This window comes from Mustela putorius, unplaced genomic scaffold, assembly GCF_011764305.1.
Source record: "Mustela putorius furo isolate JIRA1106 unplaced genomic scaffold, ASM1176430v1.1 tig00000831_pilon_pilon_pilon, whole genome shotgun sequence".
Classification (NCBI taxonomy): domain Eukaryota; kingdom Metazoa; phylum Chordata; class Mammalia; order Carnivora; family Mustelidae; genus Mustela; species Mustela putorius.
In genome coordinates, this window is record NW_025421490.1 from 1,466,992 (window position 1) to 1,539,080 (window position 72,089).

The 72,089-nt window shown below is 40.2% G+C and overlaps 1 long non-coding RNA gene across 1 annotated transcript; it reads right to left on the minus strand.

Moving 5' to 3' along the window:
* Positions 1 to 4,232: 4,232 nt before the first annotated feature.
* Positions 4,233 to 30,577, minus strand: LOC106006662. Its single transcript, XR_006608119.1, has 4 exons — positions 30,519 to 30,577; positions 29,537 to 29,613; positions 9,096 to 9,170; positions 4,233 to 4,468 (listed from the first exon to the last, which is right to left on the minus strand). It is a non-coding gene; the product is annotated as an uncharacterized LOC106006662 (long non-coding RNA).
* Between the last annotated feature and the right edge of the window lie 41,512 nt (positions 30,578 to 72,089).

Sequence of the window (72,089 nt, forward strand, 5' to 3'; positions counted from 1 at the left end):
GTGTGCTTGTAGGTGAGGATTTGAAAACGTCAGACTTTTATTTACATTGGTAAAAGGCAGTCTGCAAGCCACAGGAAGGGAAAGAACAGCTTGCCTTGGAATTTCGGGCAATTTCACAGGTTGCTAGTCAATTTCAAAGGATTGCAACATGCAATAGATAAGAAGTAGTCTGGAAAGAAGTGAGGGGCAGGACCATTTACAGGAAGGAGAGAGGAGCCCTTGCTGCCACAGGAGAAATACTGGTTAGTTTCAGTGTTCACAATTTATAAATGAGTTAAATTTCAAGGTGCATTACTATTTATTCATTATTTCCCTTTAATGAATGCTTAGAGTGACTTGTTTACTAGAACAGTTATAGATAAAATGATAAGGTAAAGGTGTTGCTGTGAGAACAGGTATACTACTCTGGATATATAAACAAACAATTGTGAGACAAGAGAAATCTCATAACAAAAGTATGAAAGTCAGTTGTTTGGAACAAAGAACATGTTTCTTTAATAAATAAAATTATTAAAAATGCCTGAAGGATAAAAACCAATGGACCCAAACCTGTTTGATCCATCATGTACCCAAAACACAGTGAAAAGGGATTATTTTATCTATATCTTACTGTCTTTCAACTTACGGTGGTATTTTCACAAAAGATCCAGACAAAGTAGGCAATCCGAAGCATGAGTAACCTGTTATCATTCTATATTTAAATAAAACAAAATCTTTACACATCAGTTGCTTCTCCAACACTCCCATATTGGAGAACTCCCTTGTAATAAATGAGCTCTACAAATTCTTCATTTTCTAGGTGATGCCCAGCCTTCACTTGAATGAGGGAGATTGGCCATTGCTGAGCAAACCTAGTTCCGTGAGTGGGAGTGTTTGGAGGCCGGCAGTTTTGGAAGTGGGTGTTAAGGTACCTCTGAGCTCAGGCATGTGAACTCCAGTGTCATCCCAGCTGGTATAGTAAACAAGAAGATGGTTCTGGGAAACTGCTTCAGGCAGCCTTCTGGTAGGAGACAGATGGCAGCCTCAACTGGGATTTTGAGAAACTTTATAGCAGGGACTATTTACAGAGGTGTGAGCAGGGCTGAAGGAACCAACAAGCAATGTTGAGGCACTCAGAGGCTGACAGTAGTGGGAAGCTGTTACATCTCTGGGTCTGAAAGGGAGTATTAGTTAGTGTTCTCCAAAGGGAAAGAACCAGTAAGATACGTACATATGTATGGATGGATGCACGTATATGTTTATATATACATATACATATATATATAATATATTCTTTAGTTCATTAACTAATTAGGAATTAGTTCATGCAGTTACAGAGGCCAAGAAGTCCCCAGAAGTGCAGGTGGGCTACTCAAAGACCCAGAAGAGCCCATGGGTTTGAGCTACAGCCTGAAATCGAAGGCTCCAGAAGCAGGAGAGCTGACGGTACTGTTCCAGCTCTTGTCTGAGTCCAACAGCAGGAGAAGGCTGATGTCCCAGCTCAAAGATAGTCAGGTAAAGAGAAAGAATTCTTTTTTACTCAGCCTTTTAGTTTACTCAGGCCTTCAACAGATTAGATGAGACCTACCCTCACTGGGGTGAACAATCTCCTTTACACAGTCCACTGAGTCAAATGCTAATCTCATCCGTAAACAGCCTCACAGACACACTCAGAAATAACATTAACCAAATGTTTGGGCACCCCATGGCCCGGTCAACTTGGCATATGAAATTAACCATCACGGGGGCAAAAGTGAAGAGCGTTCCTGGTGTGAGGTGGAGTAGCGGGTCTTGAGAAGGGATCCATAATCAAGAGAGCTCCAGCTGTTATCAGAACAGCTCCCAGGCAGAGAGGTGAATAAACACTCTGATCTTTCTCTCTGTGCCTCTCATCTCCTGCCACTGCCTCCCAATGGCCCAAAGGAACCAAAAGCCAGTGGATCATGGAGTCTGACTGATGTAGTTAGTGGTGTGGAGAGAGGTCAGCTGCAGACAAAAGAGAATGGCTTGGAGAAAGGGAAAGTGGAGACTACCACACTCAGCAACTTTACAGCTGTTTTTAAAAGGCAGGCTTCTCTGGGCACCCGGGTGGCTCACTTGTTAAGTGTCTGCCTTTGGCTTGGGTCATGATTCCAGGGTCCTGGGATGGAACCCCACATTGGGCTCCCTGCTCGGCAGGAAACCTGTTTCTCCCTTTCTCACTCCCCCTGCCTGTGTTCCCTCTCTCACTGTGTCTTTCTCTGTCAAATAAATAAATAAAATCTTTTAAAAAATTAATTAACTTGAAAAAAAGTATAGGTTTCTCCCTCACCCCCTTTTGAAAGTAGAACGCTCCTTTGAAACCTTTTGTAAGCCAAAATGGCACAACTTGAAAAGGCAATTACCATTCATTTGTATGTAAACACTTTTGAGCTTTTCCAGACCCCCCAAATAATGTCTCTTATCCTTTCCTGATACCTTAGGACACATCTTGCTAATAGATGCACAAAATAAATAGACGTAAAGCATAAATGTTCCCAGACATGGTTCACAGCTATGGAGGCTCAATGCTAAGAGGCTGAGGGTGGTGGGAGAAGGAGCCTGGGTGGGGAGGGGGTGGGGGGATCAATTCTTACAGCTCAGGGCGCCTGCTGCCTCTGTCATGGGTCCCTGCAAAACCTGCTGAATGCTATTTTCACTTTTTGCCTTTTTTCCTATAAACGAAATGGTCTCAAGATATCTTTTGGTTAGTGAAAGCAGATACCAGTGTAGGCCCTTCCTAAAAGCAAAGTGGTGTAATGCAAGCTTTCAAAAACTGGAGAGTACTTGTACCTAGTAAGGAAAACGCTAAAAATAAGACCATTACTCATGGCCAGGGATGGCTCAGGGTTATTCGGTCTCAACATTCAACAACTTGAAGCATTCAACAAGCAGGAGACTTATTTTGTAATTCACATGCAATATTTGAGGCATACCAATTTCATATGGCTGCATTTATTATTAGAAATTCTGTAATTCTGTGGGGCGCCTGGGTGGCTCAGTGGATTAAGCCTCTGCCTTCGGTTCGGGTCATGATCTCAGTGTCCTGGGATCGAGCCCCGCATCGGGCTCTCTGCTCAGCAGGAAGCCTGCTTCCCCCTCTGTCTCTGCCTGCCTCTCTGCCTACTTGTGATCTCTCTCTGTCAAATAAAATAAATAAATAAAATTTAAAAAAAAATAAAAAAGAAATTCTGTAATTCTGAGAATGCATTTCTTACTTCTTCTTTGAGGCTTTAAGCTATTGTAGGGAAAACATTGCCTTAGAGTTTTATTTCCCCAACAGTGCCTTGAACATGGCAGGTGTTCCATAAATATATGCCGAAGTACTATTCAACTTTTTTCTTTGAACCTTTTTTATATGAAATATATTAAAAAAAAAACAAGAAAGGTCTCCTAAGTGTCATATAGTATCAGCTAAGGAGATTTTTAGCACAGTAGGTAGTGAGAAGAGAACTAAATTGCTTAGTCTAAGACTTCTTAGAGCTCATTTATCCAGCAAATATTTATGGAGCACTCATGCTGTGCCAGACACTGTGTTAGGCTCTTGAGATACAAAATGACATTTCCAATGAAGAAATCTACTAAGCACATGAACCATTTGGTTTCTTATGGCATGTAACTAGCCAATAGACACTATTCAAAAGAAAACCAGAGATGCAAAATGGTGTCACTTGGGCCAAGTCACCAAACTGAGGCTTCAAACCTAACCTAACTGCACTTTCAACCTCCCCCAGAAATGTATTCTTAACTGGTCAGTCAAGAATTTTCTGGTCAGTACTAATAATATGATCAGTCATATGGGCCTTCTTCATTCCCCAAAGGAAGAGGAGGTGATCCACCTACAACCCTTTGGTCCCCAAATGAAGGTGACCTCACCTGAAATAATCCCTTCTTTCTGTTTATGACTTCCTGCCTTTAAAAACATTTCCCTTTTGGGAGCACTTTGGATTGCCTCCCTACTTGTAAGATGTGATTCTGCCTGATTTATGAATCATTTTATAAAGCCAATTAGATCTTCAAATTGAATTAAAAAAAAAACAACAACACTACATAGAGGATTGGACAGCCTTATAGAGGTCTGAATTGGTTAAGCCAATGAAATGGGTTGTTATGACCTATTTATTTCAGGCATGCAAGAACACCATTCATTTTGCTGTCCACTGCCCTACTGTGGATTTATTCCTCAACAGAACTTTGTTTGCTATAACAGACATGGTGCTAAAGATCATGACCAAACCATTTAATAAAGTTATGTGCTGTATCAATCACTTATAGCTTCTCCCAAAACTTGGACCTGGGGATGATGTGCCCTTGAAATTGAAGAACCCAAGGAAGAATAATAGTCGCAGAACAGTTGGGCTTTCTTTAGCATTGTCAAATGCCAGCATAGCCCTTGGGGAAGCATCTTTTATATCTGCAGACAAAACAATGTTCCCATCCACCAGTTTCAGCTGGCTTTTGCTTCTGGACCCTAGGGCATGAAAAGTTGTTATTTAAGGAGCCAAGAATATTCAATGGGGAAAGGATAGTCTCTTAAAAAACGGTGTTGGGAAAACAGGATAGCAGATGCAGAAAAATGAAATTAGACTCTTATCTTACATCATTCATGAAAATTAACCTGAAATGTATTGAAGACTCTGATATTGTGGCTTATAATGAAGAAATTGATCTTTACCTTTTTTTTTTTTTTTAGCACAGAACTCCAGAACCCTTGGAAATTCCTAAGTTATGAGAGACATAAAAAGGTGTCTACTGTTACATAAATGGTGACTTTTGGAAAACCCCTTAGCTCGCCTAAGGATGTGGACTGATTGCCAAAGGGCCCAACCATGTGGTTAGAGGGTTGGAATTTTCAGTCCCACACTGAGATCTGGGATGGGGTACTGGGGCCATAGACTGAGTTCAGGCTTGAATGGCTGATGATTTAATCAACCATGCTCTATAACAAATCCTCCATGAAAACCTAAAGAGAGAAGATTCAGAGAACTTCCAGGTTGGTGAACCTGTGGAGGGGCTCAAAAAGTGGCATGCCTGGAGACAGCATGGAAGCTCTGAGCCATATCTTGCCCTAAGCATTTCTTCGATATGGCTGTTCCTGAGTTATATCTTTTTATAATAAACCAGTACTCAAATAAGTAACATATTTCTTCGAGTTCTGGGAGCTGCTCTAGCAAATTAATTTAACCCAAGGAGTGGTTTGCTGAAGCCTGATCTATAGCCAGGGGGTCAGAAGCTCAGGGAACTACCTGGATTTGGGATTGGTACCTGAAGTGTGTGGTGGGGGGAGGGACAGTGTTGGAGGGCTGAGCCTGTAACCTGTGAGATATCTCCAGGTACTCTGGGTAAATAGTGTCTGAATTAAATTGTAGGACACCCAGCTGGTGTCAGAGATTGGCTTGGTCGTGTGGAACATGCACAGGCAGGTGCGCGCGCGCACACACACATACACAGAGGAAAAATTACATCAAACTAAAAAGCGTGTGCACAGAAAAAGAAACAATCAATAAAATGAAAAGGTAGCCTTTGGAATGGGAGAAAATGGCTGCAAATCATATCTCCGATAGGGGGTTGATACCCAAAATATAAAAAGAACTCATACAACTTAATAGCAAAAAACCTCAGATAATCTGATTTTAAAAATGGGCCAAAGATCTGAATAGACATTTTTTCCAAAGAAGACATTCAAATGTTCAACATACATATGAAAAGGTACTCAACATCGTTCATCATCAGAGAAATGCAAATCCAAACCACAGTGAACTATCACCTCACACCTGTTAGAAGGGCTATCATCAAGACGACAAGAGAAGACAAGTGCTGGCAAGGATGTGGATAAAAGGGAATCCTTATGCACTACCAATAAGAAGATAGGAATGTATACTGGTCCAGCCACAGTAGAAAGCACTATGGAGGTTGCTCAAATAGTTAAAAATAGAACTACCATATGATCCAGCAATCCTACTTCTGTGTATATATCCAAAGGAAATGAAAACATGATATTGAAGAGATATCTGCATTCCCATGCTCAATGCAGCACTACTCACAGTAGCCAAGATAAGGAAACAACCAAGTATCCATCATGGGTGATTGCATCAAGAAGTTATGTACATTATTATAATATATACAATGTATGTTATATGTTATATATAGTATATATTACATATTCATATACTATACATATATATTACATACATACATATATATATTTTAATATTATTTAGCCACAAGAAAGAAGGAAATCTTGCCATTTGTGACAACATGGATGGAATGTGATGTCATTATGCTAAATGAAATAAGTCTGAGAAAGGCAAATAGTGTATAACTTATTATGGCATCTAAGAAGCTGAACTCATAGGACTAGAGAGCAGAATGGTGGTGATCAGGGGCTGGGGAAGGGTGGGGGAAATGGGGATATGCTGGCCAGTGAATATTATACTTCCAGTTTTAAGATGAGTAAGTTCTGGGGGTCTAATGTAAAGCATGGTGATTATAGTTAATAATACTGTATTATGTACTTGAAAATTGTTGAGAGAGTAAATCTTAAATGTTCTCACCACAAGAGAAGTGGTAATTATGTGACAGGATGGGGTGTTAGCCACTCTATGGTGGTAACCATTTTGTAATATTATAAGTGTATTGAATCAACACACTGTACACCTTAAACTTATATAATGTTATATGTCAATCTCAATAAAGCTGGGAGTAGGGTGAAGAAAAGCTACTGTTTATTTGAGTGGGTTCACTCAAAGCAATACAGCCTTGACTTCTAACTTCCTTTTCTAGAACCCTGTCTTCTTTCATAATTCTGGGCAAGTGGATTGGATTCCCCTGCTGTTTGTGTCAAACAGCAATTCTTTTATGTTGCTCTATTATAAATGCTGCTCAGACATTTTGAGTCAAAACTGTGAAATATCCCTTCTTGCCTTCCCATTATCCATTCTATTACTAGATTTAAGACTTGTGAATAATCCCATATGTGACCTTGGTTAGAGGATTCTTTTTTTAACCAGGACGAAAACCAATTGAGTGATCTCTTCATGTAGGGTGTGCCAGTAGTTGAATATCCTACATACTTTTAAAGAGTTTTATTATTTGATCTCAAAGTATTCTGTAACAGGATGGGATAGATTTTCTTCAGAATTTAACTTTATACTCATTATATCTATCATGGGCTGTGAGACATATATTAGAATTACTGAACTAATGTCAATCAGAGTTTTACATTGAGTATTGTCCATCTGAAAGGAAAATTTACCAGGTTTCTCAATGTGATCACTAGTAATATATTTTAATTAACTTGCTGATGTGCTCATTAGTTGCAGTTCTGATTTAGAAATGAGAATAATAGTGATGACATTTCTTCCTTCCCTACTTCAGATTTGTTGAATCAAATTAAAGTAGCTTTTATTTTATAAATACTTGTGCACATCTTTATAGATGATAAGATCTTCGAATTGAGATATATTTTTATTTTTGTTTTTTCCCCCACAACCAGCCCCAAATATAGTAACTTATAATAAGAGATACTCCATAAATGTTAGTGGAATTGAATCAACATGAGTTTTTGAAAACTGTTAACGTGGAATAAAAAGAAATTAAATACAAGGCTTAGAAGGTAAATTTGAGGAAATCTCTCAGAAAGTATAATAAGGGGATACTGATATGGAAAATAGAAAAGTAAATTAGGGGATTTTAATAGATTAATAAAAGTTCTATAATCAAAAAAAAATAGAGAAATGAAAGGAAGATATCAAATAAATTACACAAGAAAAATTTCAAGAACTGAAAAACGTATTACAGATTTAAAGTGTCCATTGAAGGCTGAAACAAATGAAGAAAAAACTCATCAACTCATATAATAGTGAAATTTTAGAACCTGGAAAAAGAAGCAAGCTCAAAGACTGCTAGAGGAAAGAGAAGATCAAGACCAGTGATTAATAATCATTTGGAGCTAGATTTTTGAACTGCAAAATCAGTAGCTATCATATAACGAAATGGTACTTTGAAAATTCTGAGGGAAAAGTCAGTTCAACCTAGAATCATACACAAAAAGCTATTATTAATCAAGGATCAGAAGGAAATAGAATGTGTTGTGGCACACAAGATCTCAAAATTCCACTTTACATATATCCTGTCTCATGAAGTGACAGGAGGATGTGTTCTACCCAAGCAAGAGAGTAAACCAATAAAGAGGAAGACAGTAATAGATCCAAGCAATGGGAGATGAAAACAGGATCAAAAGGACATCCTAGTGCTGTGATGAAAAAAGATCCAGGATGAAAGCTATGTCTGAGGCTCAGGGGTCAAGTTCACATTATATCAGGTGGTTAGAGAATTCCACAAGAAATATTGATGAGAAAAAACAAAATAATTACAATTCCTTATGGCTTGCCCATGCTAAGATAGTTTATTTTATGTCTATGTAGGAATGCTAAGAGGAAAAAGTCATGATATTATAGAAAACCACATGAAAACACTAAGGCAATTATAAACTCTAGAAAAACAAAAATTTGTATGAGACAGTAAATATATCACATTCTCTATCTCAATTTGAATAATTTAAACATAATAATGATTACTGCAAACATGAAGAAAAAGAAAGTATGTATGTGTACATGTATAAGAGAGAAAGTATAAGAGAGTTAAATTTTCATCTCCATAAAAGAAAGACAAGAATTAGTTAAATGTAAAAATCATAAAATAGTAGTGTAAGCTTATTGTTTAAAAATATTATGGTACATATAAAAAGAAACAGAAGAGTTGAAAGTAATTATCTCCACAAGGAGGCAGAACTCACAGGTAGGAAATTTTGGAGCTGAGGAAAAAAAGAAAATTAAGTTAAAAATTACATCATGATTTCCCCCAAATTCATGCCAATGCATACATACATATACATATATACATGTATATACATATATGTATGTATATACACTATATATAGTTGTATATAACTATGAAATATATATAACTAACTATATATTTAGTTTGAAAGAACTGCTAAATTATAATACTTGATAACAGAAATAATAGAAAGTAATATCTACACATTGGATTGTGTGTGTATATATATATATATATATATATATATATATACTCACCTAGATATGTACTGTTTAATGTTAGTCACGTGTGCTCTTGAGCATTAGAAATGAACTGGTCCAAACTGAGATGTTCTATAAATATAAAATATACACTGGATTTTGAAGGCCTGGTTTAAGAAAAAAAGATGTAAAATATCTCAATACTAGTATTTTCCACTTTAAAAATTTTTGATAAGAATATTTAACATGAGATTTACCCTTTGAAAAAATTTTAAGTATACAACCCTATATTGTTCCCTAAGGCATGATATTGTGTGGCATATTTCCAGAAGTTTCTCATCTTGCAGAATTGAAACTTTATTTCTGTTGAACAAAATCCCCTTTCCCCCTCCCCTAATCCCTTGCAACCAACATTCTACTCTCTGCTTCTGTAAGTTTGAGTGTTTTCATATAAGCAGAATCATGCAGTATTTGCCCTGTCACTGGCCCATTTCATTTAGCATAATGTTCTTCAGTTTCATTCATTTTGTCACACATGGTAGGGTTTCCTTCTTTTTTTTAATTTAATTTAATTTTATTATTTTTTTAAGGGTTTCTTTCTTTTTAAAGGCTAAATAATATCTCCTTGTATGTATATGCAAACTTTCTTTCTTCATTTATCTATTGATATACATTTGGATTGTTTTCCTATTTTGGCTATTGTGAAGAATGCTACAATGAAGATCATTAGTTCTATTTTTTTATTTTTTGAAAAAACATTATACTATTTCCCATAGTGGCTATACTATTTTACATTCCCACTAACATGTACAAGGGTGAAAATTTTATTTTACAAACACAAATAAATGAAGGATGACTGGGTGACTCAGTTGTTAAGCATCTGCCTTCAGCTCAGGTCATGATCCCAGGGTCCTGGAATTGAGTCCCACATCCAGCTCCTTGCTTATTGGGGATCCCACTTCTCCCTCTGCCTACCACTCCCCCTGCTTGTGTTCTCTCTCTCTCTCACAAACAAATAAATAAAATCTTTTAAAAAAACCACGCACACACATGCACACACAGGGGCGCCTGGGTGACTAAGTGGGGATTAAAGCCTCTGCCTTCAGCTCGGTCCTGATCCCAGGGTGCTGAGATTGAGCCCCACATTGGGCTCTCTGCTCAGCAGGGAGCCTGCTTCCTCCTCCCTCTCTCTCTGCCTGCTTCTCTGCCTACTTGTGATCTCTATCTGTCAAATAAATAAATAAAATCTTAATAAAAAAAATAAGAAGAAAAAAACACACAAATAAACGGAAAGATATTCTGTGTTCGCTAATTGGAAGACTTATTATCTTTAAAATATCTATACTACCCACAGCAATTTATAGATGCAATATTATCCCCATCAAAATCTCTATGGTATTTTTTATAAAAAATATAAAGGACCACCTTGAAATTCATATGGAAACACAGAAGATCCCAAATATTCAAAGCCATCTTAAGAAAGAAGAACAAAGTTAGAGGTATCACACTCCTTTATTTCAAAATATATTACAAAGCTACAGTAATTAAACCAGCACGGCACCAGCATTAAGACAGACATATGGACCAATGGAAGAGAAGTCTAAAAGTAAACTCAAACAGAACTAAGGCTCAACCAGGGTATCAAGAACACCCAATGAGGAAAGGATAGTCTCTAACAAATGATGGACTAAAGGCTTAAACATAAGACTGGAAACTGTAAAACTCTTAGAAGAAAACATAGATGGAAATCTTTGACATTAGTCTTGGCAATGGTTTTTTAGATATGCCATCAAACCATAAGCAACAAAAGCAAAAATAGACAAATGGAACCACAGCATACCAAAAAGCATTTGCATAAGAAAGGAAACCAACAAAATGAAGACAGCATTTCCAATGATTTTCCCATTTTTCAAAACCTCTATCTGCTAATGGGTCAATATCACTTCTCTATTTTTATATTGATTTAGTGGTAATATTTGTGATATATTGGGTTACAGAAAATAAATAATTCAATCTGTTTTACTTGCTACTTTTGCTTATTGTTAAATGTGGCTACCAGAAAATTTTAAATCATACATGTGGTACCCTTTCCACCATCTTGGAGCCTGCGGGGTCTCCCTGGGGACAGAACTAAAACAACAAATGTGTGTGGAAGGCTGTGGTCCAAGGCCATGTTTGCTGGCTATAAGCAAGGGTTTCCAGAACCAGAGGGAGCACACAGCCCTTCTTAAAATTGAAGGTGTTTATGCTCAAGATGACACTGAATTCTTTCTAGGCAAGAGATGCACTTACATGTACAACGCAGAGGACAACATAGTGACTCCTGGTGGCAAACAGAACAAAATAGTGATGTGGGGAAAGTAACTCACACTCATGGAAACAGTGGCAAGGCTTGTGCTGAATTCCAAAGGAATCTTTCTGCCAAAGCCATTGGCTGAAGAATCTGTGAGATGCTGTGCCCCTCAAGGGCTTAAACTGCCTGTTAAGTAAATAAATAAAGGTGTGTATTTTTAATAAATAAATAAATACAATTACATACATGGCCTGTGTTATATATTTTTTCTTTGTTCCTTCAGCATAGAGACCATATTTTATCCATTTATAGATACTTAGAATGGTGCCTAGCATATTTGGGGTGATAAAAAATTTGCCTAATGAAGTAATGAACACCACAAGGATTTTTAGGATTGTGACTGTTCACGAGCCTCACTGCATGTAACAGAAAAATCTTGAAATAACAGTGGTTTGAAAAATTCAGATGTTTATTTTTCACACAAAAAAAAGAGGTTCAGAGCTAGGCTCCTGAGAACCATACCAAGACTCCACACATTTGAGAGGCACAGGGGCTCCTCCAGCTTTCTGCAAATCTTGCGTTTTCAAAGATGCTCAATCAGATACAGAGTTGCAAATGATGCGGAAGTAGACTACACGTAAATCTGTGTTTACCTCTGTTATAATCCATTTTAGTGCAAGAGCTTTTATGGGGGTGGGTAGATCACAGAAAGCATCCAGGTACATTGTTTTTGAAATATTTACACTTAACAGGGAAATGTTTTAACTTAGGTATCTAGAGGAATGTGTAGTTAGCATGTCTTCTAGTCTCTCCTTCAAATATCAGATGTTTCCAGCAAGCTATTGCCAAGGGCTGGATCAGAAGCAGGACTGAAATCTCCTAGGAGTGCTTGTAGAGCCTCTGTTTTGTGCTGTTGATTAAAGAAAGAGCCATATGCTTTAGGTAACAGGTGTGCAGGTGGCAAAGACGACATTCTGTTATGCAAATTTAGTATCCTAAGTGGTATGCTAGCCCAGAAAAGGGGCTACCAGATTTGTGCACAACAGCTGATAACAGGGTGTCTGTGCAAAGGCAGCATTTACTCAAAAAAAGAGCCTTGAGTCAAGGCAAGCACTTGAACAAGAATTTGGTTGCAAATCCTTGCCCAAGGAATGGATGAGTAAGGTTTGGACTGGTAAAAGGCAGGTGGAACCATCTGGTCGTTTCCACCGTAAAATACCCTATGCAGAGTCTGGGTAGGAGAATGAGTTTTAGAAGGGTGGACCCTGAAGAGTTATCCCCAAGATATATTTCAAGATTCTGAATAAGTCAGGCTGAGGCTAAGGATTTTGTTGTTTGAACTTTGGATACAGTTCTAATATCTTTGGTGATTATAGTTTTTGTTTCTTTAATGTTCAGGTAGCTTGATAGCAATTTTCACTCACACTATAACCTGAATGTGTGGTATAAGTGCAACTCTTTTTATTTGTTTCTCTTTGTTTGTTTGTTTTTTTCTTTCCCCCAAGTCTTTCCCGTTGTGTCATTCTACATCAAGCTTCTGGTTGGAAAGGATCCTCTCTCCACTTAGATGAACTGTATGGACTAGGTTCTTCAAGCTTGGCTGGTACCACACTAAAGGATAAGAATTTGAGAAATCTTCTTTCAAGATAATGGTTTAGGTTGCTTGGCTTATGCTGTGTAACCCCTTGAGATGTCAGAAACTGAATGTTCCCACAGTATTTCTCTTTGAATCCCACTTGTAATATATTCTCTTCTTTCTTTAGGGAGATGGATTCCCAGGGAAGCCAGATGAAGGTCATTTATTTGTTAAGACAAATGAGGAAATTGCATTGAACTTTTAAAAAGCACATCCACCCTTTCAGCTAATCCCTACCTCCTTGATTCTAGAAGTTCATAGTTGGCATGATCTGGGATGCCTAGATCATAAGTCTTCTGAGAGCAGAGATCCTGGTTGTTGTTTCCCACTGTACACCAAGCTCCTCAGACACTACTTTGAGGACTCTGGAAATCAACCAGTAAATATTTTTTGAATGAATGAATAAACCATGAAGAAGTTGGAATCTATACCCAGATGGAACAGATTAACCCAAAGATGACTCACATTCATCTAAGTCCAAGAAAATTCATTCCCTGTAATGCTAAAAAGAAAGTAGATGTGGACCATTGAACAGATGAATCATAAACCAATGAGTCTCCAATTTGGGGCAGATGCAGAACATTCCAGATTAATTGTTGTGTGGATTGCACTTTGAAAATATTCTGAATGCACTATGACTGAAGAGAACATTAGGGGAAGTAACTTGGCAAAAACTGGAGGCCATCAAAAAATGGTATAAAACTTGACAAATGGAGAGTCAAGATGGCGGAGGAGTAGCAGACTGAGAAGACATCAGGTCGCAGGAGTTCAGCTAGATAGTTATCAAACCATTCCAAACACATACAAACCCAATAGGAGATCAAAGAGAAGAAGAGCAGCAATTCTAGAAACAGAAAATCGTCTACTTTCTGAAAGGTAGGACGTGCAGAGAAGTGAATCCAAAGCTACAGGGAGACAGACTGCGGGGGGAGGGACTGGCTCCCGGCAAGTGGTGGAGCAATGGAGCACAAAACACGAACTTTTAGAAGTCTGCCCCACTGAAGGATGGCGATCCAGAGGCTAAGCGGGGGTGGAGCTCTAGCAGGGACAGTGTGGTCTCAGGTACCACAGGGTCACAGAAGGATCAGAGGTGTCTGAGTGTGGCAGAGTTGCCAGGTATCAGAGCAGGGAAGCCAGCAGCAGAGATGGAGCTGAGGAGTGAGCTCTCAGCTTTGGGTTCCCTTAAACTATGATCTGTGACACAATTGGGTCACTGCTCTTTGAGCAGGAGCCCCACAAGTGGCAGATCTCAGGAGACTTACATTCCTCCTCCAGGAGAAGCAGCCCTAGAACACGTGGCAGGAATCTGCTGGGTTTGGAGACTTCAAGCAGACCGTGGGCCAGAGATAGAAATGCTCGGTCACAGGCTGGGCGAGCTCAGAGCGAGGCGGGAGACCAGGGAGACAGGAGGGACTGATAGATTTTCTCTGAGGGCACACTGAGGAGCAGGGCCCGAGCTCTCACCTCCTCTTGGTGGGAGACTGGGCGACCGCCATCTTCATTCCTGTCCTCCAGAGCTCTATGGAAAGCATTCAGTGAACAAAACCTCCAGATAGCCAAGACGAGCAGATGGCTTAGCCCAGCCCCTGGCAAGGGTGGTGCAATTCTGCCTCCGGCAGAGACATTTGAGAATCACTACAACAGGCCCCTCCCCAGAAGATCAGCAAGAACATCAAGCCAAGACCAAGCTTACTGGTCAAGGAGAGCAGTGGAATTCCAGAGAAGGGGAAAGCAAAGCATGGAATTCTTGGCTTTCTCCCCATGATTCTTTAGTCTTGCAAAGTTAATTAAATTTTTTAAATTTTACTTTTTTCTTATTCTAATTTTTTTAAGCTTTGAGGAAAAATTTTAAAACTTTTAAAGTTTTTAAAAGTTTTAAAACTTTTAATGTTTTTGGGACGCCTGGGTGGCTCAGTTGGTTAAGCAGCTGCCTTTGGCTCAGGTCATGATCCCAGCGTCCTCGGATCGAGTCCCACATCCGGCTCCTTGCTCCGCAGGGAGCCTGCTTCTTCCTCTGACTCTACCTTTCACTCTGTCTGCCTGTGCTCGCTCTCGCTTGCTCTCTCTCTGACAAATAAATAAATAAAATCTTTAAAAAAAAACTTTTAATGTTTTTTAACTAGTTTATCGTAACAATACCTTTCTTTTTTTTTTTTTTAAAGATGCGGGACTCGATCCCAGGACCCTGAGATCATGACCTGAGCCGAAGGCAGCGGCTTAACCCACTGAGCCACCCAGGCGCCCAACAATACCTTTCTAAAAAAATATTTTTGAGCCTTCATTATTATACTCATATTATATCCTTCATTGTACCTAACTTTATTTTTGTAGCTAACATAAATTATATCTAACTTTATTTTTTGTATATATATATATAGGTTATACATATAACCTATATGTATATTTTTGGGATAAAATTCTTCTAATAGATCAAAATATACCCTAAATCTAGCACAGGGCTTTGTTCTAGTCTCTAGCCTCAGCAAATTCTCTCCACTTTCTTTTTCTTTCTTTTCCAACCAACTTACCTTATCAATTCCTTTTTTAGAACTTTTTAAAATTTTTTTTATCTTTATAGTCATATTCTATCCATTCATCATGTTTACCATTATTTTTGTATATATATAATTTTTCTTTCTTTAAAATTTTGGGAGGTAGTTTCTTCTAAGAGACCAAAATACACCCAAAATCAAGTATCAAGTGGGTGGCTCTGTTCTATTTACCAGTCTAATACACACACACACACACACACACACACACACACACATATAAATAAATTTTTTAAGTATATATATATACATATGTATACTTAAAAATTAAAAAAAAAATTTTTTTTTACTCCCTTTCTTCTCCCCCCAATTTGGGGGTCTCTTCTGATTTGGTAAGCATACATTTTTCTGGGGTCTTTGGCACCTTTTTAGTATTTTATTCTCTTGTTCATATATTCTTATCTGGATAAAATGACAGGGCAGTAAAAAGTCACCACAAAAAAAAAAAAAAAGAACAAGAGGCAGTACCAAAGGCTAGGGACCTAATCAATACGGACGTTGGGAATATGTCAGATCTAGAGTTCAGAATGATGATTCTCAAGGTGCTAGCTAGGCTCAAAAAAGACAAGGAAGGTTTTAGAGAAAGCCTGTCTGGAGAAATAAAATCCCTTTTCTGGAGAAATAAAAGAACTGAAATCTAACCAAGCTGAAATCAAAAAAGCTTTTAATGAGGTGCAGTAAAAAATGGAGGCTCTTACTGCTGGGATAAATGAGGCAGAAGAGAGAATTAGTGATATAGAAGACCAAATGATGAAGAATAAAGAAGCTGAGCAAAAGAGACAAGAGAGACAAACAACTGCTGGACTACGAAGGGAGATTTCAAGAGATAAGTGATACCATAAGATGAAACAATATTAGAATAATTGGGATTTCAGAAGAAGAAAGAGAGAGGAGGGCAGAAGGTATATTGGAGAGAATTATAGTAGAGAATTTCTTTAATATGGCAAAGGGAACAAGCATCAAAATCCAGGAGACACAGAGAACCCCCCTTGAAATCAATAAAAATGGGTCCACACCCCATCATCTAATAGTAAAACTTACAAGTCTTACCAACAAAGAAAATCCTGAAAGCAGCTCCAGACAAGAAGTCTGCAACATACAATGGTAAAAATATTAGTTTGGCAGCAGAGTTATCCACAGAGACCTGGCAGGCCAGAAAGAACTGGCATGATATATTCAGAGCACTAGTTGAGAAAAACATGCAGCCAAGAATACTATATCCAGCTAGGCTATCATTGAAAATAGAAGGAGAGATAAAAAGCTTCCAGGACAAACAAAATCTAAAAGAATTTGCAAACACCAAATCAGCCCTGCAGGAAATATTGAAAGTGGTCCTCTAAGCAAAGAGAGAGCTTAAAAGTAGTAGAGCAGAAAGGGACAGAGACAATATACAGTAATAGTCACCTTACAGGCAATATGATGGCACTAAATTCATATCTCTCAATAGTTACCTTGAATGTAAATGGGCTCAATGTCCCAATCAAAAGACACAGGCTATCATAATGGATAAAAAAGCCAAAACCCATCAATATGCTATGTACAAGAAACTCATTTTAAACACCCAAACACCTCCAAATTTAAAGTGAGGGGGTGGAAAACAATTTACCATGCTAAATGGGCATCAAAAGAAAGCTGGGGTGGCAATCCTTATATCAGATAAATTAGATTTTAAGCCAAAGACTATAATAATATATGAGGAAGGACACTATGTCATACTCAAAGGGCCTTTCCAACAAGAAGATCTAACAATTTTAAATACTTATGCCCCTAACATGGGAGCAGCTAACTATATAAAACAATTAATAACAAAATCAAAGAAACACATTGACGATAATACAATAACAGTAGGGGACTTTAATACCTCCCTCACTGAAATGGACCAATCATCCAAGCAAAAGATCAACAAGGAAATAAAAGCCTTAAGTGACACATTGGACCAGATGAACACCACAGATCTATTCAGAACATTCCATCCCAAAGCAACAGAATAGCGTTGGTGGTATAGTGGTGAGCATAGCTGCCTTCCAAAGCACCAGAATACATATTCTTCTGTGGTGTACATGGAATATTCTCCAGAATAGATCACATCCTGGGTCACAAATCATGTCTCAACCAGTACCAAAGATTGGAATAATTTCTGCATATTTTCAGACCACAATGCTCTGAAGCTAGCGCTCAATCACAAGAGTAAAGTTGGAAAGAACCCAAATAAATGGAGACTAAAGAGCATCCTACTAAAGGATGAATGGTTCAATCAGGAAATTAAAAAAGAATTGAAAAAATTTATGGAAACAAAAGATAATGAAAACACAACTGTTCAAAATCTGTGGGACACAGCAAAGACAGTCCTGAGAAGAAAGTATATAATGATACAAGTCTTTCTCAAGAAACAAGAAAGGTCTCAAATACACAACCTAACCCTATACCTAAAGGAGCTGGAGAAAGAACAGCAAATAAAGCCTAAACCCAGCAAGAGAAGAGAAATAATAAAGATCAGAGCAGAAACTAATGAAATAGAAACAAAAAGAACAGTAGAGCAAATCAAGGAAACTAGGAGCTAGTTTTTGTTTTGTTTTGTTTTGTTTTGTTTTTTAGGAGCTGGTTCTTTGAAAGAATAAGATAGATAGGGGCACCTGGGTGGCTCAGCGGGTTAAGCCACTGCCTTTGGCTCAGGTCATAATCTCAGGGTCCTGGGATCGAGTCCCACATCGGGCTCTCTGCTCAGCAGGGAGCCTGCTTCCTCCTCTCTCTCTGCCTGCCTCTCTGCCTACTTGTGATCTCTCTCTGTCAAATAAATAAATAAAATCTTAAAAAAAAAAAAAAGAATAAGATAGATAAACCCCTAGCCACACTTATCAAAAAGAAAAGAGAAAGGACCCAAATAAATAAAATCATGAATGAAAGAGGAGAAATCATAACCAACACCAAAGAAATACAAACAATTATATGCAACTATATGCCAGTAAATTTGACAATCTGGAAGAAATGGATGCATTCCTAGAGATGTATAAACTACCAAAACTGAACCAGGAAAAAACAGAAAACCTGAACAGACCCATTACCAGTAAGAAGATTGAAGCAGTCATCCAAAATCTCCCAACAAACAAGAGTCCAGGGCCAGATGGCTTCCCAGGGGGAATTCTACCAAACATTTAAGGAAAAATTAATACCTATTCTCCTGAAACTGTTCCAAAAAATAGAAATGGAAGGAAACTTCCAAACTCATTTTATGAGACCAGCATTACCTTGGTTCCCAAACCAGACAAAGACCCCATCAACAAAGAGAATTGCCAACTAATATCCTTGATGAACACAGATGCGAAAATTCTCACCAAAATACTAGCCCATTGGATTCAACAGTACATTAAAAGGATTATTCACCACGGCTAAGTGGAATTTATTCTAGGGCTGCAAGTTTGGTTCAACATCTGCAAATCAATCAATGTGATACAAGACATTAATAAAAGAAAGAATAAGAACTATATGATACTCTCAATAGATGCTGAAAAAGCATTTGACAAAGTACAACATCCTTTCCTGATCAAAACTCTTCAAAGTGTCAGGATAGAGGGTACATACCTCAATATCATCAAAGCCATCTATGAAAACCCACAGTGAATATAATTCTCAATGGAGAAAAACTGAGAGCTTTTCTGCTAAGGTCAGGAACATGGCAGGATGTCCATTATCACCACTGCTATTCAACATAGTACTAGAAGTCCTAGCCTCAGCAATCAGACAACAAAAATAATGCATTTTTGTTAAATGCATCCAAATCAGCAAAGAAGAAGTCAAACTCTAACTCTTTGCAGATGATATGATACTATATGTGGAAAACCCAGAAACTCCACTCCAAATCTGCTAGAACTTGTACAGGAATTCAGTAAATGTTCAGGATATAAAATCAATGCTCAGAAATCAGTTGCATTTCTATACACCAACAACAAGACAGAAGAAATAGAAATTAAGGAGTCGATCCCATTTACAATTGCACCTAAAACCATAAGATACCTAGGAATAAACCTAACCAATGGCAAAGAATCTGTACTCAGAAACCTATAAAGTATTCATGAAAGAAATTGAGGAAATGGAAAAATGTTCCATGCTCATGGATTGGAAGAACAAACATTGTGAAAATGTCTATGCTACTTAAAGCAATCTACACATTTAATGCAATCCCTATCAAAATACCATCGATGTTTTTCAAGGAAATGGAACAAATAATCCTAAAATTTATATGGAGCCAGAAAAGACCCCAAATAGCCAGAGGAATGTTGAAAAAGAAAACCAAAGTTGGCGGCATCACAATTCCAGACTTCAAGCTCTATCACAAAGCTGCCATCATCAAGACAGTATGGTACTGGCACAAGAACAGACACATAGATCAATAGAAAGGAATAGAAAAATGGACCCAGAAATGGATCCTCAACTCTATGGTCAACTAATCCTCGACAAAACAGAAAAGAAAGTCCAATGGAAAAAAGACAGTCTCTTCAACAAATGGTGTTGGGAAAATTGGACAGCCACATGCAGAAAAATGAAACTGGATAATTTCCTTACACCACACACAAAAATAGACTCAAAATGGATGAAAGACCTCAATGTGATAGAGGAATCCATCAAAATCCTTGAAGAGAACACAGGCAGCAACCTCTTTGACCTCAGCCACAGCAACTTCTTCCTAGAAACATTGCCAAAGACAAGGGAAGCAAGGGCAAAAATCAACTACTGGGACTTCATCAAGATCAAAATCTTTTGCAGAGCAAAGGAAACAGTCAACAAAACCAAAAGACAACTGACAGAATGGGAGAAGATATTCACAAATGGTGTATCAGATTGATAAAGGGCTAGTATCCAAAATCTATAAAGAACTTATCAAACCCAACACCCAAAGAACAAACAGTCCAATCAAGAAATGGGCAGAGGACACGAACAGACATTTCTGCAAAGAAGACATCCAGGTGGCAAACAGACACATGAAAAAGTGCTCCACATCACTTGGCATCAGGGAAATACAAATCAAAAGCCACAATGAGATACCACTTCACACCAGTCAGAACGGCTATAATTAACAAATCAGGAAATGACAGATATTAGTGAGGATGCGGAGAAAAGGGAACCCTCCTACACTGTTGGTGGGAATGCAAGCTGGTGCAGCCACTCTGGAAAACAGCATGGAGGTTCCTCAAAAAGTCGAAAATAGAGCTACCCTATGACCGAGCAATTGCACTGCAGGGTATTTACCATAAAGCTACAAATGTAGTGATCCAAAGGGGCACATGTACCTGAATGTTCATAGCAGCAATGTCCACAATAGCCAAGCTATGGAAAGAACCTAGATGTCCATCAACAGATGAATGGATAAAGAAGATGGGAGATACACACACACACACACACACACACACACACACACACACAAGGGAATACTATGCAGCCATCAAAAGAAATGAAATCTTGCCATTTGCAATGACATAGATGGAATTAGAGGGTATTACGCTGAGTGAAATAAGTCAATCAGAGAAAGACAATTATCATATGATCTCCCTGATATGAGGCATTTGAGAGGCACAGTGGGAAGTATGAGGGATAGGGAAGGAAAAAATGAAACAAGATGGGATTAGGAGGGAGACAAACTGTAAGAGTATCTTAATGTCACAAAACAAACTGAGGGCTGCCAGGGGGAGGACGGTAGGGAGAGTGTGGTTGGGTTATGGGCATTGGGGAAGGTATGTGCTCTGGTGAGTGCTGTGAAATGTGTAAGCCTAATGATTCACAGACCTGTACCCCTGGGGCAAATAATACATTATATGTTAATTAAAAAAAAAACTTCACACACACACACACACACACACACACACACACGGTTACACACAATCTGAATTATATCAGCGGATTGTCTCAAAGTCAATATCCTAGTTGTGCTGTTACTATAATTTTATAAAATGTTACCATTGGAGGAAACTGAGCCAATTGTACGAAGACTCTATCATCTCTCAGAATTGCATGTAAACCTATAATTATTTCAGTATAATTCCAATAAAAGCAAAAAATAATAGTACTAAAAAGAGAGAAGAGACCATTGTGAGATGGTCTGCCAAGGATATGGCCAAGGGCACCAAAAATTGGGGGCCAGTAAATTAACATGGGGACACAGCAAGTCTGACTATATTTGTGGGAGTTTTCTCAGCTTTAGATGATGGAGCAGATGCTTAAAATGCATATTTTCTCTAGAACTAGGAGCCATAAAATTTTAAGAGATCATGAGTTTCAAGTCCAGGGATTTAAGGACAAGAGAAAGAATTCATGAAGGCAAGGAAGTCTGATGCTCCTATACCCTTTTAGCAGGGTCACACCAGAGGGGGCCACTCTTCCTCTTTCCTTATTGTTGGCCCTGATAGTTCAATTTAATAGTCACTTTGAGGTTTATGTAATCCAGTTTTGGAAAAGGATGTTTTTCTTTTTAACCTTGCCAGTTTTTACCTTTTCCTTCTTAAAAGTCTTTGTTAGGAGTACCTGGGTGGCCCAGTCAGCTGAGTGTCTGACTCTTGGTTTTGGCTCAGGTTATAATTTCAGGGTTGTGAGATCAAACCCTGCCTCTGGCTCTGCACTCAGTGGGAAGTCTGCCTCAGATTCTCTCTCTCTCTCTCTCTCTCTCTCTCTCTCACTCTCACTCAGAAATCAAATAAATAAATAAATAAATACATCTTTATTGAACTGAAATATAGGATTATCCAAAGAGGGCAGTCAAGAAGGGTTTATCCATAGTTTATTTGTCATTTTTGACTAGGTGAACTGAGGTAGATACCTTGAGACCATGATTCAAATCTTTTGATTAACTCCTGTAATATTATTAGCTTTCTAATTTCATAGTCTCACGTACGTAGTTTTGTGTATGATCAGATTCATCCAATTTTAGTGTTGTTTTGTTGTAATTAGTGTTAGATATGACAAGATAGGAAATTCCTTCAATTTGATCCCATAACAAAATCAATGTTTTCATTTGTCTGTTGTCTTTTAAAGCTGTCCATATATGTATTCAATTTTTATATATTTGTAGCAATATTATAACCCCAATTTTAAGTTATTTATTTTTACTTAGCATTATACCCCCTGATTCTCCATTTTTGTTCTATGGATTCATTCAATTAACATTTTTAACTATTAATAAGCACCTGCCTTTGTGGTTAGGGTAAGTTTAAGGGGAAATGTTCTTTTAATCCAATTTAATGTCTTTTAATCCAATTTAAAATACTTATTTTGAAAATAGAGGGGGGAAATGAAAATAGAGAAAAGCAAAGATGTAAAGATTACTTAATAGTCAGTGATAATCCCTCTTGACTAGAAATATAAGTGAAGTCTATCCCATGTTCACCCAATTTGCCATCAGTGAGTCATGATGCAATTAATTTAGCCCTTGTGGATTCATGCAGACATGTCTGGTGAAATGATCAAGAGGGATGAATCTTCACTCTTCTTGTTTTCTGTAGATGAAATTTTAAAGAACCATTGCCAAACCTGTCATTCAATCTCCCAACAAGTGTTCAGTCAGCTAGTGTATGCTGAAAACTGTCAAAGGGATTCCACACATTAAAGGAATCTGTGTGCCCATTAGGGGCAAGGATTGATACATAATGATAGGCCAGGCTGATCCCATCAGGAACCTGGACTAAGATGTGGAGTCCATTCTCGCTATCTGAATAAAATGAATTCTGTTCACCTAGATAACCTTCTAATGACAGTAAAAATCAATCCAGCCAGAGGCTTTGCTTCCACTAGACTTCCTTGGCCTTGAAGCTTGAGAATGCAAGGCAGAAATGAAGATTCACATGAGGAAGGATATTCTGAAACATGGTGCATTCTGTAAACGGGTGACATTAAAGTCTAAAAGAAACATTATAAAGTCTATTATATGTTTGCTTTTCTATTTTGCCTCATTTAAGAACAAGATGATTCGTCATCTGAAGGCACTTTCTTAGACCCTGTCACTGTCAGGAAAAAAAAAAAAAAAGACAGTATTTCTCTTTGAGGACTTAACCTTAAATGGCTGTCTAGTTGCTGACCTGTAGTTGGCTAAGCCTAGCTTCTCAGAGCCAGGCATAGCAGTAAAGGGAAGAATGTGGACCTATCAGTCTATCTGCAGAAGGAAGGTCTTGCAAAGAAATCATACAGATGCAGGGCAAGAGAGTGTTCTGTGACTGCTGAGAAAAAAATTGGCTGAGGGTTTGGGTTAAGCTTCCCAGGGAGAGAGGAACAGAACAATTTGCCTGAGAGTTTGTACTGATGAAAATGTTATCACACAGGATTCTACCTCATGAGGAGAATATTGGCTAAAACCTTGACACTTTTATTCGGTTTGCTTTCAGTGTGATAGCCTCTTGCTCATCCCCAGGAGGGCCTGTAGAAGACCCTGACCTTTCTTACCTGGACTCCTTGACTCAATTTCCTCTCTTGAGAGGTGAGATTAGTGTTATTTGGATGTGCACAGCATCTGAGTCCTTGAAGGGCTGCACAATTCTGGGCTGGTTCTGGTTGTGAAAGAAAGGAATAGGTCTTTTATAGAGAGGAGTGTCAGGACACCTTAGCTGTTTTATCTTAGAGATACCCCAGGGATGGACTGCATCTTCAGTTCTTTCTTGTTCCTTTTTATGTTGAGAAAAGAGGATAGAGAAATTGGTATACAGAACTTTTGAAGTCTAGGTTTTGCAAGAAGAGATTCAATTTACCCAGGTTTCTGTTTGAAAGGCTGGAAGTTGTTAAGAGGATTCGAATACCATTATCAACTGTGTTCTTGTCTCTCTGAGGCTGAGGACCATAGATTTGTTTCTAAAATAAAATCTGATGGAATGCTATTATTGATAGGTGCTTTCTGGAAGTGAATGCACATATACTTCTTTCTCAGTCCATGACATGGGCTTACTGAGAGGCGTGGATGATGCTACAAAATATATAGAGAAAATTTTGAGTTTCAGTGTACACTTTCTGGTAAGGTAAAGGCCGATAGTCCTAGGTTATAGACTATTTTCCCAAGGGCTCATCTGAGCGACAGCTGCAGCTGGGCTCTTGTTCTCCTTGCGGAATATTTTGGCTCGTAATTTTTCTTGCCAAGAGCTATGATTTTAGATGTGGAGGTATCAGCCTTCCTCAGGAGACCATCTCTGTGATCCGGGCATCTTTTAGATCTGTTACAGATGACCTGACACCCTGTAGCCACTACAAAAACAAAACAAGCCCCATATTCACTAAAACAGCTAACAGTTCAAAAGAAACGTCCCTGTCACTAATGCGAGCAAGTTCTATTTGATTTAAAACCAACCAACCAACCAACCAACCAACCAATCAACCAATCAACCATCCGTTAATACTGTGAAGGACAGGTTGAAGCCATAAACTCAAGTCTTTGGTTGAGATTTCCAGTGGAGGTCTCTAAGGGGCCTGGTGATTCAGTTAGCTGATGGGAGCTGATTTAAAGCTACAATGTAATAAACCTGCAAGGGTAAATCAATTTACAGCATGGAGTGAGATCTGGGCATGGGCAGATGATTCAGCTAATTTCTCTGTTGGGTCAGCTGCATTGAAAATTTGGACCAAGAAAACGGGTATTTTTTTTCTTCTCACTGAGATCCTCATCCCCCTTTCCCCTCTGCTCCGTAGGACCATGAAGTGGTTTGACTTGCTTTATAGACTAAAGGTTATAAAGCGAGTGTTTACTGATCTTACTTCCAACAAAACATCTTTCATTTTCATTAAATAATGAGCCTAAAATCTGGTATGTTGCAAGTAATACACTTGTACTTTGCATCTTTACAATGTGTTAAACATGCAGTTAAGATGAAGCTAATTTCTCAAGCTCTATTAGGGACTGCATGAATTATTTGAATCAAACTACAACACAAATTCAGACATCAAAAAAAAAAAAAAATCCTCAGAAAAATACATAGTCCGGATTCTCAAATATTCATGAAGCTGAAACTTTTTTCATATTCTTTCTCCTTATAAGAGTATCAGGTTATCAGTAGAAATAATTTTAAGATTTAGGAAAAGATAAAGAGGAAGGTAAAACTTAATTTGAATCCACTTATAATAATAACATAAAAAAATACCTAGGAATAAATTCAACGAAAGAAGTGTTAGTTTATATACTGAAGACTAAAAGGCATTGTTGAAAGAAATTAAAGGAAATATAACTAAATGGAAAAAAATCCCATGTTCATGGATCAGAAGACTTAGTATTATTAAGGTGATAGTACTCCCCCAAACTGATCTACAAATTCATTGTGACCTGTATTAGAATCCTAGCTGCCTTTTGTTGGGCAGAAAGAAATAAACTGAACCCAGAATTCAGATGGAAATTTAAGAAACCCAAACTAGCCAAAAGAGTCTTGAGAAAGAAAAACAAAGTTTAAAGAATCATACTTCCCAATTTCAAAATTTAATACAAAGCTACAATAATCAAGATGGTGAGGTGCTTGTGTGAGTTTAGACATACAGATCAATGGAATAGCATTGAGAGTATAGAATTAAACTCTTATATTTGTGAATTTGTGATCAACTGATTTTTGATGATGGTGCCAAGATCCCCCTTAATAGGGGAAAAACAGTCTTTTCAACAAATGGTGATTGGACAACTGGATATCCATGAAAAAAAAGGAAATTTAACTCTGCTCAAACAGTATACAAATATTAACACAAAATGGATTGTAGACCTAAATATAGAAACTAAACTATAAAACCCCTTGAAGAAAACATAGGCATACATTTTATGACCTTAGATTAGTCAATGAACTCTTAGATACAACATCTAAAGCACAAGCAACAAAATAAAATATAATGGAACTTAATCAAAATTTAAAACTTTTGTGCTTCAAACAACACTATCAAGAAAATGAAATGGGAGAAAATATTTGAAAGCATGTATCTGAAAGTGATTTGTATATAGACTATATAAAGAACTTCTATAACTCATTAATAAAAAGACAAATAACCTAATTGAAAAAAAGGTCAAAAGATCTGAATAGACATTTCTCCTAAAAGAACATATATGCCTTCTTAGGATATATGGTGGGTTCAGTTCTGGACCACTGAAATAAAGCAAGAATTACCAAAATGTGACAGAGAAATATGAAATGAGCAAATGATCCAGGAAAAAAATGTCACTGACAGGCTTGCTTGCTGCAAGATGGCCACAAACCTTCAACTTGTAAAAAATGTGGTATCTGTAAAGTGCAATAAAGCAAAGCCTGTACAAATGGCTAGTAAACACATGAAAAGATGCTCAACATCCTTAGTCATCTGGGAAACATATATCAAAACCATAATGCAATACCATTTCACATCCCCTAGGATGGCCAATATAAAAATGACAGATAAGTAACAGATGTTGGGGAGGTTGTGGAGATATTGGAACCCTCATACACTGCTGGTGGGACTTTTAAATGATGCAGCCACTTTGGAAAGCAGTTTGGTAGTTCCTTAAACTGTTAAACATAGAGTTATTTTGTAGTTCAGCAATTCTACTCCTGGGTATAGACCCACGAAAATTGAAAATACATGTCCATGTAAGCGTGCACACAAATGTTCACAGAAGAATTATTTTAATAGCCAAAATGTAGAAATAATAAAAAAAAAGTGTCTACCAACTAACGAATGGATAAATAACAATGTGAGATATTCAGGCAGTGGAATGCTATTCTACAACAAGAAGAATACAAGTATTACTACATGGTACAATATAGATGAACTTGAAATGAAAGAAGCTAGTCACAAAAGTCTATGCATTGTCTGATTCTATTTCTATGTTATTTCCAGAAAAGGCAAATCCACAAGTCAGAAAGTAGATTAGTGATTGCCAGGGTCTGGGTATAGGGGATAATGGGAGAGTGGCTGTAATGTGTACAGAGTTTCCTTTTGGGATAATGGAATGTCTTAATACTAGGTTTTGTTGATAGTATACAACTCTGTGGGTATGCAAAAAAAACCAAATTTTATACTTAAAAAGATGAACTTTATAGTACATAAATTATGTCTCAATAAAGTTTAAAAAATGAGTTAGTCATCACTTTTAAATCAATTTTCTTGTGAGAAAACAAAACAAAACAAAAAAATCATAAGTCAGTCTGAGACCAATAGAGCTAACCACTATTAACATGGGGAGGAAACATATGTGCCTTTGTCATACACACATGCACACGCACACAAACACACTCACATTATTTTCACAAACTTTTGACCACGCAGTTTGCTTCTTTCAAGTAACAGCATAGCCTTTGCTCCAGGAACACCATATAGTTTTCTAAAGCAGGGTTTTCCCAAAAGGTAGGAAGAGTAACACTGGGGTTACTCAGGCTGATTTTAGCTAAGACTCAGTTGAACATTTTGTTATTTTAATACTTCCTTGTTTAGGTTACTGGGTACTGAAAAATATAATCAGTGCATCAAATGCATGTCAAAGATACCATCATTTAGGATAAGGATGGGTGGGAATATGTGCTTTAAAACTTGAGTCAATTTAAAGAAATGTATTAAGTATAGAATAGTAGAGCCAAACATTGGGGGAAAAGTAGTACTGTAATAGCCAGTTTGAAAAAAACTCTTCCAAAATATTATTTTTCACTGCATCTTAGTATTGTGCTGCACGGATCTAACATCACTCAATCTCTATTGATAGGCCACTGGGTTACTTGCAACTAGGAGTTATTATTCTGGTGAATCTCTCCATGGCCCAGTTGGTGCCCTGTTTGCCATGGCTGGCCAGTGGTGGATCACTGAGGAGGAAGAAGCCAATGAAGGAGTTTCTAGTGATTCCCGAAAGCAGACTCCTTTGGTAAAGGTTTAGGTGTAGGTTCAGAATGTAAATTTACCCAATGGATGCACTGAGGATATCTGAAAGCTACATATTCTCATGGTAAGGAAGGAGAAAAGAGGGCTGGCCAACAGCCATCATGAATTAAACCACTCCCCTTCCCCGTTGTGCCCCTCACCCCCACACCCTGTCCTCTCCAGTGATCAGGACAACTTGGGGCTGTTCCCACAAGAGACCCTCTCTTTTCCTTTCATTGCAATCTTTTTCCTTCCACACCCTCCCCAAGCAAATGGGCTCAGAACAGCAAGCCCATTTTGTAAAACCAGCTCTTAGAAGGACAAAATGCCTGATCTGTGTTTAAAAGGGCAAACCAGGGGCAACACTCAGTGGTCAGGGCATGATCCCAGGGTCCTGGGATCAAGCCCCACATCGGGCTCTCTGCTCTGCAGGGAACCTGCTTCCTCCTTACTCTGCCTGCCTCTCTGCCTACTTGTGATTTCTCTCTGTCAAATAAATAAAATTTAAAAAAAAAAAAAAAAAAAAAAAAAAAAAAAAAAAATAAAAGGCAACACCATGTATTTAGAAATAACCTGCTTTCAGGAAATTCAGAACAATCTTCTTAAAGTTATGCTGGAGCTAGCCAATTTCTCTTTTAGGGTCACTTGTTTGTATTAATAGAAATCCATCTGCATAAAGTGACAGTCTACGTTCCTGTTCCCCCGCCTGTCACCAGATGGAGACTTGGTCAATGTGGGATGCTGTCTTTCACACAGATGCCAGCATATATAAAAAGACAAGTTATTGGTGGAAATTATAATAGATGGAGATTAGGACCATTCTAAAACAGACTTGGATCCCTGCTTTTGACACAGGAAATGTTGTTTACACCATTTCAGTAGGATTGCCTAAAATATACCAGTTCCACGCTAAAGATAATTGCTTACACTACTTACTAACAGATAATGCATTCTTCTGAGTAAGTTTAAAAAAAAAATTTAAAAAAAAAAGAAACTCTTCCAGCTAGCATTTATTTATTTATTTATCTTTTTTTTTACTCACCTTTCCTTGACGATGGAGTTTTGTTTCTCTTTCTTTCTTTCTTTTTTAATTAGTAAAAATAACAGAAGGAAGCAGGAGATGGCACGCCCTTCTAGGAGGCAGATGACTGGAAAGGGCAATTCTTTCCCTCTTGCTCTCTATACCCAACCCCAGGCTACTTACTGACTCTGCTAAGTCCAACAGCTACTGATACCCATAGGCAGCTGGATGCAAATGGGGCCCGAAGCTCTGGTAGAGTCCTGGCAGAGGAGAGAAGGAAATGGTGTGCAGATTTCATCACAATGGCCTCACCAAGAATCTGGGAAAATGAATCTAGCCCACGTAACTGAGGACCAGAAAGCAGCTGATCCTGGGAAGAGTGACACCTTCTCCCACCCTATTTTGTACCATGCTAGGAGCCTCCCACCTTTTGTTTCCTGGAGGATCCTGCTCTACAAACAGACCCATGATTCCCAGGTGCAGCCTCCCTGGCTTCTGGAGGTTCTCAGTCCATTTTTCAGACTTCCCTGCTCTCCCCCATCACAGCCCACTTGTCCAGAGTTCTCATGATCCATCCAGAATCTTGACAGCCCTCTGTTTCCTCAACTCCAGAGTTTTTGTTGGAGGATCCAGAATTGGCCAGGGTTACTTTTGACCATAGAAATGATTACAGCAGCTTAGCTTTGTAACCGGAACTCCAGAGGAGGCAGTAGCCTCAGACCTCTGAATCTGCCCTACGTCATCAAGGATGACCTGCTCTATCATCCTCAATGTTTGGTTTTCGTCTTTGTGGTTACGAGATGGCTTTTTTCCAGCCATGGACGTCAAATCTGTTCCCAGGCAGGTTGAGAGATGAAGGGCTAAAGGCACAAGTCAGCTGAGTCTGTCCTTATTTTATCAAGAAAAGAATAATTTCAGCAAGTGTCTCCCAGAAGACTCTTTGCTTTCAACCTACTGTCCAATACTGAGTAACAGTGCCACCTCTGTCTTAAGAGAGTTTGAGGAAATGAATTTTTTTCAAAGATTTTATTTATTTACTTGATAGAGAGAGAAAAAAAAAAAACAAGCAGGTGGAGGGGCAGAAGGAGAAGCAGACTCCCTACTGAGCCAGGAACCGGGAGAAGCAGGCTCTCAGGACTCCATCCCAGGGCCCTGGGTTTATTACCTGAGCCGAAGGCAGATGCTTAACCAACCGAGCCACGCTGGGCATCCTGGAAAGTGAATGTTTTGACCTGAGTACTTTGTAGCCCCTGACAACATTTGGGCTCTATTATGAGGAAGACAAATAGAATAGATATTGAGTTACACGGCAACCAGCCAGCCACGTCCACCACAAACCAAGTCCAAGGGAAACACTGGACAACTTGAATAATGATGCTTCCATGTGCTTGACTTCCTGTGTTACTTCTACCTGGAAGTTCCTATACCCACCTCTGATGAGAACTTTCTTGACATTGCTGGTGACTGGAATCCTTAATCCCTCTAGACACAACGTTGGCCTGTTGGCTAAAGACCTCAGCAGTCAAACCGCTTGCTAGTTCCTATTAAGTTTAATCCCTTTAAGTTCTGTGACATTTGCTTCCTGTTCTTTTCCAACCATTTCACACTGGTCTCAAGCAAGCTCACATCTTGTGGCCAGGACCGCAGGAGTTCATGACAATAGAGTCTCACAGATGGTGGGAAGCCATGAGGATTGGAGGAATCCGGGAGAGTTTAATTTGTAGAAGGAGGCATAGAAATACTGGGAGCTAAGATATTGGAATGATAAGAGTTTTCCATTTTTCCTGAACCTTCCATCCCATATCCAGAGGCAATCTTTTGGTTTTTTTCTGGAATGTCCTGCAGAAAATTTCTGTTTACAAACATATATGGCAGAATTGTCCTAAATGTGATGTGGTTGGGTATATACTAAACACCTGTTCTGTGACCTGCTATTTTTCAATGAACGGTATATCTTGGATATTTTTCCATGCCAGTTCATAAAGCTCTGCCTAAATCTACTTGGCATTAAATGAAGTACCAAAATTTCTTAAACTATTCTCATACTGAAGGACATTTACTTGCTTCCAGTTGTTACCCATAATGCTGCAGTGAACAGTTTTCCACAATGGACTTTAATCACCTCTGTGAGTATGTGTGTTGGACAATTTCCTACAAGCTTAACAGAAATTCACATTTATTGAAAAGAATGAAATTGGGATTGTCCCAGAAAATCTTGGTTGCATAGGCACAATAATTAAAACTATTTTCTGCTCACAAACAGCTCTGTAGATCTAAGTGAGAACTGATTTTCCCATTCACTACAAGCTACAATCGAAAGCCCAGGAAAATTCCTCTCTCTTTTGGTTTCTCCTTAGGGAACATTTCAATGATATTCCTTCCCCAGAAAAATCCACAAGTTAATAAAAAAAAAAAAACGAGATTTCTTAGTATTATACTTTTGTAAAGTGCAGAGCATTAGTGGGCATGGAGATTTTAATAATTCAAAAGGGAAAACAAAACAAAACACTTAGCCTGAAAATAGTCAGAAGACAACCAGAAGTGGTATGGGCTTTCTTTTTCTGTTTACTATACTGAAGGATGCCATTTTACTAGAAAATTTGGGCAGGGAGGTATCATTTTAATAGTAAAAGAGAACTGCACATATCATGCATATAGTTTCAAATTTGTATAACTTTTTAAATTAACAGGAGAGTTTGAAGATATTTTATTCTTGCTATAGGTCAGTCTGTGACTCTGGTCTCCTATGCATTAACCCCTGAATTAGGGGTAACTCTGTGTCAAGATTTCACTGGACGAACACACTGACTTTTCTTTCCATTCCTCATTTTGTAAGAATGGGTTCTTGTGTGTGTGCATAAGCAGATTTAAAAGAACACTACAAGGGTAGTAGTAATGGAATCGGCCATGTTAACTACCACGAGAGTAACACCTTACTCCGTGTTAAAGTCCAGAAATATTAAGGTCTAAGGTAGTAAAATGAGATATAAAGTTGCAGATTGGTTGACTGACTGACTGATTTTAGGTCAAGACAGGGAGAGGACAGGCAGATTTTGAAAAAATATATATATATTTTTACTTATTTGAAAGAAGCAGTGAACAAAATTTTCTGTCCATCTCAAAAGGACTTTCATGATCTCTCCAAGCATTTGTCGAAACCAGAAGTGCAGCATTTCATAGACTCTTTCTTAAAGCTTTAAATTTCTCTGTCATGCTCGGAGGCCTACAGAATGATCACTGTTTCTTTCGCCTATCCTGATGTTATGTAAAAGTAAATCCTTTACCTTGTTTGTCTTTGTTCACAGTCCCTTTTTATAAAGATGAATGATGACCTTGTGACTTCTGAACACCAGTGATAGGTTATTTCAGGACTTTTTTTCCTCAATAGAGCAGACTCTTTTTTTTTTTTTTTTAACCTTTTATCTATTTTGGAGTTAAGCATTGGCAGTATTACCCTGGCCCTCTTACTTTGGGAATCACACACACACACACACACACACACACACACACAGCATCTTAAAGGGATTATCTCTTTAGTTCTTTTTTTTTTCTTTTACACCTAAAACTCTTTCTACTTCTCCAGCTTTTTGTTTCTATCTGCCTCTGAAATCTGTTTAATTTGGTGGTGAGCTGATATGCATTCCATTTCCAGGTCCAGGATTACTGGTATTTTCAATGACCCTTCACAAGTAGGGACATTGAGGTACCAAAGACGGTAAGGGGTTCTGCAGTGTCCTCTACCGACCACCCTCCCACTTTAAGTGATGGGGTTATAAATGGTAACTAGAATAACTGGCTAGAGAGACAGGAGTGATGGCTGAATTCAGTCTTAGTCGCTTGGGAAGGGCTAGGCAAACATGGGGTTAACGTTCACAATAGATTCTCAATCTGGTGGGAGGGGGCAGGAGACGACCAGCCCCTCCAATGATGTCATCAACTATCTCGGCTCAAGCAACCAATCTCTGGTCTTCTATTATCTCAGTAAATCTGTATCTCCCAGCCCTGAATTAGAGGAAGCATGAATTCAGAGGGAACACTGGAAAGATCTAGATCCTAGTCTGGTTCAGATTGTGAGTGTTGAAGCAGACACTTCACCTTTTAGTTTTCTACTTTGTAAAATAAAGATTTGGTCTTTCGCACTTAAGTTCTTTTCCAGCCTTGCGTACATTCTGTGAGTCTTACAAAAGTGGCCAAATGTCAAATGCCAAATAAATGCCAAAGAATTATGAGAGATAATTCTAAGAAATAGCAGTGTTCTTTCGGTCTTCCACCTTTTTAAAAATCATTTGCTAATTAGAGTAAATAATTATTTTATCAAGTGATTTTTTAAAAATAGAAATGATTCATGCTACTCTTAATGACTGGTAGTTTTTTAATTAGCTTAGGGAGAAAAAAGTTATCCACTCACTTCGTTCACGAAAAGTACTGAACAACGAGTATCTTTCAGTTACCACGATAGACCGTGCTGGTAACACAAAGCTGAGTGACTCCCAGCCTCTAGGCTCAGGTAATACACAGTGTACATGCTAGCTCTAATATGGCTAGCTCGAACACAAAGTATAAAATGAGTATGATGATGGGGCGCCTGGGTGGCTCAGTGGGTTGGGGCTTCTGCCTTCGGCTCAGGTCATGATCCCAGGGTCCTGGGATCGAGCCCCACGTCGGGCTCTCTGCTCTGCAGGGAGCCTGCTTCCTCCTCTCTCTCTGCCTGCCTCTCTGCCTAGGATCTCTGTCTGTCAAGTAAATAAATAAAATCTTTTAAAAAAATTTAAAAAATGGGGCGCCTGGGTGGCTCAGTGGGTTGGGCCGCTGCCTTCGGCTCAGGTCATGATCTCAGGGTCCTGGGATCGAGTCCCACATCAGGCTCTCTGCTCAGCAGGGAGCCTGCTTCCCTTCCTCTCTCTCTGCCTGCCTCTCTGCCTACTTGTGATCTCTCTCTGTCAAATAAATAAATAAAAATCTTTAAAAAAAATTTTTTAAAAATAAAATAAAATGAGTATGATGAATCAGAACACAAATTCGGGAGAGGGGGCTATCGCTCTCAGTAGGAAGATCTGGAAAGACTTTATGGAGAGGTTCAGGTCCTAGTACATAGGAAGTATTCAGGGAATTTTTGTTATAGAATGAGTGAGGCTGCATGTGAATAGGCCGTTGAGAATGAGTAGATATTAGTCACATTGAGATAAGCAAGTAGGGGACTGAGGCAGAGGGAATCGTGTAGACAAGGGTGAGGCATTCTGGACACGTATAGAAGACAGCTAATGTCTAGACAGATCTGACATCCCTGTGAGCCCTTTCTTGTAGCTCCTGCTCCTAGGTTACTGAAGAGTTCTTGGACTCTGTGTACACACACATGCATGTGTGTGTGTGTGTGTGTGTGTGTGTGTGTGTGTGTGTGATCTGACATTCAGGTTGCCAGGCAAATGATTGTCAAGCAGGCATTTTCTTGTTTGACTCTCACCACCACACGAATCTCTAGATTTCTGTCCCATTTCCTGGACCTGAACCCACAGTTAGTAATCAGCCTGCATTACAGCCTCTCTTAGATATAGCCTTGTCTCATTCTTGGTGTTTCAGCACTTTGAAGACATTGATCCACTATTTTCTGGCCTCTCTGGATTCTGAGATGTTCACAGTCTTTTGAATCATTGTTCTCCCGCATGTCATGTATCATTTTTCCCTAGCAGTTTTCAAGATTTTCTTTTTCATCTTTGTCTTTCAGTAGTTTGATAGTGATTTGTCAGGTGTGGTTTACTTTGAGTTAATCATGTTTAGGGTATACTGAGCTGTTCTAATCTATAACTTTATGTCTTTCTCCAATTTGGGAAGTTTTCAGCTCGAGTTTCTTTTTCATCTCTTTCTGGAATTCCCATGACATATATATTCCCATGACCTTTTGATATGGTTCTACAGGTCTATTTTCATTTTATTTTTTCCCTCCCTGTTCTTTAGATTGGATCATTCTTATTGCTTTATCTTCCAGCTCACAGACTCTTTCTTTTTGATATGATAATCTCCATTCTGCTGTTGAATTTTCCCAATGAATCTTTAAATTTTGAGATCTTTTATTTTTCAGTTGTAGTTTCTGATTAATTCCTTTTTATAGTTTCTATTTTTCTGTTGAGGACTTGTTTCTTTCTGTTCACTGTAAGTATTTTTACCTTTATTTTATGGATCATAGTTATAATAGCTGCTTTGAAAGTCTCTACTTGAGAATGTTAACATCTGGGTCATCTCAGTGTTGACATATATTGCCTGTCTTTTCCCTTGAGAATTGGTCGCATTTTCTTAGCTTAATGTATTTTTAAGCAATTTTGGATTTTATCCTGGCCTTCATGAATATTGGTATGTAGATCCTTATTATAATTCTCTGGAAAGTGTTACCTTTTTTTTTTTATTTGTTTGTTTGATTCATCAGACAATCAACTTAGTTATGTTCCAGCTGAAAGTTCTGTTTTGCCTTCTGTGGGTGGTGCTTCTAATCTCAGTTCATCTTTTAAAGCTCTTGTTATGCTACTTTGAGTGTGTTCTGTATGTGCACTACTCAGAGCTTCAAGAGAGCTGGGCTTCACTTTGGGTGTGTTCAGCTCTCAAAGCCTTGCTGTGTTATTTTAGGTCTGACTGAGCACACCCTTGTGTGGGGTTATCAATAGAATGGTGGGACCCCTTTGGTAACTCTCCCCTCTCCATACTCTGGTCCATAAGGCCCCCTTCTTTCAGCTCTCAGTCCAGAAAATTGAAAATACTATCTCAGTTTTAGCAGGCTTCAGTGCTGACCCCTTCCCCAGCTCTGTGCTTGGGGCTGCCCTCCAGGCAAAGCTATGAGAAAAGAGAAAAAGAGAGCGAGAGATCGATCTGGTAAATTCATTCCTTTGAAGGTCACTTCTCCAAGCTTCAGTTTCCATCTCCAATCTGCCTGCTTTGGCTTAATTTTTCTCTTCAGGTAGTGGCTTCTTTATATTTTGTCCAGAGTTTTTAGAAGCATCTGTAGGAGAGGTAAACCGCGGTGCCCTGCTATGCCAGAGATGGAGCCTATTCATGTGGAAAAGTACATCTTCAAGGAGCTTGGAGAGAACAAAGATGAGAGCCGGATGGGACAGGGTAGGCAGCAGGGTGGAGAGAAGGATGTTTTAGAAAGACAGGGCTTGCCTGAAGGCCACGAGCAGAGACCCAGAGGAGAGGTAAAATTATCGGGATGACCTGACTCTGTCTAAGATGAAACGATGCTAAAAGGTCTCTGAAAGTTGGGGACGTGCAGGCAGATGAGGGGGGGAGGAGTTAGAACTCAGAGACGTGGCCTGTAAGGAAATGGATTTCCCAGGTATCTTTTTGTTTTCCTTTTCCATGGCTATGACCTCCAGAATCAAGCACAGAGCTGGGAGGGAGGTTTGGGATGTGGGCAGTTACAACTAAGACAATATTCCCATCTTTCTGAACTGAATAGCTAGGGGGTTCCAGGTCAAGGGGGCCAGGGTGCAGAAAAGAGTGAGCTGAGGAAAGGGATTCCATAGTTGTGTTGAAGAGCCCACACCAGTGCCTGCCTGGGTCAGACCGCAGAGTCCAGAGAGAGGGGATGGGTTCAGGACATACAGGGTGAGTGTGGCTTGGCAAGGAGGAAGGATCCTTCCTTCTCTGAGATGGAGGAAGAAAGGCAAGGATGGGAGATGATCCCCAGAACTTTGGGGGTGAATAAAAAGGAATGAGTTGAGATGAGTTGGCTGACATCTTATGTTCTACGGAGATCACCTGCCAGGAGCAACGGGTCTGGGTGAATTCAAACCCCATGATGTCTCCAGGAGTTTGAATCCAGTTGCTGGTGCTAGTATTGTTTCATGTCTGACTAAGGCGGGTCGTCTTTCTCATGCCCTCTAAATCACCAATGTTCCCATGGGAGCTAAACGTTGGGGCAGAACTCATGGGGAGGGAATGGATCTAAACTTAGGTAACATGTGCATCGCATACTCTCTCCATTTCTAGAGTTGAAAATGGCCCTGGAAAAAAGAAATCATACAATTATAATATGTGGACCGCAGAAGAGAGAAGAAAAGTTAGCAATGTTCTGGGAATCATGCCCAGCTCTTTTATGATTCTGAGTAGTAAAGTTACAGCATGCCACATGTGAGCTTGGCAGCGCGTTCCCTGAAGCAACACTCCATGAAGACCTCTCGCTCATCTATTTCATTTTCCACCATTATTAAGGAAGAGTGACAGAGCCGCATGGTGGGTTGGAGTGAGTTCTGCTGTGATTGTCCATTATCTCCCTTGTCATCGTTTTTGTGTACTCAGATTCCTCCCTTCTATAGGCTGAACTCTGACTCCCAGCACCTCGTTCTTTGTGAACCAAAATGCCAAGTCACTTCAGATCAAGTTTCCTCTGCCTTTCTCTCCCAGATACTAAACTCTGCCTCTCCCATTTGCAGTGGGGGGAAAGTCATTTAGAGATTTGACGTCGATTCAATTTCTATTAACCATGGTACAATATCAACATTTTCCTTCAGCCAAAGGTACAAATGACACACTTTTTCCATGCGTGGTTTGTGCATGGGTATGTGCCCTAAGACTGTTTTCATTAAAACAAAGGAAGACCTGCTTCCTGTGAGAATCAGTGTTTTATTGTTAAATGATGAGGTTTTTGTGTTTCTATGTCAGAAACCTCCCCTACCCCTGTCAGAATACTGACAGAGGAGTCACCGGAGTGTGTCAAGGTTCAGTTTCCATCATTTAACAGTTAAACTAGCCTCGGATGAAGTTGAGGACAGAGGAGGGAGAAGAACACTTCAAAGGATTAAAAAAAAGAAGAAGAAAGAAAAGAAAAGAAAAAGAAAGAAAACCAACAACATGAAATAGACCATTAACCACAAACCACCATGTTGATCAGTTTAAAATTAATAATGTGCTGTGTGATGGTCTCCTGACTTTGGTGGGGATTTAATATATGTTTCAATCACCCAGGTAATCCTGACTTTTTAAAAGTGAATTCCAATGTCAAACTAAATAGGACACTGTTCTCATTAATGAGCTTTTGTCTCATAAGTCAGAACCCCACGGATGGGCTTATGAGCTCTAGAAAGAAACTAAGCTGTAGGCACCTAGATATTTCAGGCTCAAAAAATATATATATTTTTAAACCCTCTAGTCCAATTTCTTTACTTTATAACCAGTAATTGAAACAAGAGAGAAGTTAAGCAACTTAAAGGTCACAGAGTTGGTTACAGACACAGCCCACACTCAGACACGTGTGTCCACTCCCTAGGGCTTTCCGTTGTACCAAGAAGATTTTGCGCCTCTTGCTGACTTGCTTTGTCTCTTTCAACTCAACACTTGAAGGTGGTGGAGTGGGAGGTAGAAAGGAAGAGTTTCCAGAGAGAAAGTCCCTGAAAAGGACTCAGTTTCTCAGAAGGGGATGCTTAAATAGGTTCATATTCATTTATTCCAAGATTTTCATTCACTCAGGGGTAAGCTAGTGACTGTCACTGCTACAAGGATTCCAGGGATTCGGAAAGTTCTAAACCTTCCAGCGTTGAACAGTGACACCTGACCAGGACCTTCCTTGGGTTCAAATTGTTACTGGTGTTTCCTGCCTGTGCATCCCCTCCCCCAATGAGCGGAAACGTAACCCATCTGATGACGACGCACACGTCACAAACAGAATTAAGATTTTGTAGGTGTCCCGAGATTTGGTTAGCATGAAAATCTCCCCTTGAAAACAATTTCCCACGGAAGGCCTTATGAAGAATGCTGGTTATCTCCGGGCAACTTGGAAAATGTGGGTTTTATTTACGTTCTCAGTGGGGCACCCTCTGCAGTCTGATGAAGACAAAACCAGGTAAAAATAGTGCTTCAGGTTTATTTAGGAGTAACATTCCCCAGTGTTGTAAAATCCGAATGGGCAGTCAGACCTTTTCCAAGGTGGGGCTAGGGAACCACACTGTTGAGATGACCCTAGAAATTCAGTCTGGAGGCTAAGCAGTAGGGACTTGAACTAGTCTGCCCTGAAACAGAACTACCAGCCAGGCTGCAGAAAATATTTTCTGGTATGCTCTGAGCATGGGGCCTCATCTCAACCAGACACAGGCCACCAGGCCAGTGATCTGGGGAAAGAAGTCACTTGGGTTATGCTAAACAAGGCTTGGCTTCAAGCCTAGAGCACAACTTTTATCTCCACTGAGATGCCCTTCCTCCATCCAGGAGACCATGGTGGCAGATATATATTTTTTTAATTTTATTTATTTATTTGACAGACAGAGATCACAAGTAGGCAGAGAGGCAGGCAGAGAGAGAGAGAGGAGGAAGCAGGCTCCCTGCTGAGCAGAGAGCCCGATGTGGGGCTCAATCCCAGGACCCTGGGATCATGACCTGAGCCGAAGGCAGAGGCTTTAACCCACGGAGCCACCCAGGCGCTGCCAAGGTGGCCGATTTTAAACTTTTTTTTTAACCAGTGACACACAGCAGCTTGTGGAAAGAACAGGTTTAAAATCTGGAGTCCCAAATCCCAGCCTCAGTGGGAACAAAACCGTAGCAGGCTGTAGGGCATTAGGAAGACCACTTTTAACCTTCTTATGCCTAAGGGTTTATGCTTCCAAAATAAGCTCTATGGTCATTTTCCAGTTTAAAATTCTGTGTTCATTACCCCATCAAGGCTGCACATGGTAACCATGATAACTTCCTCCACGTGGACCTGAACACCATTTCTATTTGGCAATGCCGGCATTGAATTGTTACGAAAGGTGTCGTCCACAGACCATAGCCAATGGAAGTTTGCAAGAAATGCAGATCTCAGGTCCTGTCCCAGATCCACTGAATCAGAATCTGCGTTTTAACAAGATCCCGAGGTGACTGGTTTTAGAAGCTCTTGGACAGTCAGAAAACCAGTAGAGAAACTGAAAATTTTCATCAGTCTTGTTACTTTCGGGAGTCGGGGTCAGGGGGTCTCTAGAGGTAAAAACAAATAGCAAAATCTGTTTATTGTGTGTTACCTATGTACATACAACAAATCAGTCATGGTATGTGAGTATTTTATTCCTAAGGTATATACATATAATCCACTTTTGCATGAAGAGGCATCCTTCTGGTAAGGAGCTAGCTGAGATTAACTCTGTGGTGAGTTTCCTCTACTATCGTCTAACTAGTACTGAGAACATCCTCTCTGCCGCACTGTCCCAGGAACTGGTTACACGGTGATATACAAAACAACCACACTCTCTGCCCTCCTGAAATTTAAGAGCCCAGTGAGGAGTCCTCACAATAACTAGAAAATCGTAGAGACCGTATCTTCTACATGCCTACGTCTTCTGAAGGCTCTAAAACTAGAGCAATACTATAAATATTCAATAAACTTCGCTCATATACCCATGGTCATAGCAGAATGTCTGGAAATCACCTGAACAATATTTTGCAATTGTTCAAGCTGTTTGGACAAAACCCATCAGGAAGCTGAGAAGAATGTGGTTTACCTTTTAATTTATTCCGTTTCTTCTCATATTATCAAACTTGGAACAGTTGTCAGGTTTTGTTTGTAACTTATAACTTTCCAAGTGCCGTATAACCATGTTTCTCATTACACGTAAGTAATATTTGGTTAAATATTGCCTAAGCTTGTCTCCATGACAGGGGAAAAGAGATTTCAGCAGAAAATAAAGCAATATGTTTGGTTGGAACTTGTTATACTTTTTTTTTTTTTTTCCATATTGGTTTCTACCTTTGTTTTGAAATGTTTTTGTCTGAGGGGAGATTTCCAGACCACAGCCTTTGGTTGAATGACAGTGACTCAGGTCCCCACCCTGTCTTATCTTTAATACTTTCTTTGCAAATTAAACAATAGGAAGATGAAAAGATATTTTGGCTCCATGAGTACAGAATGATTTGAAAACACCAGCCTAAGGAAAAATTTGCCGGAAAATAAAAGCAGAGGAAAAATCACAGAGCTAAAAGGGGCCTTAGATAAAATCTAATCATGTGGGAGGGAGGGTGGGGTGAGTGGGGGCAACCCCCACCCCCTCATTTTGCCCATGAGGAAAAAGAAGTTGAGAAGGGAGAAATGACTTGCCTCAGGTCAATCATATTTTAGGGAAACAAACTGAAATGCTTTCAGAGGGATGCCTCTGGTTTGTAGAAAATGTTCTCTAGTGAAAGTACTATATGGATTTTCATTTTTTATAACTGAGGTATATAAAGCAAACTGTGAGGTAGGTGATATTTGCCTGCAATATTTCAAACGTCTTTCTTCCTCTATAGCTCATTTTAATGTTACTCTGTTGCCTTTTCTCTAACTTCCCCTTGCTAATTTTTTCTGTTTTGCCTATATATTCTGTCAATGACTGATAGAGACATTGAAGTCTACAACAATGACTATGGGTAGGTCTGTTTCTCCTTTCAATTCTTCCAGTGTTTGCTTTATGTATTTTGAAAATTGTTGTAAGGTGCATACAAATTTAGGATTATTACATCTTCTTGGTGAATTGATCTTTTTATCACTATGTAATGTCCCTTTTTATCCCTAGCAATTTTCCTTTTTAGGAAGCTTACTTTGCCTGACAATTAATATAGCTACTGAGACTTCTTCTGATTCAGGCTTTTGTGACTTATCTTTTCTCATCCCTTTATGTTTAACCTATCTTTATCATTATATTTAAAGTGCGTTTCTTGTAGACAGCATATACATGGGCAATATATAATTGATGTGCTTAGACTATTTATATTTAAGGCAACTCTCACTGTGTTTGGACTTAGGACTACAATTTTCTCTTTGTTTTGTTTTATATCTTTGTTTTTATTCCCCATCCCTGTCTTCTTTGGGGTTATTTGATTTTTTTTTTAAATTTTATTTATTTATTTATTTTTAGTATTCTCTTTTAATTTTTCTGTTGTGTATTTGGCTATAATTCTTTGAATAGTTTTGTTTTGGGGGTTTTTTAAAGTAGTTTCTCTAGAGATTACAATAACTGTACTTAACTTTTTACAGTCTGCTTGGAGTCAATATTTTCCACTTCAAGTGGAATGCAGAATACTTACCACTATATAGATTCTTTTGCCTTCTTCCATTAATGTTTTAGGCATCTTATGTATTACATCTCTATATTTCTAAAATCCAACCAGGCACTGTTATAATTTTTTCATCTTACATGTTTTAAAGAACTAAAGAGTAGTCTACTATATTTACCTACACATATAACATTTTTTTGTGGCTTTTCCTTTATTCTTGACATTACAAATTTCCATCTGATATCATTTCCCTTCTGTCTGAACTTCCTTTTAGAAAGTGTTTGTGTTTTGATTTTGGTAGGTCTGTTGCTTAACAATTCTTAGGTTTTCGGGGTGCCTGGGTGGCTCGGTGGGTTAAGGCCTCTGCCTTCGGCTCAGGTCATGATCCCAGGGTCCTGGGATCGAGCCTCGCATTGGGCTCTCTGCTCAGCAGGGAGCCTGCTTCCTTCTCTCTCTCTCTGCCTGCCTCTCTGTCTACCTGTGATCTCTGTCAAATAAATAAATAAAAATCTTTGAAAAAAAAAAAAAAGAATTCTTAGGTTTTCTTCTTCTGAGAATATCTTTAATTTCTCTTCATTGTTTAAAATTATTTTTGCCGAATACGGAATTCTGGATTCATAGTCCTTTCTAAAGCACTTCTGCTTTCATGATTTGTTATGAAAGATTCGTAGTTATTGAAACACTGTTCCTTATAAGAAAGAAATGTGTCATTTTTGCTTCGACTGCTCTAATACTTTTTCTTTGTCTTGAGTTTTTAGCAGTTTGATTATAATGTGTCTTGGCATGGATTTCTCTGCAGGGTTCCCTCCTCCCCCACCCCCCATTTGGAGTCACCTGTGCTTCGTGAATCTGTAGGTTTATGTCTTTCACAAAATTCAGATTTTCAGCAATTTTCTTTTTAAGTAATTTTTTTTTTGCACTTCATTTTCTCCTCTCCACCTAGGCCTCCAATAACATGAATATTAGATATTTTGATATTGTCACGTAGGTCCATAAGGCTCTGTTTATGGTTTCTTTCGGTGTTTTGTTCACTCAGTTCTTGAAATTTGATCATTTGTACTGACAGATCTTCAATTTGCTGACTCTTTGTCTTTTCCATTCATCTCTTGACCTCATCTACTGAGTTTTAATTTTGGTTATTCTATTTTTTAGGTCTAAATTTTTTATTTAGTTCTTCTTCATAGCTTTCATTTCTTCTTTTAAGAAAGATTTTATTTATTTGAGAGATAGAGCATGAATGGGGGGTGGGGCAGAGGGAGAGGGAGAAGCAGATTATCTGCTGAGCGGAGACCCCAACTTGGGGCTCAGTCCCAGGGTCCTGAGATCATGACCTGAGCTGAAGACAGACACTTAACCAACTGATCCACCCAGGCACCTGGTAGCTTCCTTCCTTTGATAAGAGATCTACATTCCATCTTTCCAGCCAATTCAAGAGGGTTTACTCTTCTTGGAGCATATGTGTAATAGCTGCTTTAAAGTCTTTGTCAAAAAACTCCAACATCTCTATCACCTCAGTGTTGACATTTGTTGATTGCCTTTTTCCATTCAAGTTGAAATATAACTGCTTCTTCTTTGGGTTTTATGCTGAGTTATTTGTGGTCTTATCTTGGGTATTTTAAATTATTTTATGAGACTCTGTGTCTCATTTAACTCTATGGAGACTTTTGAAGTATTTGTTTTATCAGCCAAACAACCTAGTTGGATTCAGGTCACAAGTTCCAGACAGCCTCCTATAGTTTTGCTGTCTGTCCCATTTCCAAAGTCTTGCATTGCTCTTTGACTCAGTCCTACATTTGTACCATCCAGTGGTCATTCTGGGACCTGAACAGCAATTTATCCCACAGTTCAGCTCTCAAAGCCTATGAGATGCTGGTTAGCATCAAATCTATATTTGCATAGCTAATGGGACCAGAAGTGCATAAACACTTTCATAGGGTCACTTTCTCAAGCTTCGCATTCTCTGCTATCTCCATGATGCATTCCAGTTCTTTGAGGCTCCCCTCTTTGATCTTCTGGCAGAGAACTGGAGCTTTATTTGAACTGGAGCTTTATTTGTCCACTCTGGCAAGTACTTTCTACAATGTGTCCATTTCTAGGGCCAACAAGTGGGTAGACATACAAGAAAAATAAGTAGCAGAGTTCCTTGCCCTCCTGAGACCACAGTTGCTCCCAGCTGAGAGGAAGGGCCCCTCCCTCAGAGTTTTAAATATCTATTGGCCACTAATACTGGGGTGGAGTGGAGGGGGTGGGCGGGAGGACAAGAACATAGAAATAAAGGAAAAAATGATAAAATCATGGATATTTCCCCACTTTCCTTGCATATTGGGATATGCTTTCTTCTCCTGAGGATCTTTCTATCTGTGCCAATGGTCACTTCTGAGTTTTAGGATGCCTTAGCCCAAATCCCCACCACCAAAGAAAAAGGTAAACTCATTAATAATGGGACTGAGAATTTTGGTGTTCTTCTCCAATCCACCTGCTTTTTTTACTTACTACTTTTTACTTTTCAGAGCCTTCAAATAGTTGCTTGATGCAATCTGTTCAATTTTGTAACTGCATTCGGTGAGAGAAATGGGGTGGTATGTGCTTCTGTCTTACTGGGAATCAGAACTCCAGAAGCTTTAAAAATAAAAAATAAAACTGACACCTAAGTCTCCATCCCAAGATTCTGATTTGATTTTTATGAGATGGGATAATGAGCAAAATTTTTATTATTTTTTAAGATAGCCCTTGTGATTTGAATATACTCCAAAGTTGAGAACCTCTGTCATAAACAAAGATACCTAAGGGCAGATTTTATTTTCAAATTCACAGCATTGTTTTATTACTATCTTTGCCAGACACTGTCCTCGAAATTTTAAGGGTTATTTAACTTTATAGAATATGGTTAAGCGTTCATATTGAGCTGTACCTTGTCTAGAATTCCTACTAGGACATTCACTGGTTGTATGATCGTCTTCACTTTGCTTAACCCCTAAGCCTCAGTTTTGCATCTGGGAAATGGGAACAATAATGAAACCTGCATTAAGAGGTTATTGGAAGAATTAAATGAAATAAGCAATATAAAGTGCCCAGCATATGCCTGGAATATAGCAAATAGTCAATAAACATTAGCTATTAGTACCACTCACATTTTATAGGTAACAGATTTGAAACTCAGTGACTTACCTAAAGTTTATTTCTAGTGCTTTTAAAGTGAAATCAACCAGACCCCGAAACATGTGACAGGGCCCTCAGTTTTGCCTTTTTGAAGAAGTTTGTCCAATTCACCTAAAACATTCATGGGCATTCAGGAGGTCACTTGATGGAATGAGCACTAGGTGTCTTAAGCGACTGATGAACCACTAAATTCTACCCCTGGAACTAATAATATGTTAATAATATAATAATAACATAATAGTATGGGTTTTTTTTTTTTAAGATTTTATCTACTTATTTGACAGAGATCACAAGTAGGCAGAGAGGCAGGCAGAGAGAGAGGAGGAAGCAGGCTCCTTGCCGAGCAGAGAGCCTGATGCAGGGCTCTATCCCAGGACCACCAGGATCATGTCCTGAGCTGAAGGCAGAGGCTTTAACCCACTGAGCCATCCAGGCTCCCCTAACATAATAATATGTTACTCAAATTGCATTTAAACTTTAAAGAAAAAGTTTTATAAATAAATAAGTAAATAAATAAATTAAAAAATTAAATGCTCATGGGTGACAGTTAAGGAGGATGTAGCTGCTTCTTCTAGGAAGTCCAAGTTATGAGAACATGTAGGCAGCGTCATGAATGGAAATCATTTTTTTCCCTAGAAGCTTTCAGTGACGATATTTTCCACATTTGCAAATGCTTAAGATTTTACACGGTGATAGAGGACAAGGAAGTCCCAGACCTGTAATTTCTTCTTCTGCCACTCTGAGCCCAGGAAATAATGATTTTTACTTTTGTAATCTCTTGGATAGGATGCATATGGATTTAGGATTGTGTTCCGAAGCATCAAGTAAATGATTGCTAGATGTATAATTCATGTGTGTGTGTATAGAATATGGTATAATATAGTATTTGCAATTAATGTAGAGCTTTTTATTATCTAGTGAATTTTAAATTAACAAGGAACGTCTCCCAGGTTTTCGAATTAAAAGCTTCAAGTGGTATTTTAATGTATTTGTTTCTCAAAATACAAGTTTCATTTTTGTTTTTCTTCCTATTTCCTTCTTTCCTATAACTCTTAAAACAGAAAAAAAATATGTTTTTTGTTTGTTTGTTTTTTCCTAGGCAGAAGAGATCCTGGTACTCTCCTAGGAGAAGTTCTATCCTGCTAATATGATTCCCTTTTTGAGAATCAAGAGTGGAGGCTCACTCTTAACATTTTATCTGCCAATTTATTAATAGGAATAGTTCTTTGGAGATCTTTATTCCATCATGTAACATTACCCACAACATCTAGAATAAATTTAATGTACCTTTTAAAACCACACTGCTGAAATATTCACAAGCTGTAAATGTTTTCTTGGTCTGCATGTGTAGGTGGAGGGAGCTGGAGTGGTGATGATCAAGGGAGAGGGCCAAGGAAGAGCTGCTAAGTGTATAGGGGAAATGAGTCTGTTGAGTCTCTGATGGTAAAGGTCAATATTCTCCTAAACCCAAATTTGATGTTCAGTACAAATCTAACTTCTGTCACATCTTTGCTTTGTGATTTGTATTCCTCAACCTTCTCATGTCGTCTTTGTTTATTGGCCAACCATCCCTGCTGACTCGCAATCTTGAGGACGCAGCTCTGGCAGAGAAGGGTCTCATATCATCAACTGCATTTTGCTGAAGTCACATTATGTGGGAGCAAGGTCTTGTTGGTAGTACAGCCCAGTGTATCTCTCTCTTTTGTGCAGAAACTGGCATAAGCACAGAAGACAATGCCTTGAGGGAGGAACCTTAGAAATGGTCCATTACATAGTTGTAGAGAGCCAAAGGTTTTCTTGGAAAGGGTGGAGGGTTTTGAAGGAGGTTAGGAAATCCTTGGTCTGAATTGCCCCTACTAAATAAAGCTCAGATGACTTTTAGATCAACATTTGATCAACAAGACCAACATTTCTGCTAATGAAGCCTCTTTGAGCAGAAATTGGAATGGGGTGCACACACTTTTAGAAAACTAGCTCATTTTAGAAAAAACACAAATGTGTCCCATTGGGTTTTTTATTCTCATTTTCTAGCAGGATAACATAGGGGGGTCTAGGAGTAGTTGCATCTAGGAAGGAAAAGACGGATGTCCATAGATATCCCAACCATACCTCCATGGATATCCCACTCTGTGGCATTTGTCCAGCCAGTTCTTCTCATTCTAGCAGACAATATGGGGAAGATAGGACAAGTCGCATTTAATAGTTGAATCTTGGACCTACTATTTATCAACAGGATACATCTCTTCTGTGAGTGTTACTTTCCCCATCTATAAAACAGGAGCCAAAACAAGATCCCACTAAGTTATTTAGACAATTAAGAGAGAACACAGTTAAAAATAACTCTGGAGTGCCTGGGTGGCTGAGCTGGCTAGGCATCTGCCTTCAGCTCAGGTCATGATCCCAGGGTCCTGGGATCGAGCCCCGCATCGGGCTCTCTGCTCAGCGGGGAGCCTGCTTCCTCCTCTCTCTCTGCCTGCTCCTCTGCCTACTTGTGATCTCTGCTGTCAAATAAATAAATAAAAATCCTCAAAAAAAAAAATTATCTGGCCCAAAATGTCAGTAGTGTTGAGGTTGAAAAATCCTGATTTAGATAAAATGAAATCTAGGATGTAATACATCAGGCAAATTCTAGACATCAGAAGAGTTCAAGTTCTTTATCGTTTTCTGATTCTAGCCCTCGACATCATTCCTTCGTGCCCCTGATTCCCCCCTTTGTGCTGGAGAAACCTGCTTTCAGCAGAGATGACTGTCCTTCCTTCACTTCGATTGCAGAACAATGAACCAGGCAACCAGTGAGAAATATTTTCTCCAAAGATGATCTCTCCCCTGCTACCTCAGCCAAAGTCTCGTTAGAGACTTTAGAGATGTTAGATCTTGTTAGCCAAAATGAGAAGAGGAACCAATTTCGGCAAGTTTAAAACATGACACGTTCCTGGTACTTTTGAAATCTCTGTCTGTATTATTCCTTTGACTCAATTTCTGATCTGCTTTTCGTTTGCTCTATCTTTCCAAATTATTCAGATTTTAAGAGCAATCCTTAATAATTTCTGCCACTAGGCAAGAAATGAGCAAATAAATAGTGAAGAGATGTATTCCAATGTAACAGTTCTCAAGCATTTTCATAGGTCCACCAACATTTCTTAGGCAGAGTTAGGAAATTTGTGTTGTTGTTGTTGTTGTTAAGAATCACTAAACTAGTGTATAAAGCAACCAACAACCAGCCTATGGAACTAGGGGGGCTGAGAGACTGGGGAGAGAGACCAGGGTGGATGGTGCAGAAGATATTTGAGGCACTATAAATTTTTGAGGAAGAAAGGGGCGACTGGGTGGCTCAGTCGGTTAAGCGTCTGCCTTCAGCTCAGGACATGATCTCAAAGTCTTGGGATGAGCCCGTGTCAGGCTCCCTGCTCAGCAGGGAGTCTGCTTCTCCCTCTCCCTCTTCCTCTGCTCATGCTCTCTCTCTCTCTCAGAAAAATAAATAAAAAGTCCTTAAAAAAATAAATTTTTGAAGAAAAAAACTACAATTTCGATTAACAAATACAAAAATATAAATGGGCTTCAAGTACATATCATCCAAGGAAATGAGAAGATCCAAGGAAAAGAAAAAGAGGCTAGGCGAAAGAGGGAGAGAAGGAGACTGCAAAGCACGTGCATGGGCATGAAAAGAGAAGACCCAATGCATAGTCAAGGGCCAACCTCCCCTAGTTCCCCAGAGGCCAGTCTCAGCAACGTCATTCCCTTGTCCTGATGCTCAAAGCTTCTCTCCCCCACCAGGCGACACTTGCAGAGACTATGTGTCCAGACAGATTTATGGTGGGACTTAGGACATAGAAAATGAAAATAATCCTTTGTCACCTTTTCAGTATTTTCTTAACCTTTTATGGCCTACGGGAAGCAGGGAGGCTTTACTCCCTAATTATTTGCTGACCAGTTCCCTCACCCCACCCTCCCTCCAGAGCTACCAACAATCATCTTTCCTTTCAGAGCATGAACTGGGATGACACCAGGCCTGGCCTCCTACCATTTACAGCCTGTGAAACAAATCAACAAAATATACACACACACACAGAAGTCAACTGAAGGGAAGTTGGAAAAAATTGTTCAAGTTTAAGCAAAAAAATTTTTAAATTCTTTTTTGTTTTTTTGCAATATAATTACTGCTTTTTGGCAACGTTCAGTTCTTTGGGTAAAAACAGTTGGCAATTTTATGCATACCTCCCTTCACACACACACACACACACACACACAAATAATTAGCTTGTTGACTGAACCGCCAAACATTTGAATTAAAATAAATAAATAAATACATATATACACACACACACAGACATACACACATATATATGTATGTCTGTGTGTGTGTGTGTGTGTGTGTGTGTGTATCTAGATATATAGAGATCTAGATATCCAGTGTAGAAATTCCCGGCAAATAAATTGCTCTTCTGTGTGACTCTTGAACATTAAATATTTGATCTCCCATATTTTAACGTTGAAGACCTTTTGCAATGTGTTGTGTTTGTATCACCAAAGCAAAATGTTTTTGCCTAACCAAAGACAGGTTTAGCTCTTTCAAGTGGCTGATAATAAGCAACTCTAAAGTAAAACATAAATTCACCCTGGTACTGAGTATACAATTGACAAAATAATTTCATGAAAAGATGTCACAGAAATCAAGCAATTCTTTGAGGGAAAAGAATGGTATGTGTATCTTATAATCCTGGGGTAGGAAATCTTGAAGTGCTTTGAATGAATTATTCCTACAAAGAAACATTTTCCCATGAAGGTAAGGGTGGTTCTTTGTTCCCTTGTTCCTAATCTTCAATGATAACCTCAGGATGAATAAACCACATTACAAGACATCAGATAGAAATCTTATAAGCCACAATTATTATCTGATGTGTACCTGTGGTTACTGTCTGTGACCCAGCCTCTAAAAGTGTCTCTGTGTCTTAGACAAGTAGATGGTCCAAGCCTTTGTTGGAAAAGGGTTGCCCAGGCCCTCCATGATGATTCCAGACTCTTTCTGATGCATTAATTTCCCATTAGGTGTTCATTATAAATTGATGCTTCAGAGAGGGTCGTACTTGCCAAAGATGTTGCATGTCAGCGATTGCTGAGATACGGAAACGTCATGACTAGTCATTCTTTCACACATTCCATAAATATTGACCGAGTGCCTCCTGGACACATGTGAAGACAAATCACAATCCCCTTAAAGGGTTTGTGGATCCAGTGTTGGAAGAAAGGCAAAAACGGACTTTAAAAATTCCTAGTAGGCTATGTACTGGATGACTCCAACTACATGACTTCCTAGAAAAGGCAGTAAAAAACAAAAAAATCAGTGGTTTCCAGGGATCAGGGGGAGGAAGGAACACATAGGTAGAACATGGAGGAATTTTAGGGCAATGAAACTGCTCTGCAGTGGTGGGTACTTGTCATTATATATTTGTCCAAACCCATAGAGTCTACAAGGAGCTAATTCTTATTCAATATTCTTATTCTTTTGTGTTGAAGTAGGCTCATCAATTTATCAACTGGCCCACTCTGATGGGGGATGTTGATAACAGGGGAGGCTGTGCATGTGTGGGGGTGGGACTATATGGGAAATCTCTGTGCCTTCCTCTCCATTTTGCTGGGACCCTAAAAGTGCTCGTAAAAATAAAGTCTATTTTCTAAAAAGTCTACTGGTAAAATGGAATAGATCTTAGAGAGGGCAAACCTTCCACTGGTCAGCTGTTCTGAATTCCAAGTACCCGCCAGTTTATTCCATGTTTTCCCACTGCCACTGGCAAATAGTTGGATATCTGAAGGGGCCTTGGTGAAAGAAGATTGGTGGGGGGACTTTTAGGAAGATATCTCTTGGGAATGGAAATCCATCCAGAGAAAGAAGACCTAAATAGACCATCGTAGGTAGGCAGTGAGCAGGGAACATTTGTTGGAGGAGGTTGGGTTATGGGGGTGGAGGGCAACATCTGAATTTGAGTTCCACAAAAGGCAAGGTGGTTCAAAAGACAATGTGACTCAAAATGGATCAAAGACCTAAATATAAGAGCTGAAACTATAAAGCTCTTGGAAGAAAACAGAGGGGTAAATTTTCATGACCTCAGATTTGGCCGTGGTTTCTTAAATATGACACCAAAAGCACAAGCAACAAAAGAAAAAAAAATAGATAAATTGGATTTTGTTAAAACGAAAAACTTTCGGGCATGAAAAGATACCACAAAAAGAGTGAAAAGACAACCCACAGAACAGGAGGAAACACTTGCAAATCCTACACAAGAGTCTAGTATTCAGCATAGATGAAGAACTCTTACAATACAACCATAAACAAACAACTCAAACAATGGGCATTGTTGGGGCACCTGGGTGGCTCTGTTGGTTAAGCATTCGACTCTTGAGATGACATCATGATCTCAGGGTCCTGGGATCGAGCCCTCCTTCGGGCTCCATGCTCAGCATGGAGCCTGCTTGAGATTCTCTTTCCCTCCGCCTTTCCCTCCACCACTCCCCTTCATACCATGTGCATGCCCTCGCTCGTGCTCTCTCTCAAAAAAAAAGGGCATTGCATGAATAGAAATATTAATAGCTTACTGTTGATCAGAAGTCTTATCAATGACACATATAGTTGATTAACATACATTTTGCATGTTGTATATATTATATGTTTACAATAAAGTAAGCTAGGGATAAGAAAATGTTATTAAGAAAGTCATAAGGAAGAGAAAATATATGTATGGTACTTACTATATTTATGGGGAAAATATCTATATAAAGGTGGACCAGTGTGGTTCAAATCCATGTTGTTCAAGGTCACCTGTAATTATCTTGTTAATCTATCACTTTGCACATGTAGAGTCTAGAATCCAGCTTAATACTTGAAGATATATAGTCTCAGCTAGAGTGTAATACTTGTATGACTCCACATATGCAGATGATTTTAAGTAGTGTTGAATAAATTAATAGAAGTAGTCCATGAAGTGTAATAAAAAATTACAATATGATCATTTATTCTTTTACCTGGCTTTTGAGAAGAAGGCTAGACAACCCAGTACTGGGGTTGCATTGAAGGAATGGCTTGCAAGTTGGAGAATTGTCTGGTTCCTTCCTGAATGGATGAATGCCTCAATCTCCAAAAGGCCCCTCTTATCAAAAAGGCAAGGAAGAATGAGGCCATGTACCATTCTGATCTCACCTAAACCAGAAAGCCTGTCCCAGTACCTCTCCGAGAGGAAACTACATCCTGGAAAAGCTAAGAAAGGTTTCCAGGGTCTCACTATAGAGTATGGAAGAATCAGGTTCAAGTCTGTGTTTGCCCTGATCTTAAGACTTTCTGCTTCACCATGCCACTGTCCAAGCTTTTCAGGCAGATGTCCAAAGCTCTTGACAATCTAACGCCACCTGTTTAAACACCTATTTTAAAACTTCATAATTTCGGGGACCCATTGTGATCAGACTGATCATGCCTTCATCTTATAAACCTTTTTTTAAAGATTTTATTTTCTTGACAGAGAGAGAAAGAAAGAGCATAAGCGGGGTGGTGGGGGGGGGGAGGAAGAGGGAGAAGCAGACTCACGGCTAAACAGGAAGCCCGATGCGGGGCTCAATCCCAGGACTCTGGGATCATGACCTGAGTAGAAGGCAGATGCTTAATGACTGAGCCACCCAGTCATCCCCAAACCAGGCCCCTTATCCCTGACTGAAAGCCTTATGCTATTTCCCTTCCTTACTCCTACCTCACACGTTTCAGAATGTGATTCCAGTCCCACGTCATTCGTGAAACTCTCTCTCAGCACTCCGGCTCCTGTCTAATTGACCTTCTTTAAAAAAATAACAATGAAAAAATAAAACATAAAAAAACAAAACAAAAACAAGAAAGCACTTTGACACTAATTATTTCTGTAACTAATCTGGCCCCTTCACTATGGTCCAACACAACGTTTTGGTTTTGTCCATCTCTGTTTTACTTCTTTCTGTCACAGGCTTTGCTCAACCTCAGCAGTATCGATATTTGGGGCCAGGTCATTGTTTGTTGTGGTAGTTGTCTTGTGTTTTAGAGGAGGGTTAGCAACGTCCCTGTCCTCCACCCACTAGATGCCTCTAGCATTCAGCCACCTCCAGTCATGACAAGCAACAATGTCTCCAGACATGGCCGGATATCTCTGGGGCTGGGGAGGGGGAGCAAAATCACCCCCAGTTGAGAACCAATCCTAGGGTGCCTCTCTGAACCTCAGCAGCAATACAGCTGGAAGTTACATTTCTCAGACTCTGTTGTCACTGGGACCCAGGACAGGAAACTTGTTCTGACAAGTACGTGAACTTGTGCTAGATTTCAAAGGTTACAGTGAGCGGGGAGACCACCTTCCTTTGCTTCTGGCTATTTTCAAATGGCAAAAAAAGGGGGTGTATGGAGAGGAACAATATTTTTGTAGCAACATTCCTTGTCCATTCTCCAGGGTGTTGAGAAGGTCATGTATGCGTGCAGGGGGAGAGTGGTGGTGGGAATGAGGGCTCCATGTACCATTCTCTGGCTTTTATCAATGTCAAGAGGTATTATGTTTCCATAATGGCACAGTGCTGGTAGCTTCTGGATTCCAGCTTCCTGATTCCTGAATGGCCATTACTCAAGTGTGTTCTTGAGTTTAACAGATTTGGTGCTGCCTTCATATTTACTAGCTCCCGGGTGATTGGCTGTGCTGTTACAACAGTCGGTCCCAAGAGCCAGTAGAGTCAACTCTTGAAAGCTTCTGCCATTTTTAGACATCTGGTTCACTTCCTTGATCTTTTTCTGAATGAAATCAGTTTCTCTTTCCTGGGCTAAACCCACATTAACACCGTACCTGTGGATGATCTCTTTGGTGAATTTCCTTTCTTTCTGAACATTTAAGTTTCCTATGGGGAGGAGTCACGTTTATTTCTCTCAACTGCTTCCCATAATTTCTATCCATTGCTATCCCAATTCCCAAAGCGGGAGCTAGAAAGGCCATTCAATTAATTTGTGTTTGGTATTCATTAGAAAACTTGCTTGATGAATAAAGACTTGGAAAAAAATAAAGATGAAAGAAAGAGACCTGCCCACCCTACCAGTTTTTTGTCTTCTTCAGTGTGTTACAGATCTTGGACCTGCATATCTGATCCAGCAGAGAGAAACTACTTCTGGTGGGAAGCTGATGTGAGATGTTCTTCCTGATGGGCTCAATCGTGCTCTCCATCCCAGGCTAATGGCCATAGAAAATACCCAAAACACACTCTCTCCCTAGAATAATACCAATCAGATGTTTGGTTGTAGATGTCTATTCACTGATAGCTCCCGAGTTTACATCCCCATGCCTGGCCTCTTGTCCGAGCTCCAAACTTGTATGTACCAATCAATGCCTACTTGGTGTCACCATTTGGATAACTAATACTCATATTAAAAGCCACGTATGTAAAAGCAAATTCCTCTTCTCCTAGTCTGGTCTGCCCCTCTCCCTGTCTTCTGCTTCTTAGCAAATGACGCCACCATCCACTCATGTCAAAAACCTAGAAATAATGACCAATCTCTCTTCTTCCGTCCACCTCCACTGTGAGACTATCAGCCATCCTCCATCACCTCTCATTCCCTCACTGCCTCCACTGCTTTCACTCTTTCTCCAGAATCAGATCAAGTCTCTACTCTGCTGAGATCTAGTCTATAGCTTTTCAACAGAATAAAATCTATCCCTTTTAATACAGGGAGCAGAGCCTTCTAAGATATATCCACTGTCTGGCCCCCAAAGTCACCCTCTCCCATTCTCCCCTTAACCTTATGCCCCAGCCCAGGTCTTTCTTCTGTTCCCTGAACTCCCAAGTTCTTTACTGCCTCAGGGCCTTTGCAACGATTTATCTCATCCATACTCTGGCTCCTTGCATGTCTACTACTTCACATCTTTCAGATCTTAGTTCACATGTCACCTCTCAGACATGTTTTGTTTGATCATCCCATCTTCAGGAAACCCCACCTTCCAGTCATCTGCTGTCATATCACCCTGTTAATTTCCCTGAGTGCTCATCAGTATCTAAATGACCTTGTCTACCTCTGTTTTCTGGTTGAGTTCTTATTTAGTATGCCCTGACAAGATGCAGCCCTCATTAAGGCAAGGCCATCTATCTGTCTCACTGCTCCCTCCCAGCACCTGAAGCATCAGTTGGCACACTCGAGGTCCTCAGGAAATGGTTTTTGAATGACGGAGTAGTTCTTATCCATAGTATTTTATTGTGGAAAATAGGAAATGGTTTTTGAATGAAGGAGTAGTCCTTATCCATAGTATTTTATTGTGGAAAATACATATAATCATATGAATATATATATTTATAAAAATATATAATATATAGTATATAATACATAATATATATAAATACATATACATCTTAACTATTTTCAAGTATTCATTTTAGTGGTATTACATTCAGTCACATGGTTATGTACTCATCACCACCACAGATCTGTAGAGCACGTTTCATTTTGAAAAATGGAAAATCTCTACCCATTACACACTAACTCCCTGTTCTTCCCTCCCACAACTTCTGGTAACAACCATCATTCTACTTTCTTCATAAATTTGACTACTCAAGGGACCTCACCTAAGTAGAATCATGCAGTATCTGTCCTTTTGTGACTTGTTCAATTCACTTACAGTGTTCTGAGGGTTCACTCATGTTGTAGCCAATGTCAGAATTTCCTTCTTTTTTAAGGCTGAATAATATTTCATTGTATGTATCTACCACATTTTGTTTATTCACTCTTGTGCATATGGATTCTTGGTTTTTTTCCCACCATTTGGCTATTGTGAATAAAGCTGCTAGGAACTGTAGGGGCAGATATTCCTTGAGATCCTGCTTTCAATTCTTTTGCATATATGTATATCCAGAAATGTCATTGCTGGATTACATGGTAATTCTAGTTTTAATTTTTGGGGAACCACTCTCCTGCTTTCTGGAACTCTGTATCATTTTATATTCCCATCAACAGTGCACAAGGATTCAAGTTTCTTCACATCATCACCAACATTGGTTATTTTCTGTTTTGTTTGATTTTGTTTATAGAAGTCATTCTAATGGGTTTGAGGTGATAGTTTATTGTGGTCTTGATTTACAGGTCCCTAATGATTAGCAAGGTGAAACATCTTTTCATGTGCTTATTGTTCTTGTGTGTATCTTCCTAGAAGAAATATCTATTCAAGTCTTTTGCCTATTTTTATTTTATTTTTTTTAAGATTTTTATTTATTTATTTGACAGACAGAGATCACAAGTAGGCAGAGAGGCTAGCAGAGAGAGAGAGGAGGAAGCAGGCTCCCCGCTGGGCAGAGAGCCCGATGTGGACCTCGATCCCAGGACCCTGAGGTCATGACCTGAGCTGAAGGCAGAGGCTTAACCCTCTGAGCCACCCAAGCGCCCCTTGCCTATTTTTAAATCAGGATTGTTGCTGTTGTTGATTTGTTGAAATTCTTTATATATTCCAGATACTAGAGCTTTATCAAATATACAATATGCAAATATTTTGTCCCATTCCATGGGTTGCCTTTCCATTCTATGGGTTGTATCCTTTGATGCACAGAGTTTCAGTTTTGATGTAGTCCAAATTATCTATTTTTGCTTTTGTTGCCTTACCTTCTTGTGTCATATCCAAGAAATCATTGCTAAATCCAATGTCATGAGGTTTTTCCCCTATGTTTTCTTCTAAGAGCTTTATACTTTTAGCTCTTGCACTTAGATCTTTGATGTACTTTGAATGGTTGTAAGGTAAGGTCCAATTCATATCATCCAGTTTTCCCAGCACCATTTTTTGAAAAGACTGTCCTTTCCCATTGAATGATCTTGACATTAAAAAAAAACTGACCATATATATATGAGGGTTTATTCTGGGCTTAGGATCTCTCTTTTATTTCATTGGTCTGTATGTCTTTATGCCAGCACAACGCTTTTTTGATCATCATGGCTTTGTAGCGAGTAATAGAATCAGAAAGTGTGAGCGCTCTAACTTTGTTATTTTTCAAGATTGGTTCAGCTATTCATGGTCCCTTAAGATGCCACATGAATATCAGAACAGATTTTTCTATTTCTGAAAAAAATGTCATTGGGATTTTGACAGGGATTATACTGAACCTGTAGACCATTTGGGGTAGTACTGACATTTTAACAATATTAAGTCTGCCATTGAATTCCGTTACATAGTATTTTGTTAAGCATTTTTTCATCAGTATTCATCAGAGATATTGGTCTGTACTTTTCTTGTAGTGTCTTTGTCTGACTCTAGTGTTAGGGTAATGCTAGCTTCTGAAAATGAGTTTTGGAGTGTTCCCTCCTCTTCAATTTTTGGAACAGTTTGAGGAGGATTGGTATAATTCTTTAAATACCTAGTAGAATTTGCCAATAAAGCCATCTGGTTCTGGGCTTTTCTTTATTGTGAGGTCTTTGATTACTGATTTAATCTCCTTACTAGTTATAGGTCTGCTCAGATTTTCTATTTCTTCATGATTGGGTCTTGGTAGATTGTTGAATTTCTAGGAATGTGTCCATTTTATCTGGGTTATTCAATTTTTTGGCATACAAATAGCCACAATACTCTCTTATGATTCTTTTTTACTTCTACACAATCAGTAGTCATGACCTCTTCCATTTCTGATTTTAGTGAGTTTAGTTTTTCTCTTGTTTTTCTTAGTCAATCTAGCTAAAGGTTTGTTTATTTTGTTTATCTTTTCAAAGAACCAATTCTTGGTTTGTTCTTCTCCATGTGTTTTAGATCTATTGCTTCAAGAGAAGGGAAGGAACAGAAAACAAATAGCTCGAATCCTTGTAAGATAATTCTAAACTTGGCTGTGTAGGGAAGGAAAAACTTGTTGAACTGAAAGTGACGTCACTGCTTAGGTAGGAACTGGCACTATTTCTGGAAAAGTTCTTTGTCATTCTTCATTGTAGCCACAGTTAGCCTAGAAAAGAGAAATCTTGTTGCGCATTTTGTATAAAATAGATAATAAAAAAACAACTAGCTTATATTTACATATGTGCTTACTATGTGCCAGGCATTATTCTAAGCACTTTACATATATTAACTCATTTCATCTTCATAGTAATCCTAGTAATCCATAGTAATCTTCATTGTGAGGTAGGTACTATTATTAATCCCACTTCACAGATGAATAAACTGAGGCAGAGAGTTTAAATCATAGCTAGTAAATGTCAGAACTGTGATTCCCACTCAGGTGCTCTGGCTTGAGAGATGCTACACTGCCTCTACTAATTAGTGCATCATTTTGATAGGTGTATTGGTAATGGATGAAAGAGACATGCAAATTGGTCTATCCTTTAAAGTTTGCGAGTGGGTCTAGGGGCACCTGGGTGGCTCAGTCAGTTAAGCCTCTGACTCTTGATTTCCGCTCAGGTCTTGATCTTGGGGTCATGGGATCGAGCTCTGGAAGTCTGCTAAAGATTCTCTGCCTCTGCCCCTCCCCTTACACTCGCTCTAAAAATAAAGACATAAATCTTTAAAAAAAAAAAAAAAAGAGTTTGTCAGCAGGTCTGAATGCTACTTAGAATCTGCCAGTGGCTTGAAACAAGCTAGCCCTGCTTACAAACCTTGCCCTTAGGGCTTTGATTCCAAGGTCTTCACTATTCCAAGCTGAGCTACATGCTAGCTTTCTTCCCTGGGTCTGGGCTTCCATTTAAATCTCTGCGATGACATATTCCCTTGCCAAGCCTTTACAATGGCTGTGACTCAGCTAATGTCAGTATCATGGTCTGCGATGCCAACATGACACCCTGCCGGGCACTTGGCTTACCTTAGGTACCTACACTTCTGCCCTCCCCTCCTCTGTGGCATCTGTCCCATTTTCAGACCCACTGTGCTCCCTTTCTATTGTTGCTCTGGGCTCACTAAATTTTTCAAATAAAACCTGACTGCCACTACGTTAAGGCTGGCCATTTGATAAGGGCAGTGTCTTAAAAGGTTAATCTCTTATTCTAGAGACCAGCGGAAGCCAAAGCAGAACAGAATCAGAGCATCCGTGCCCTGGTCAGAAACTTCGCAGGGATTGGAGGAGAAAAGGGTGGATGGAAACCTTTCCTGACACGTCGCCGGGCCACGGATCTGATGCAATAATCTGTAAACACACACACACACACACGCACCTTAGTCACAGCGTGCTTCTCCCTCCTGCCAGAATATTGAGTGGGGAAAAACATTCAGACCCTGAGCTGGGATGTTGCTAAGTGAAGAGGAGATTTCAGGTGAGAAGTAAATGTGTAGAGAGGATGCAGTGACCTTTCTTATTTGCAGTGTTTTCATTCCGCAGCTTGCACGGCGGGGACCCTGACATCAGAAGCTCTGATGGCCCGAGGCTGTGTTGGAGAGGAAATAAATGAGCCTGCCCTACTTCCAGAGGCTCTGGTAATGTGTGTGCTGCACGGAACCCGGGCAGGGCACGATGTGTGTAGACAGGCGACCTCTAGTGGGCCCGAGTGGGAGCTGCATCTCCTGCTCGGCCACGGAGAGAACCCTGAGTCAAAAGCACGCAGGGTCTATTGAGAAGATCTGTTTGCCCAGCACCCACCTGGACATCAGGGAAGATTCAAAGGAATGACAGGCTGGCAAACTTAAGGCGCTTATCCCCCGGCCTGGGAAAATCAAAACAGCACCTTGTTTCTTCTATTGACTTGATGCCGTGGGAGCTTCCAATCACATGGGTCAGGTTAATCATCCAGGAAGCTGAGCCCGGAAGGACAATTGGACACGAGATGAAAAGAGGAAGGGCGTTCCAGGACGGAAGAACAGCACGAACCAAGCAGGCAGGAAGAAAAGTCTTGATGACAAGGAGCAGAGTTTTCTAGCGAGAAAATCGGACACTGTGTGTGTGTGTGTGTGTGTGTGTGTGTGTGTGTGTGTTGGGACGACTGAAAACTAGCCAGGGGGCTCGAAGGCCAACAACAGAAGATCCAGCCCTCCCGAGCTCTTCGTAAAGGACCCTCCTCAGGTCTCCACTGAGAGATGCTGGGCCTCTGAGGACGTGATCAGGAATCGCAAACTCAAAGGCTCCCCCGGCCAGATCGTGCATGGAAATGCATGAAACCGGCTGGATGGAGGATTCTGGCATTTCAGAGATGTCAACTTTCGTTTTAAAATTTTGCAGTGATATTTAGCCAGCCTGGAGTCCTGAATGCAGCTGGGAGGAGGGGAGGCTGTGACAGGAAAGGGGAGGGTTTGGACCTTCTTACCGCGGGCAGCCGTGACTCAACACCGGCCAGTTGTTACTGTGAGGAAGGTGGACCCACTTGCCAAATATTCCAAGCCCGCGTGAGAAGCCCATGATCTACCATGTTACGTGAAATCTCTCAGTGTGGAAATGTTGGATTAACTTTATAAAACAGATGAAACAAAACATTTGGCCTTTGGGTGGTCACTTGGTGAGTTGGAGCTCCATTCATCAAGTTTATTCTGAAGATGTTTTAAGACGTGGAATGAAACAGACAAATTTTACTATAATTCTCAGGATTTGGCGGAAGGCCAATGACTACTTTAATTTTTTTTTTTTTTTTTTTGGTGGGAGAGAGAAGTGTTTTTACTCTGACGAGGGCCTTGAAAGGAGCTTGCTAGGATGAGCTCTTTGCTCCTGTCGCTCTGACCCTCATTCACAAGTCGGAGTCACCTTCCTGAGCCTCTGTCTTTTTGCCTGGAGATAACTGACATGTAACATTACGTTAGTTTCGGGGGTACAACATAATGATTTTATATTCGCCCATATCGCAAAAGGATCACCACGGTAAGTTCAGTTAACGCCCATCACCACACAGTAACAAATTTTTTTTTCTGATGATGAGAACTTGAAAGGTTTACTCCCTTAGCCCCTTCAAATATACAATACAGTATTATTAACAGTAGTTGCCCTGCTGTCCATTATATGCCCAGGACATACTTATTTTTATAACTGGAAGCTTGTACCTTTTGACCACCTTCCCCTCGTCCCCCGACTTTGGTGACCACCAATGTGTTCTCTGTATCTGCGACTTCGGTTGTTTATCTCCATGGTCTTTAGATTATATACATAAGTGAGATCACACGGTATCTGAGGCTCTGTTTTCTCCTCAGTCAAACTGGCAATCTAATTAGAGGTCCTTTTGGCTCAACAATGTAAGATTCCGGGGCGCCTGGGTGGCTCAGTGGGTTAAGCCTCTGCTTTCGGCTCAGGTTATGGTCTCGCGGTCCTGGGATCGAGCCCCACATCGGGCTCTCTGCTTAGCAGAGAGCCTGCTTCCCCCTCTCTCTCTGCCTGCCTCTCTGCCTACTTGTGATTTCAGTCAAATAAATAAATAAATACTTAAAAAAAAAGACTATATAACCTTTGCCTTAATATTTAAAAAAAAAGAAAAAAAAGATTCCTAAGGTGCCTTTAGAGCTAAAATTCTCTGACTCTTCTTCCAGTGTGGAAGACAATGTGTTTTCCAGCTGACCTCACCTTACAGAAAGCTCGGAGAGAGTTTCATTTGTGTACTAGGCTCCTGTCATCCTTCAGGAGAGGCAGTGAGGGGGGAGCAAAGTCGTGGTTAACCTTGACCACGCATTAGAATGAACTGGAAAGTTCCACAATAAACCCAATGTCAAGCCTCATTCTGAGCCACCGAGAGAAACTGAAGGGGACTCTGGAGATGGGTCCCAGGCATGGGGATGTTTCGAGGGTTCCCCGGGGGCGATTCTAATGTGCAGCCCGGAATTGAGAACCACTGGTGTCAGCAGACGTGGTCTTTCAACGCAGGCTCTGGAATCCGACAAACGGGGGACAGGGAGCAAACCACTTCGGAGCCTGAGACCAAAGGAAAAATGTGGGTTCTTTATATGCTCATCAAAATGTCCTACCCTAGTTAGACAAAGTAGGAAAAGATGCTAGAATCTCTACAATCAGAAATTAAGATCGGGGGCGCCTGGGTGGCTCAGTGGGTTAAAGCCTCTGCCTTCGGCTCAGGTCATGATCCCTGGGGTTCTGGGATCGAGTCCCGCATCGGGCTCTCTGCTCAGTGGGGAGCCTGCTTCCCTCTCTCTCTCTGCCTGCCTCTCTGCTTACTTGTGATCTCTCTCTGTCAAATAAATAAATAAAATCTTTAAAAAAAAAAAAGAAATTAAGATCGTATATAAAGTCTGCATCTCTCTATCTGTTCACTATCGTCAACCTTCCTCATCGGGTCGGGGGCTCCATCGACCCGCAATTCGGGGATTAGTGGGCTGTCCTGGTCCCCGCTAATGCAGGCTTCTAAAACAGACCAACAACCCCGGTCTGCTTTTATGGAAAGTCACGATAGTTCATTGATCATGGATATTTTGCATTCCTTTAGGTGTTTAAAAAAACCCTGGAATTCAAACGTTCTTTATCTTGCTAAATTACTTGCCTTGAGTTGCTCACCACCGCTCAGAGGAGCTCGCCATTCATTCCACCCAAACCCGGTTCTGAACCTGGGTTTAAATCCTGCTTCTGCTTGGCTAAGTTACTGATCCGATCTAAGCTTCTCTTACTCATGTGTAAGATGAGGTTAAAGCCGGCGTCCTCTGCGGCGCGATGAGGTTCAAACAAGGTCATGTGCCAAAGTGCCTAGCACAATCTGGGAGCTCTTTCATGTGCGCTAATGTGGGTTGGAAATATCACATACAAAGATTGGGCAATACCACGGTTACCATGGCTTGCATTTGTCTGCTGCTCCCAAGAAAGCTGGCTTACCTCGGGTTTGTCACTTCTTAGGTATGGGATGGGGGTTGAATTAACATCACCCAGTGTCTCCAGTCAGGGATGTTCTTCCAAGAAACCCTGAGGATCAAAAAACAATCAGATACTATTTATAGCAGAACAAGGACACGATACATTGCCTGATGGATGTCATTATTTTAATCTATTTTATACGTTTGGCTCTATGCAAAGTTTACCTTAACCAATTACAAAACGTGTTCCATAGACTTTACATATTAGGGGGACTCCTCTTGTAGATGCTGTTTCTTGGGATTCCATGTCCATGAGATTCAGGGAGTCTTGTTGAAATTCAGATTTTCATTCAGCAGGTGTGTATTTGTATTTGTTGCAAGTTCCCAAGCAGGATTGGCTATATAATTTGTGGGGTTCGGTGCCAATGAAAATATAAGCCCATCGTTCAAAGGTGATGAATGATTTCAAGATGGCAGTGACAAAACATTAAACCAGGCACAGAGCCCTTCCAAGTGTGAGGCCCTGTGCCCCTGAACAGGCCACCCATCCAGGAAGCCTGCCTAGGTCCCGGGGATACCTGTGCTGCGGCTTACCGCTTGCTACTTTGAGTAGCAAGCGGGATCCAGCAGAACTTCCTGTGACAAAGGAGATGTTCTAAGTACGTGTTGTTCAATACAATATCCGCTTAGCTGGTGGAGCTGTTGAGCCCTTGAAAAGTGGCTTGTGTGACCCCAACTAACATTTTGTTGAATTTTCATTAGATGTAAGAAGGCCCATGAGCCTAATGGCCGCCCCAATGCACAACATAATTTGGTTGTCAACTCTCTCTAGTAGGATAGTTTCCTACTCAAGCACATTGTCAGCCTCCAAGCTAACTACACAACATGAGTCAAGGGAAGTCAGACCAGATCTTTTTCTTTATGCTTTAATACATCTATTTAATCTTAAAAAAAAAAAAATCTGACAGGTAATGCTATTCCAAATATTCTCATGACAAAAACCTGGCCTAATCTGGGAAATAATAATTTTTTTACATTAAAAAATTCTATTTAATTTACGGTGGAAAATATTGGCAATTCATATGTTAAAAGTTTTTCAGCTCCTTTCATAGGAAATGACTGACAGCCTTTAAGTGCCGTCTGCGTCTTTTAAAACTTAAGTGACTGACACTCTGCAGGCAGAATACATCTTCTCACAGCCTGGAATTATGACTTGATTTCCCTGATGCAAAGCCGGTTTTTAACCCTCTGTGGTCAGACCTCTTCTTTCTGGTAATCAGACCCAGCCTGCCCAGGAAGGAAGAACAAGCAAAAAGTCCACCAGTGCCACCAGGCTTGCGGTTAGGAATGAAGGGGCACTTCATTCTGAAGGGTATTTTTTTTTTTTAATTTGGGCTGAGTGAAATCTCCAAATTGCTAAATTGCTAATCTCCAGAGAGGTTTTCTGATTTCCCCACTCCATTCAAGACTTGGAACTTTCTTTTTGAAACAGGATTAATTGGACATTCAATGAAAGAGAGAGAGACGGAGAAAGAGAAAGAGGTGGGGGTGGGTGGGAAGAAAGGTTAGAAATCGAACTTCTTGGGTCAAAGAAATGGAAGTAAGAAGATGCTAGCTGATCGGGACACATTTAAGAATAACCACCCCCAAACCGAAGATCCATCCATCAGGAATTTCTAAGTACCAGGAAAGAACAGCCGATAGTTTCTGTGACTGGTTTTTCTTTGGATCTGCCGTGAGTTCATGGCTCTTGACATCAAAGCATAAAGCACAGGAGGAATTAAACATTCTCCAAATGGGTCAGTTCTTGGCAGCCCCGAGATCCCACTGTTTGGAAACCCAACACCTGGAATCAGACCCAGGAATCTATAAGAAGTCGGTGAGAAAGTGCCCGTGGCCTAAAAGGGAGGCATTATTCAAAAGTGTTAAGTCAACAGGCCAAACATTTGGGGAAAATAAATATTGCTCAAGACTTACACTCTACAACAAAATAAATCCCAGATGGATTAAGCATGTGCTAAAAATACACCAAAACCCAAACGATAAAAGTGAGTGGAATTTTGGGGTCAAGAGTGTGTTTGTACTTAAATCTGAGTACAATTTACTCACCCACTGACCATGCACGAACAGTTGCATGTCTGCAAATCCACACCGATACTTGTTTTTTTTTTTTTTTTAAAGATTTTATTTATTTATTTGAGAGAGAGACAGTGAGAGAGAGCATGAGCGAGGAGAAGGTCAGAGGGAGAAGCAGACTCCCCATGGAACTGGGAGCCCTATGCGGGACTCGATCCTGGGACTCCGGGATCATGACCTGAGCCGAAGGCAGTCGTCCAACCAACTGGGCCACCCAGGCGTCCCCCGATACTTGTTTTTGTCTGGTTTCTGGTTTCACCATGCTAGTAGGCATGAGGTTGATTTGAAACACATTTCTCAGAGTGCTTGCGTGGCTCAGTCAGTTAAGCATCTGCTTTTGGGTCAGGTCATGATTTCAGGGTCCTGGGATCGAGCCCGCATTGGGCTCTTTTCTCAGCCGGGAGTCTGCTTCTTCCTCTGCCCCTCCCCCTGCTCATTCTCTCTCTATACATACAAATAAAATAATTCATTTTATTAAATTAAAATATAAATTATAAAATATGAAAATACAAAATATAAAAAATACAAAAATATAGAGAGATATATAATATAAAAATTATATAAAATATAAAAATATAAATTAAAATATAAATAAATAAGTAAATTTTATTAAATTAAAATATAAATTAAATAATTAAAATTAAAATCTTAAAAACATAAAAATAAAGCAAAATGCATTTCTCCGATCACTAATGAATTTGAACACCTCTTCAAATACTTGTTAGTTTCTCTGGGTTTCCATTTTCCTCAAGTGCTTACATGTATTTATGCCCAATTTCTATTGGCGTTTCTGTATTTTTCTTCTCGATTTGAGTAGGTTTCTTGTGTGTTCTAGATATTACTCTCTTGTTAATTTAGACACTGTAAGTTCCATTTTCTCCGCGGTCATCTACTAAGTTCATTTATGTCAGTCTTTGTTGAACACAAGAAGTCCTTTCAGTGCAGCAGAGACATCCAGGGCGGATTGTGCCCCGAAGCGGGAGGCAGTTGGAGCGCCCCCTGCCGGGAGAGTGGACTGGTAAGATGTGCCCATGCCAAGAGGACTGAGCAGAAACCATTAGAAACAATGGACCAAAGGCACACTGAACATCAAGGGAACATATCATTTACGTCCATTAAAATAGGTGAACATAATACAATCCCTATTGAGCAAAACCATACGAGAATTAAAAGATACATAGTTAACCCGTTGGAATGAGGATAAGGGGGGACTGGGATAGGAAATAGGGGTAAAAGAGGATAAATAAATAAGAGAGGAGCCTAGGAAGGCTCCCCCACTGAGAATGTCTTAGGAAGTGAGGGACAAAACCAGATCTGCACCACAGTATCCCACGCTCCAACATGGAAGGAGAAAAGGCGAGACATTACCCCAAATTTATCATACTGGGGTAAGAAGGCTTTCTAATGACGAGACTAAGGTCAATATTTTATTTTATTTTTTTTTAAGATTTTATTTATTTACTTGACAGAGAGAGATCACACGTAGACAGAGAGGCAGGCAGAGAGAGAGGGAAGCAGGCTCCCTGCTGAGCAGAGAGCCCGATGCGGGGCTCGATCCCAGAACCCTGAGATCATGACCTGAGCCGAAGGCAGCGGCTTAACCCACTGAGCCACCCAGGTGCCCCATCAATATTTTATTGACATAAAATATTTTAACGCTGTGGGGAAACAGACATAAAATCTGTCATCTGAATCACTTTTACAGGATGTATTTATTTATTTATTTATTTATTTATTTGAGAGAGTGCGAGAGCACAACCAAGGTGAGGGGGAGAGGGAGAAGCAGGTTCCTTGCTGAGCAGGAAGCCTGAGAGGGGGACTCCATCCCCAGGACTTGGGGATCGTGACCTGAGCCAAGGGTAGACATTTCACCAACTGAACCACCCAGGCGCCCCCATCATAACCGTGTTTAAATGTACGGTTGGCAGTGTTCAGTACATTCATGTTGCTGTGCAACTCATCTCCAAACCTCTTTTCATCCTACAAAACTAAAACTCTGTTCTCATTAAGCAGCTCCCTCTTCCCAGCCCCTGGCAATCCCCAACCTACTTCCTGTTCGCATGAATTTGACTCTTCTAGGTACCTCAAATAAGTAGAATCACAGAGTTTGCTTTATCTACTGATGAAAAGAAGGCCTGGGTGTGTGAGGAGGAGGCTTTTAGGACACACGCCTGGCGCGTGTGGAGAGCTCAGTTTCCTTAAAATGTCCTGCCTTCCAGTTGACCATCCGCTCCAGCCAGCCTGCTCAACCCACTGTCTCCAGGTCTAAACTAACTGCCTTCCTCTGCCCACTCAATCCTAACCATTTTCCCACACCTCTCTTCCTCCAGAACCTTCTCTTAACCCTTCATTTTTCAATTCTCCCTGAGTCCCTTAATGCACGTCTGCTCTGACATCGCTGAGAGAGACCCCAAGGCTCCACACACCTGCCACTCACGGTACAGCAATAAGACATTCAAGTTAAGAGAATGGTCTTGGGAGTCAGACCGGAGTTAGAATTCAGGTCCTGCTAATAACTACTTATTACTGCAGCTCAGCTTGGGTTTCTTTATCTATCCACTGAGGAGGAGGATGCAAGTGGTAGCTGATGTTTGCCCCAGACACTGAGCACCTAAGACAGATCATCTCTCCTAAGAGGTGGGTACCCTGTATTCTCTTCCCTTACCCACTCGTAGGACTGCCATGAGGCACGTGAGATGCTTCCCCCCAGGCCGGGCCCACCATAAGCATTATATAAATGCTACCTGTTGTTCCTAGAAGGTGGGTCATGGGATCGCCGGCCATTCTGGCCATGGAAGCCCCAGCTCCATTCCTGTCTCCCTACTGACCATGGCGTCCTACTGGGATGTGAGACCGAACTTGAGAAGAACCCGTCCATACACTGATCTAGCACTCATTCATATTCCTCATGGACTATTCCTAGGTCACTCCTGTATTTCTGAGTGTCTGGAGGCTGAGAACCCTGGGTGACCCTTCTGGGCACCTCCCGCAGAGAGTGATAAGCCTCCCAAGTCCGCGGGGTCGCCACGAATGGAGAAGGTGTGTTGGGAGACGCTGAATCCTAGCGGGGCATTTCCTCCCCATCAGGGTGGGAAGAGAGCCTTTCCCAGGTGCCAAGCCGTGCCTCGGAGAGAAATGACAGGCTGTGGGTGGGACCTCAGATATAGCAAAGAACTCGGGGGCCTCACAGCCTCCAAGCTCGCCTTGGCAACAGCTCTTCTCCCTGTTCCCTTTTGAAAGGGAATTATGTGACTGCTGGCACTAGGCAATTATCATTTGTGAACATTTTTTTTTCTTGTGTCATGTCAGAGAAAGACACACACACACACCTTGCCTATGAACAGTACATTCAGAAGCCCATCTGGTTTTAAAAATGATGTTGCCATCTAAATTCTATTAACCCTACAATGCAATCTCCCCTAGACCCAAATATTGCAATTTCCTTCTCTTTTCACTTTCTTTTCCCCCAATTTAATTTGATTTTTGCTCCTTTAGAGGATACACAGTAATCAGCTTAGGCCATCGTCATGTCAGTGCTGCCCTTCGAGCTCCTGCCCGCTCTATTTCAGCCTGTTCTTTACTTCTTCCTTAATCCACTTTCTGCCCAGTGAATCTCCCAAGAAGAACTGGACAGAGATAAATCATTTTGCCTTGGAAACTTATCAGGTTGAAAAAAAAAAAATAAACAAGCGGCTGCCCTCCAAAACTCAGAAAATCACGTTAGCCTAGGGTACCCAGTCTGTTTATTTTCCTTTATCTGAGGGATAGATTTCATTATGAAAGGTGGACCCGCCTGAATGGCCAAAGGGGGTCCCCGGCACTAAGGAAGTGCCAGCCGTTATAAATGAATGTGCTTACTATTGCAATAGTCCAATCTGGATTTCAGAAAGGGTGATATTTGTGGGGTGTTTTTTTTTTATTTTTGAGGGGCAGTGAATAATATAAGTTTTAAATAATAATTCTGCAACTTCAGCTCTTTTTTGAGGGCACGCAGAATTGCTTGCCAACTCCTGAAAGCCCAGACAGTAATTGATTTAACAAGACTGAAGCAATATTGCTTTTTATGCAGCTAAAGGTGTAAACAAATATTTCCTCTTAACACATTTCTAATGTTTGGTATAATAACAGTCATCAAATTAGATGAAACAGACACAACTTTTTTTAAAAAAATCCTGTCTCCCTTTGTCCCGTCTCTTTTTATATCCAGGAAAATGAACAACAGAATAATAAACTGGCATTAGCGAGGGCCAATGATGAAGGCCAGGTGTTTATTCCTTTCTGATAAATTTTAGTTCCATGTTGCCTTGAAAAGAAGGAAAGGGGCCCACACGGTCTCATCCAAACGTGCCTTTTTATTGTTGGGGAGAGGAAAAGGAAGAAGTCATAGCACTAGGATAGCATTCCCATCTCAGCAAGGGGCCCCCCGTGGATGGTCCGTTCGTGTAGCTGCGGAAAATGCTGGGGTGTGGAACCATAAGAGAAGAATCTTTGATAATCGGGACGGCCCTCAAAGGCAAACTCAGGCACCCTTGAAACTAATGTAACCTTGCATGGCAGCTGTACTGCAAAAGCAAGCAATCAAGAAAACCCCTCGGCATCCTCACTTCCTTGGGTTCCCATGCTGTGGTGAGCCCCGCTGCCCCGCTCGGACTAGCCTCACACCCTGGCATGCTCGCACACGAAGATTCTGCCATCCTGAGACAAGACACAGTTGATGTTGGGATGATCTTCAAAGGTTTCTTGCCGGTAACAAGCCCACCAGGTTATAGACTTCCTTGGTGGCAGCTCAGAGATGTGGTCTAGAAAATTCTTCAATCAGGGAGACTGAACGTAGGGGTGCCCGGGTGGCTCAGTGGGTTAAGTCTCCGCTTTCTGCTCAGGTCATGATCTCAGGGTCCTGGGATCGAGCCCCGCATCCCTTCTCAGCGGGGAGCCTGCTTCCCCACCCTCTCTCTGCCTGCTTCTCTCTACTTGTGATCTCTCTCTGTGTCAAATAAATAAATAAAATCTTAAAAGGAAGACTGAATGTGAAGAAATGGGAGGTATCTACAGTGTGAAGGGAGCGTCCATGCTCCTCCAAAGGAGAAGACAAGTCATGTCCTCCACAGGGGCAAGGAAATGACATGGAAAGACCCCTTAGCAAAATCTTGGTCTTTTTGTCAAACTTAGAATCGAACCAGTCACTGAGGAAGAGATGAATGGATCTGTCTAGATATAAATAAACATAAACGGACATGACTATGTCTATCTGTCTACCTGTCTTATCATGTTTTGTTAATGTTAATTGTCTTAGACAATGGTCTTAGATGACTTATCTTGGCCCAGGTAATGTCATGCTGTTTACTCTCCCTTTTTGAAATGAACAAATTTGGGACACCTGGGTGGCTCAGTCGGTTGGGCGTCTGCCTTCGGCTGGGGCCGTGATCCCAGGTCCTGGGATCGAGTCCTTGCTTGGTGGGGAGCCTGCTTCTCCCTCTCCCTCTGCCTGCCTTTCCCCCTGATTGTGTGTGTGCTCTCTTTCTCCCTGACAAATGAATAAATAGAATCATTAAAAAAAAAAAAAAGATAGGAGATAAATGGAAAGAAGCTTGTCCTTAGGTAATGCAGCAGGAAAAAGTCTGTTATCAGATCATCTACAGTGACTCGGAGCAGGCTGGAGAGAAGACCCTTAAAAGGGAAATTGAGGGGCTCCTGGGTGGCTCAGCCGATTAAGCATCTGACTCTTGATTTCACCTCAGGTCATGATCCTGGGGTCCTGGAATCAAGCCCCCTTTGGGCTCCCTACTGAGTAAGGAGTTTGCTTCTCCCTCTCCCTCTGCCCCTCCCCCCACCAGGCTCGCTCTCTCTCTCTCTCTCTCAAAAAAAAATAAATAAATCTTTAAAAAAATGAAAATTGATGGGAAAAGTAGGCTCATATCCTTCGCGAAGCAGACACGAACACAATTACAATTTGCTTCAAACTGCAGGCAATGTACCTTTGGATTGATGTCAAACAGGGAAAATTTTAGCCTGAGGACACTTTAAAAAAAAAAAAATGAAAAACGAACTGATCAGTTTTGGAGAACAGAAGAAACAGAGAGAACGGAATGGAAATGCCATCTGAGTCCTGCCTGAGCTCTACTGTGAGCGCGGCAGGGGAATGAGTATCGTTGAAGCAGATAAACCTTCCGGAGCCTTCACCCCACCATGCAGCCTGCCAACCTGTCATGATTCTAAAGTAGGAATTTTCTTTTTTCTTTCTGTTTTTAGTTGGCAATTATAGCCGAGCACTGAGGGCCTACCATAATGTACCAGGAAAATGTCCTGGAAGGGAGGGGTAACCCACCAAGGCCCATAACCACAAAGAATACTGGAGGATTTTTGGTATTATGAGAAGCACAGCAGAAAACATACCTCAAAGCAACTTTATCACAACTGGCTTTATTTGTCAAGTGTCAGGCTTATCATGATTGGTTACCTTTGTGTAATAACTGTCCACCTAGTTGCTTACTCAAATGGAAATGATGTGTCATTAAAGTTACCTGAAACTGGGGGCCTCTGGGTGGCTCAGTCAGTTAAGCATGGGACGCTTGATTTCGGCTCAGCTCATGATCTCAGGGTCGGGGGATCGAGCCCCGTGCTGGGCTCTGCACTCAGCACAGAGTCTGCTTGTCCCTCTCCCTCTGCTCCTACCCCTGATGGATTACTTTCTCCTTCTCTCTCTCTCAAAAATAAATACATCAATAAAATCTTAAAAAAAAAAAAAGATTCCCTCTCTCTCCATCTCT